The sequence below is a fragment of the Humulus lupulus genome, chromosome 5 (genome assembly GCF_963169125.1).
Source record: "Humulus lupulus chromosome 5, drHumLupu1.1, whole genome shotgun sequence".
In the NCBI taxonomy this organism is placed as follows: Eukaryota; Viridiplantae; Streptophyta; class Magnoliopsida; order Rosales; family Cannabaceae; genus Humulus; species Humulus lupulus.
In genome coordinates, this window is record NC_084797.1 from 169,325,938 (window position 1) to 169,398,026 (window position 72,089).

Sequence of the window (72,089 nt, forward strand, 5' to 3'; positions counted from 1 at the left end):
TGAATAAGTTTTCTTTATGCCTTTTTTTAATGAAGAAGAATTTTTTTTTCTCTGAACGAAAAAGAAGCTTTGCATTTATCTGCCTTTGGAAATTTGCATTGCATGCATGCAGCAGCTACACCATAGTTACCATCAACATCTAAATTTCGTCATAATCAACAATCAATAAAGTGCTCCTATTCTACGGAGACAGGTTTGGTTTTGTCAAATCAGTCGCTGAAGTAAAAGCTTTGTTGATACTAACTTTTCTTTCTACTCTCTTTTCGACTAAGCCTATGGATGGTCATACTCTGGTCAAGACAAAAATGAATTTATACTTTGATGAGTGGGATAGACATCATTTATATAACGAGTGCTAATTAATTTGTTTGATGAAGATTCTCTTTTCGTATATGTATACTATATTTATACAAAATATTTATTAAGAAATTATATATATTTATGTAAAAGCTTAAATTGGCAAATTTATGGAAATATTTTATTTTATTTTAACACTGATTTAAATTCTTTTATATTGTCATATTTGGTTTTAATACCTTGGAATATTTTGTGGGATTTGCAAATATTCCTTATTTCATATTTATATTCACAATATATTTAAATAAAGAATTTATATCTTGTCTTTCTAAGGAAAATATTCTATGAATAATTGAATGCATTTATGAATTTTTCTCAGTTAATTTTCGTATTTTTCAATGATAGTTTTCTGCAAGTAATTAAATCATTGGGTAAGTTATTGCTCATTTCCTTTTTCAGGAATTTCTGTGTTGACTCAGGGATAAGCTGTCTCAGTGGATTGCGGGGCTGTCAAGACATAATCAACAGATTGGCAAATCTCCATCAATTTAGAATACTATCAAATATTCTTGCTTTTATTGTGGATTTTTTTCTCAACCTTTGGAACTCGAAATGATATCTATAAATAGAGTTCTAGGGTGTTGAGAAAAGGTGAACTCTTTAGTGTATTGTTTTGTGAGTGAATTGTAATATTTGTGAGAGTTCATACTTTGTATTCAAGATCACTGTATTCACGTGTTTTTGTAATAAAATGAGTGTTTAGTTTTGTGGTGAGTCTATACCACGTTCATGAGTGAATACAAATTGTAATTTGAACACAATTCTTGAAGTCTTCGGGATGAGATTTTTACAAGCATTGCTTCGGGAGGATGCAAGCACTCATTGACCATTGAAGAGTGTTCAAGTGGTTAGGCGTTTCAATCAAAATCAGATTAGTGAAGAGAAGTACAAGAAAGTTGCGGCAAATATCAAGAGGGAGTCTTGTTTTGTTTAAATCAATATTTATAAACTGGTGATTCTTTATTAATTGGTTTTATTCTCTGGGTGTGGCCTCAATGAGTAGGTTATCTGAAAGGGTTTCTAAACCTTGTAAAAAAAATTTGTGTTCTTCATTGTTTTTGCACTATCTTTTTATTGTGTTTGGTTTCTGTTACAACCAATCCTCATTCTGTCACGACAGAACTGAAATATGTTTTAACATTCAATTACCATTTCACATCTTAATTAAACTACTTGTTTTAAATAATTTGGTAATTACTAAAAACAGAACTTCAATTGGTATCAGAGCGGGACACTTATTTCTAAAGTATGATCTTGCTATATTTTGTTTATTGTGTTTTGTTTTGTTCTTGCAATGTCTTTTTTCACAAAATGAGGTTCCATAACTCGCCCCCCCCCCCCCCCCCTTTACTGAATGATTCTAACTATCCATATTGGAAAGTTAGAATGAGAGCCTTCATCAAATCTCAAGATGAAAAGGCTTGGATAGCAGTCTTGAGCCGTTGGACTCCTCCAACAGAAAGCAATGACATTACTGAGGTAAAATTTGAACGGGATTGGACAGATGTTGAAGATAAATTGTCTACTTATAATAATAAAGCACTGCATGCAATTTTTAATGGTGTTGGCGAGGGATACATTAAATTCATTTCTTCATGTGTCTCGGTCAAAGAGGCTTGGCGAATTCTTCAAACCCAATTTGAAGAACTACTGATGTCAAGTGTTCTAGGGTTGTTGTGCTCACAATAAATTTTAAAAATTTGAAAATGAAACTGTACGCCCTGATTTTCCCACGAGCTGTTAGCGAGCTGAGATACGGCCTAATCATGTCTACCACATGGACATCCCCAAGACCGGAGCTGCCATCGTAGGATCCTACCTCCTTAGCTCGGGGTAACCTAAAGGTTCGCCAAGATTACTTAAGGACTGAGTCTGGACTCTGAAGACCACAGGTCGAGGGAAGCATCCAGCTCGTGGTACGAGCTAGAGTTGGAGGTTGTGACCCTTTATAGAGTCAGCCACGCAAGGTAAACGTGCATATATCAGACATCAAATGTCTGATATATCCCTAACTTCTCGGACACGCAGCATGAACGTGCGCATTCAGACACCCACGACTGGGTTGGGCCGTGCGGCCCATTATCCCCCTTACCTATTGATTAGACCACACTTCATGTGTCAGGTTTTAGGAATTAATCATGAATGTCACAGAGTTGACATGATGGGTAAGAAGGTCACGGGATGACCTTCTTACCAACTCCCAGGTGCCCTCTCCTATAAATATGGAGACCCTGGGAGTTGCAAAGGGTTGGATTCGATTGTGTAAGAAATACCCTGTAAAAGAATACCAAGCATATAGCAATAATATTGACTGGTGGAGTAGAAGGATTTTAACCTTTGAACCACCTAAAAACGTAATTGTGTCACTAGTCCATTTTCAAAAGACCATTCATCTATTTCGGTTCAACATAAGCACTAATATCTTCCTCTTATTTTCTTAATTACCTGTTGGCGAAAAACTGCGTCAACAGTTTAGTGCTTTCATTGAGAGCTAGTCAGATTGGTGCTATCGCGAACATCCACTATGGTGACCACTCGATCCAGACACGGTAACGAGACAGAACAGCATGATGGGCAGGAGGCTCATCATATCGCCATCCCCGGTGAACAAATTCCTGAGGTCCAACAGCGGCCGGGCAAACAGCCGGTGGGCCAAGATGACACTGGAAGTTCGGCGCCCCGGCCACCTAATCCAAACCCAGATTTTTACACTGCGGTAGAGATGGAAAACGCTCAGCTAAGAAGCCAACTAGCAAAAGCTAATCAGCAGATTAAGGAGGTGTTGGCCCGACTACCCACTCTTACAACCGACGCTAACGTCGGAAAGAGGCAAGGTGAGACTCATAAGTCCCACCGGGGTAATCGGTCCAGGCCTAGCCGCTCGGACAGACCTCCAACAGCCAACTCTATTCCCTCATCGCACCGTCGAGAGGAAAACTTCGAAGAAATGCCTAGAGCCGAACAACAGTACAGTCGTTCGGTCCGAACTTCAACTCCCAGCTCCCAACCAGCCTCGAGTGCGCCCAGGAGAGCTCGAGGAAATTCCAGAAGGAGGTCCGGGGAGGGCTCACAGCATCAGCCCGTCCCCACCAGCCGTCCTGCGCCTCGTCCAGATCACCAGGCGCGGGACCCGCAGGTTGGCAGGGCCGAAAGGCCCCCACCTAACTTGATCCACCCTGACGGAACTAGGATCGCATCTCTGGTCAGGCATCCTCCATCTTCAATAAGATATCCATCTCCTCCTCGGCCCATCCGAGATATTCCAGCCTACGGAAGCAGCAGGAGAAACCCGCCATCCGCAGGCCCTTCCCGACGTAGCAGGGCGCCGAGAGAGAGCCCGGATCCTCACCCCCAAAGGCAAACTCCGAGCTTTTCTAACAGGAGCTACTGGACCGGCAGTCGCCGGAGTGACCTTTCTGGCGGAGACCTACGTCAACATTTAAGCTCGGCACAAAGTCCTCCAACCACCCAGGGGGGCGACCTTCGAGATCGCCTTAACTCTCATAGAGGAGAGCCAGTAGGAGGTGGCAGCCATGCTCGCTCAGGGGGGGACCTGTCCGAAGTACGTAACGGCGGGAATGCCCCAAATAACCTATCTCAAGATAGGAGGGGCAATAACCCACCAAATATGTACAATGGATCCGGAGATGTTGAGCAGCCCCGGAATAACCAAGGAAATCAGAACAAAGCCCTCGAGCGCCTGGCTTAGATGGAGGAGCTAATGAGGAAGCTCCTGTCGGAGAAAGAGAAAGATGAATATGATTCAGGGGACGAGATGGAGCTCTTCGCCCCCAGCATAGCAGCAACGGCATACCTGCCCGATTTCCGTATGCCGCACCTGTCCAAATTCAACGGAGATGGAGACCCGTCGGATCATCTGGGGATGTTCAACACCCTGAGATGATGGTCCACACCAGAAGGGGAAGAGAGACACCTCCAAGTTTTGTCGTTTTCACAACGACATTGGCCACAATACTGATGATTGTAGGCATTTGAAAGATGAGATCGAGACTCTCATCAGAGCCGGCCCCTTGGCTCAGTACGCGCGGAACAGGGTTCCAGCAAGTCAGCCTGCTCCAGAAGTCTCGGTCAGTCAGCCCTGGTCTCGGGTAGACCAAGACGTCCCTCCTCCAGTGATAGGAGGAGAGATATCCACAATCTCGGGAGGTCCGCATGTGGCTGGCACGAGCAGAGGTGCCTAGAAGAGGTACGTAAACGAACTAAAAACGCATAACAGAGTAGAGTTCATCCCGGAGAAGCATCTGCCAAAGCAGCCGCGATTGGAGAGACAGCCAATTATTTTTACTGAAGGAGATGCCAACCAAGTTCAGTTCCCGCATAACGACCCTCTGGTCATAGCAGTTCAGCTCGCTAATCAGAGGGTTAGGAGGGTGCTGATCGACAATGGGAGCTCGGTAAACCTTCTATTCCGGTCCACACTGGAGAAGATGGGTCTGACTGTCGCCGAGCTGAAGGCGACCTCCATGATGTTGTATGTTTTTCAGGAGAAGGATCAGCGGCTATAGGGATGATCAAGCTGGTGATCACCCTAGAAGAAGGTCCTCAGACAGTCTCCAAACTCCTCGAGTTCGTGGTCATCGACTGCTCCGCTGCGTACAACGCAATTTTGGGACGACCCACACTTGTAGCTTTTGAGGCCATCACTTCCGTTTGCCACCTCGCGATGAAATTCCCTACTTCCACGGGAATATGCACAGTCCGTGGCGATCAGCTCGCTTCCAGGGAATGCTACAGCATTTCCATGAAGGGAAAATTGAAACCTGGGCAGCTAGCAATGGCCATCCAAAGTGGAGGAGAGGAATCTCAGGAACCTTTAGCTGATCCTGAGATTGAAAAACCTCAGAGCGCCGCAGGGGAAAATATCGTCTTAAGTGAGGATATTGACCCCCGAATAGGCGAGGACAGGTCCGAGCTCCAGGCTATTGAAGAGCTCGAGGAAGTAAACATCGATCCCCAGAACCCTTCACGGATGGTCAAGCTCGGGAAAAACCTCTGTAACAAGAGGAAAGCGGAGTTGATCAAGTTTCTGCGGGACAACTTGGATGTGTTTGCGTGGTCACACGAGGACATGGTAGGAATCAGTCCAAATGTCATCATGCACACCCTTCATCTGGACAAGAGCATTCCTGCAAAGTTCCAAAAGCAGAGGCGCCTTGGAACAACCCGGGCTGAGGCCTTAGAGGAAGAAGTAGCCCGGCTCAAGAAATGCGGCTTTATCTGTTAAGCCAAGTTTCCGATTTGGGTCGCCAACCCCGTGCTGGTTCCGAAGCCCAACGGGAAGTGGCGGACCTGCATCAATTTCTCCGACCTGAATAAAGCCTACCCCAAAGATTGTTTTCCCTTGCCAAGGATTGACCAATTGGTGGATGCCACGGAAGGACACGAGCTCATGTCCTTTATGGACGCGTACTCAGGCTACAATCAGATCGCCATGAATCCAGCAGACCAGGAACACACCAGCTTCATGACCCTGAATAACGTCTATTGTTACAAGGTCATGCCTTTCGGGCTAAAGAACGTCGGTGCTACATACCAGAGGTTAGTAAATAGAATGTTTGCAAACCAGGTCGGGAAGAACATGGAAGTGTACGTTGATGACATGCTAGTCAAGTCAAAGACTGCCGATAACTATGTTTCCAACCTGGAAGAATGCTTCAAGATAGTACGGGAGTATGGCATGAGGCTTAATCCACAGAAGTGCACTTTTGGAGTCGCATCGGGAAAATTCATGGGTTTCATCGTCAATACCCAAGGAATCGAGGCAAACCCCAACAAGATCAGATCATTACTCGAGCTTCCCTCACCCAGGTCATGCAAAGATGTCCAAGGCCTGACAAGAAGGGTGGCAGCCCTCAATCGGTTTATTTCAAAATCCACCGATAAGTGCTTGCCATTCTACAACCTGCTCCGAGGAAATAAGAAGTTCGAATGGACAGAAGAGTGCGAAAGCGCTTTCCTCGACCTGAAGGCACATCTGGCCGAGCCACCCATATTATCCAAACCAAAAGCAGGAGAGCCTCTTTTTCTCTACCTAGCTGTCACAGAGGATGCAGCTAGTGCCGTATTAGTCCGAGAAGAAGACCGGGTTCAGAAACCGATCTACTACATCAGCAAGAGACTTCTTGGAGCTGAATCCCGATACCCTTTGATGGAAAAATTGGCGTTCTGCCTTATCACGGCCTCCCGAAAGCTCAGGCCGTACTTCCAGTCCCACTCAATACACGTCATGACCGATCAGCCTTTAAGGCAGGTTTTGCAAAAACCTGAAGCATCGGGACGCTTGTTAAAGTGGGCTATCGAACTCATTCAGTTCGAGATTTTGTACACCCCACGAACTTCTATAAAAAGTCAGGCCCTAGCCGATTTTGTGTCGGAGTGCACAGGATTCCGAGAGGATCCTGCAGAAGACTCACCCCAGGTCACCTCGGCCCAGGCGTCGTGGAGGATCTTCGTGGATGGTTCATCCAATGAGAAAGGCTCCGGGGCTGGAATCATTTTAATATCCCTTGAGGGAAATAGATTCCACTCGGCGCTGAGATTCGGATTCAAGGCCTCCAACAACGAGGCCGAATACGAAGCTTTGCTAGCCGGGCTAAGAATAGCCCAGGAGCTGAAGGCGAGCTCCGTCCAGTGCTTCAGTGATTCCCAGCTCGTGGTAAATCAAGTGTTGGGCGAATATCAAGCACGAGGACCCAAGATGGCTGCCTACCTGGCAAAGGTAAAAGCCGAGCTGTCCGCATTTGGGCGAGGCTCAATCGAGCAAATACCCCGGGAGCAGAACGCTAACGCCGACGCTCTTCCCAAGCTCGCCACCTCTGGGGAGACAGAGACTTTGGGGTTAGTGCCGGTAGAATTCTTGGAGAAACCAAGTATAGAAGAAGTCCGGATGGAGGTCGAGATGATCGACGCTAGGCCGACCTGGATGACCCCCATCCTTGAGTATCTCACCGAGGGGAAGCTACCTGAAGGGTGTAATGATGCGCGGTGAGTACTGTATCAACCTCCCAGGCATACGATGGTGGATGGGATACTGTACCGACGTGGGCACTCCCTACCTCTCCTACGATGTGTTCTTCCAGGCGAAGCAAAGGCCATCCTGCAGGAAGTGCATGAGGGTTTTTGCGGAGATCACACTGGGGGGCAAAGCTTGGCCCTAAAGGTCCTGAGGCAAGGATATTACTGGCCCACTCTGTCCAAGGACTCGATCTCGTATGTCAAGAATTGTGACAAGTGCCAGCGATTCGCTGCAGTTGCCCGAGCTCCCCCAGTCGAGCTGAAGATGATCTCGTCCCCATGGCCATTCGCGGTCTGGGGAATCGACTTGGTTGGCACCTTCCCTACTGGAAAAGGCGGGGTCCGCTACGCCGTGGTGGCCATCGACTACTTTACGAAGTGGGCTGAGGCAGAACCTTTGGCGACGATAACTTCCAAAAAAGTCCTCGACTTTGTGGTTAAGAGCATTATCTGCCGATTCGGGCTACCCAAGAAGATCGTTTCCGACAATGGGACTCAGTTCGACAGCGACCTATTCACCAAATTTTGCGAAAGGTATGGGATTGTGAAAAGCTTCTCCTCCATGGCCTATCCTCAGGCGAATGGCCAGGTCGAGGCCGTCAACAAGACGTTGAAGGCGAGCCTTAAAAAGAGACTAGACGAAGCCAAGGGAGTCTGGCCAGAACAGCTCCCCCAGGTTCTGTGGGCATACCGGACCTCGCATCGGACTCCTACGGGTCATACTCCTTTCTCCCTGACCTTTGGGAGTGAGGCAGTCCTACCCGTGGAGATTAAGGTACTTTCGCATAAGGTCCAGGCATATGACCAGGATCGCAACCACGAGCTACTTAGCGCTTCCCTTGACTTGGTTGATGAAAGATGAGAAGATTCGCAACTCCAGCTCGCACATTACCAGCAAAAATTCACTCGTTATTTCAACTCAAAAGTCAAAAAGCACGCCTTTAGCAATGGCGAACTGGTCCTCAGGAGGGTTTTCTTAGCCGGTAAGGATCCCAAAGATGGAGTATTGGGACCAAACTAGGAAGGGCCATATCAAATCATCGAGGTCATTAAAGAAGGAACTTACAAACTAGCTCGGCTCGATGGAGGGGCAGTCCCACGAACTTGGAACGCCATCCATTTGAAGAGATATTATCAATGACCCCCCTTGTAAGGCCTAAGGGCCATTTTTTTTTATGTATTAAGCAATGAGAATTAACTTTTCGTTTATGATTGTACATGTTTACAAGTGTAATCTAAAGTAACCACGAAAGACCCTTTCCCAGTTACTTGGGGGGCATATGGTACCTGGATGTAACCAGGTCGCCTTAAAGACTTAGAAGTTAATTCAAATCAATTGATCGTTGTTTTTCTTAAAAAACACGAGATATTGATAAAGGATTAACGCGAACTAAGCTCTACCCTGGATGCAACCAGGTTCTAAAACTTAGAAGTTAATTTAAATCGATTGATCGTTGTTTTTCTTAAAGAGCACGAGATATTGATAAAAGTTAACATGAAGTAAGTTTTCAAATTAAGTTCCTGGACATAACCAGGTCATAAAACTTAGAAGTTAATTTAAATCGATTGATCGTTGTTTTTCTTAAAGAGCACGAGATATTGATAAAAATTAACACGAACTAAGTTTTCAAATTAAGTTCCTGGACATAACCAGGTCATAAAACTTAGAAGTTAATTTAAATCGATTGATCATTGTTTTCCTTAGAGAGCACGAGATATTGATAAAAATTAACGCGAACTAAGTTTTCAAACTAAGTTCCTGGACATAACCAGGTCATAAAACTTAGAAGTTAATTTAAATTGATTGATCGTTGTTTTTCTTAAAAAGCACGAGATATTGATAAAAATTAACGCGAACTAAGTTTTTCAAAATAGTAACTAAAATACGTAAAGGCAAAAGGAAATAAATTGATTAAAAATAAAATTGATAGGTAGATGTCTCGGGGTGAAAAACCTCATGCAAAGTTACAACAACAAAAAAATGATGAATGGTAATAAAAGAGTGGGTGCAAAATGATAAGGCCCTAGGATCCACCAGTCGGCCCCGTGGAGGTCGCCGTCTCGCCCTCCTGCTCGGCTATGACGGAGACTTCCCCAGTCTCGGAAGGTGCCTCTTTCTGGAGGCGAGCTTTAAACCCCTCCAACAAGGGCTCTCAGACGTCCGCTCCCAAGAAGGAGAAATCACCGTCCGAGTTGTAAACCCAGCAGTGGTAGAGCATGCCCTCCATGGCGGAGCTCGAGGCTGCCTTCTCGGGTTCCAGGGCGGCCTTGGCCTCCTCGGTCCCAGCCTTCGCAGTGTCTAGCTTTGCCCGCGCTGCGGCGAGGGCGTCTTTGGTGGCATCGGCCTCTTGAAGCTTAGGATGGGCTTCAGCCAGCTCGGCCTGCGCGGCCGCCAGGGCATCCTTGGCTTCCTTTTCCTTTTTTTTGGCCGTCTGCAAGGAAGTCTGATGGGCGGCCAGGGTCGTCTGATGCTCGCCCCTCATATCCTCGAGCTGGGCCTTGGCCCTGGCTATGCTCCGATGAAGGGCCAAGACGCTCTGCGAAAACAAAGAGGCAACTGCCTTAGAAAAAAAAAAGAGGAGAGGAAAAACAGGGCAAGGCATAATAATCAAAAAGCATAGAAGGGTAAAGTCAGCTTACCGTTAGGGCCATGCCCAATGACGATTCCATTACGCCCACCGGGCTCCTGGTTTCAATGGCCCGCAGCTCCCTCTCATTGAAGCAGTAGAAGTGGCTGACGGCGTAGTTCGCCATCTCGTACACCATCCCCCGAAAGACATCTGGAATCTTCTCCAGGTCCTGGGGGTCCACCGGGATACGCACCTCGGGAGGTGCGGTTGCCGAAGCCCCGGGCTCTGCCCCTGTGTCCCGGACAAAGGCCGGAGCTCGCAGAGGGGGTGGGGGCATGTTCTCCACTGCAGCAGGAGGCGCAATTACCTCGGCCAGGGCAGCTGAGGGCTGCTCTTTCCCCTTTGCAGGGGACTTGGTTGAGTTCCCGGCAGTTTTCTTCGCCACCCGGAGCTTCTTCATTTTGGGCCCAGAGGCCCCATCTAAGGAGTTCCCTCCGGTGAACATAGCTCGCAGGTTCTTTCCCCCGGACTGAGACATCTCCTCTGGCAAAACAAAGACAACATCAATATGTCAGTAAGCAGTCATGCAAAAACAAAAATGAAGGAAAAATTCAAGTATATATATACTAAAGGGAATCCTACCCCCCGAGCTAGAAGAGGAATCTATGGTTACGACCATCGGCCCCGGAGCCTCTGCGGGGGAATCTAAGACAAGTACTTCTCTAGCTGGCGCAGGTTCTGGATCCGAGGCTGTCTCAAGACTAGACTCTTCTACGTATTGCCTAAGACCCGGAGCTACAACACCCTCCCTGACTGATGGCCATGACCGAAGGTTAGTCCCATACTCCCATACTCCTCGAATAGGACCGACCTAAAGGCTAGGGTGTTGTCAACAGCTACGGTACCCCTAGGACGACTACTTTTGTAATCCAACACGAGTTGGTCGACGCATTGGAGCAGGGTTTCATCAAAGTCTGGGTCACTTTGATGGCGTTGGACGATCTGTTTGGGATTAAACCTAGCTAGTCGGGGGTCTGCAGTGGCCCTATCTAAGTTCATAAACATGTATGGGTTACCTTGGCCGGAGGGACCTGCAGCTGCTCCGGACCGGATCCTCTCCTCGTCCGTTCTTTGGGCGACCTCCAACGCCCGCTTCCTCGTCCTCACGAGGAGCACCTCATCCTCCTCATCTTCATCCCTCGCGACCTCCTCCACGAGGATAGGCCTCATATCGCGAGCTGGGGGAAGCACCCGGGGCCTCCTCAGGTTCAGAGTCTGGCCCAGGGAGATCAGCTTGCAGGCCAGCATCGTCTCGTCTGTTACGAGCTGGCGATAGTCCTTTTCACTGGGGGGCAAGCCCGCCAATGTCTCGTACTGGCTCCCGAGGATCACAGACTTCTCTGTCCTCGTGAAGATAGCTGCAGAATTAATCTAAGTCAGAAATGGACACAGGAGGGGCTAACCGATACTTAACTTACGAGCTAAGGTTGAAGGGCACTTACGAGGACGGTTGAAGTAATGCAGCTCGCAGTTTCGGAACCCCGTCGACATAAAGAATTGGTCTTTGAAGTCGTTGGGGTGGCTGGGCAGCTCGATGACCGCAGCCGTGTTGGGGAACCGGGTCAAGTAATAGAACCCGTCACCTCGCCCCTGCTGCTCCGGGCTGGCCTTGAGGCAAAAGAAATACAGAATGTCTGCAGGAGTGGGGACCTCCCACTCCTGTTTCAAGAAAAGGTATCTTAACCCCGCCAACAAACGGTAAGAGTTGGGAGGGAGCTGTAATGGGGCAAACCTCACGTAGTTGAGGAAATCGACGAAGTACTGGTCCAGCGGGAGGAAGGCCCCCGCCTTGAAATGTTTGTCGCTCCAGGCCGAGAACACCTCATCAAGCGGCGCGTAGCTCCACTCACCTTCTAAGGGAGGTCAGGCAATCACGGTTCCTCTCCCCAGCTTGATGTTATGGGAGAGGAATATTTTGTTTACCCTCGCCTGGTCAGTCATCTTCGAGATGATCTTCTCCGCCTCGAAGAACGCGTCGGGGGCCACCTCGAGCTCCCGTTCCACTGCTGGCCCGAAGTTGGGAATCGGGGATTCAGCCATCACTTCATTTCCCTTGTTTTGTTGGGAGGACGAGCTGCCTACAGACTTCTTGGGAGCGTTCTTCTTGGGTCCCATCTGATCACCTAGCGAACAAAAAGAAGAAATTTTAGAAAAAGGCGACCTAAAAATGGAGAAGAATCTGTGTTTCCTTGACACGAGCTGAGGTAAGCCCAGCCCGTGGAGAGTGAGACCACGCGGTTCTATGAACACGCGCCTGTGCTCCCAACAGATCCCCGATTACTCGAAATTCGTGTGTCAGGGGGGTCAGGATAGAAATTTTCCTTGGAAGGAAAGTTTCGGTAGGCGAGAGGTGCAAAACCACCTGTGAAGCGTGTCCCCTAAGCTACCCGGTTTTGCACCCAAAGTACTGGATACTTTAAACCAGCATACCTAAAATCCTACCCAGAAAATTTCCCCAGAAAACGCACCCTATAAACCATGCTCCTAAGTAGTTTTTTACTACAAACGATACCCTAACCTAAAAGACTTTCACCCTTCATGCCCACAAAAAACCAACAGAACATTGCATGCGGCTACAGTAAATATTTACCTAAGCTACAGTGAAAAATAATTTCAAAACATGCACGATCAAGAGACTTACAGAGTGTTTTGGTTGAGAAGAGGATGAAGGGATCGCCTGGGTTGGGGTTTCATCGGAGTAGCTGATTCCAAGCTTCAAGGGAGCCCTTACACCTGAACTTCTTGAGCGCTGGGAATGGCAACCGGAAAGAAGAGGGTTTTTCTTTTGAAAATGAAGAGAAAAGAAGAAGAAAATTTCTGAAAAATTTCAAATGAACGGGTGGCCCATGCGTAAGGTGGCCACCCCTTTTATATACGTGAAAGGCCACGTGAGGAGGGCCATTGGATTGCCCTGATGTGGGATCCAAGGCTCTCCACTCGAAAGACGAAACGACGGCTGAGTATAGGCTAGGCCATTTAATGCGGTTCTTGGAAGACATACCGTCACCAACCATGATGTTCCACGTATTCGGCGCCTGCGTGAAATGTGGAATATGAAGACTTCATGGGGAAGCCTAAAAGCCCCTACTGTGGCCCTATGCGACGTCGTGTACTACAAGCAGGGGCTTGAGGGGCAAATGTATGCCCTGATTTTCCCACGGGCTGTTAGCGAGCTGAGATACGGCCTAATCATGTCTACCACGTGGACATCCCCAAGACTGGAGCTGCCATCATAGGATCCTACCTCCTTAGCTCGAGGTAACCTAAAGGTTCGCCAAGATTACTTAAGGACTGAGTCTGGACTCTGAAGACCACAGGTCGAAGCATCCAGCTCGTGGTATGAGCTAGAGTTGGAGGCTGTGACCCTTTATAGAGTCAGCCACGCAAGTTAAACGTGCATATATCAGACATCAAATGTCTGATATATCCCTGACTTCTCGGACACGCAGCATGAATGTGCGCATTCAGACACCCATGACTGGGTTAGGCCGTGCGGCCCATTATCCCCCTTACCTATTGATTAGACCATACTTCATGTGTCAGGTTTTAGGAATTAATCATGAATGTCACAGAGTTGACATGATAGGTAAGAAGGTCACGGGATGACCTTCTTACCAACTCCCAGGTGCCCTCTCCTATAAATATGGAGACCCTGGGAGTTGCAAAGGGTTGGATTCAATTGTGTAAGAAATACCCTATAAAAGAATACCAAGCATATAGCAATAATATTGACTGGTGGAGTAGAAGGATTTTAACCTTTGAACCACCTAAAAACGAAATTATGTCACCAGTCCATTTTCAAAAGATCATTCATCTATTTCTGTTCAACATAAGCACTAATCCCTTCCTCTTATTTTCTTAATTACCTGTTGGCGAAGAACCGCGTCAACAGAAACCCTCACCAAATTTTATGAAAAATTGTCAAATATTGCTAACGAATATTTTTCTCTTGGTCAGAAACTTGAAGAAAATATTTTGGTCTGAAAAATTGTTAAAGTTCTTCCTGACAGGTTTCAGACTAAGCTCAATGCAATTGAGGAAGAAAAAGATCTTGACAAAATAAAAGTAGAAGAATTGATGGGTTCACTTCGAACTTTTGAACTGAATCATCAAATGAGACAAAAAGATAAAATAGAAGAAATCAAGGAGAACTCTATTTCCTTGAAATCTTAGAGAGAGCAGAAGGAAAGTTCGGATGATGAGGGTCATGAGATGGCCTTGTTAACAAAAAAAATTCAAAAGTAGATAAAAAAATTGGGAAACAAAAAGGTCATACTCAAAAACTTAAAAGGTAATTTTTCTAAACCTTTTGAAACTAACAAAAAGAGTATTCAATGCAGGGAATGTGAAGGATTTGGACACATTCAATCTGAATGTGCCAATACCTTAAAGAAAAAGAAAGCCATGGCAGCTACTTGGAGTGATCAAGACTATGACAGAGTGATGAGGAAGACAATAGTGTTTCCTTAACCTCTGTTCACAAAGGTATGTTTTTCTTTTCAGTTGATTTCAAGGATTTGGTATGCCTTAATAATTCTGTTCAGTACGATGAAGAATCGAACATTGACTCTGATGAATCTGACTTAGATAAGAATTCATTGAAAGATTCTTACAAGATAATGTATGATCAATGGCTGAAAGTTTACTCTGAGAATCGATTAATGGCTAGCAATAACAAGAAATCGATTGAAAAATTAAAGAACTTTAATTGATTATTGCTTCCAAAAGTAATGATATTAATTCTTTAAGTAAAGAAATTGATCTTATGCGAAAAGGCGTCAAAATGCTCAATCCAAAATCAGGAATTTTGGATGATATTCTCCCTGTAGGAAAAAGAGCTGGTGATTTCAGTGGATTAGGATCTAATGGATTTGAATCCTCGAAGAAAACGATTTTTGTAAAATATGTGAAGTATCCTTATGTTGTGACAACTAACCGTTTTGCATGAACAAGTGGCTCTTCGAAGAACACACAGTTGTCATCTATTCCAACAATTCTACAACTAAAGATAATTTCTCTTAAGACAAAAATTGGACAATTTGTACCAATTTGTCATTTTTGTGGTATGAAATGACATATAAGACCTAAGTGTTTTTCTCTGTTAAACTTGTTGAAAAAGAATAATGTTAAACATTTTGGTAGCATGAATCAATTCTTGACCAAAAGTAATTCAAAATAAAAAAAAAAGAACATGGGTCAAGAAAAATCTATCAGGTTGTTTGGCTGCTTTTACTTGTCATAAAACACATGCATCTAGTTCATGGTACTTTGATAGTTGCTCTAGACATATGACAGGTAATGCAAACATACTCACCAACTTTGAATCTTTGAAATGTGGTGTAGTAACTTTCGGAGATGGGATGATTGTAAACATTTTAGGAAAAGGGATCCTAAACGTAGAAGGATTACCAAAGCTAAAAATTGTTCTTCGTGTTGATGGGTTGAAAGCTAACTTAATTAGCATAAGCCAAATCTTTGACCAAGGTTTTTTTGTTAATTTTTTGCATGATGAGTGTAATGTTGTAAATCAAAGTGATGATATTGTTCTTACATGTCATGCATCATCATCAAGTGTTAATAACACTGACTTGTGACACGAAAAACTTGGTCACATAAATTTCAAAAATTAAAAAAAAATCCAATACAAGTCTCATCCGTGGGATACCAAAATTGGGTAAATAATCAGCTGATTAGTCTGAATCATGTCAATTGAGAAAACAGTTAAAAATTTCTCATAAAAGTTTGTCTGAAATTAGTACTTCAAATGTGTTAAAACTATTGCATATGGATCTCTTGGGACCTATATAGGCTGAAAGTATTAAAGGTAAGAGATACATTTTTGTATGTGTGGATGATTTTTCAAGATTTACATGGGTTGATTTTCTAAGAGAAAAATTAGACACATTTGAGGTTTTTAAATCTCTTTATACAAGACTAAGAGTAAAAAGACTGCAACATTGGTAAAATTGTGAGAATCTGAAGTGATCATGGTAAGGAGTTTGAAATTTTTGTTTATGATGAATATTGTAAAACTTTTGGAATTTCGCAAGAATTTTCTGTACCCAAAACCCCAAAACAAAATGGGGTAGTGGAACGAAAAAATCGTACCTTACAAGAAATGACTAGAGTTATGCTAACTAGCAAAAACCTCTCAAAGAAATTGTGGGCTGAAGCAATTAATATTAGGAATAGTGCCTTTAAAGCAATTGTAGTTAACAAATATTTTAAATGAAATAAATAATTGACTATTATTATATATACATAGAGTATGTCCGATATTATATGATAATATTAAGTGAGTATCAGAAAATTTCAAAGTTTGTCTATGTGGTCTTAATCTCATATTGGTATGGGCGAATCGATATTAAGCTAATAAACTTAAATAGTTTGCAGTAAAATAAAGTTATGGAATTTTTAGATTAATTACTTCTAGTACGGTCCACTAGTATTATGAATACATGTGACCTGGATCCAGGTTACTAGTGTAGTAAGACACTTTAGTGGAGGTACTTTGCATGCTGAGAGTATTTAGAACTGGACCAGATGTGATTTGTTAATACTTGTTTAAACATCGTTTCATAGTATTAATCAAACACATCAAATGATGATCATATACACAGTGATCTTAATCCTGAGGTTACTATGAACTCATATATATGTCATCTGAACATTTGATTCATGCGTTAAGGTTTGTCAGAATGATCAGGCTAAGAACAATTATTTTGGGGACTCAATGATGTATATGGCTGGGGACGTAGTTTAGCAGATATGGAATCTATACCTTCTTATAGAATGAATAATGCATATTGGGTTGACTTTTGGAACTGAAAAGGTTATGAGCGCTCACGTCGCAAACTTGTTGTGACACAACCTTCACTAGTAAAGCCAATGGTACTCTAGGAACAAGATATAACTAAAATGGTAAAATGGTAATTTTATTCCATTTTAATTATGAACCATTAATAGAGGATTAACGTTGTATGTAATGATTATATTAATGGACACTTTATTCTTAATAAAGTACTCAATAAATATATGTCTATAATTATCATGAGTTCAATCTCATATTTTTAGTGGAGTAATCATGAGATTAATAAATATGATTATTTAATCAAAAAGCTTTGATTAATAATGTAATATTTATTGGAGTTTGATATTAGAGGTCCATAGGTCTCCAGGGTGGCTCTATCAACACAATATCAAGGTACGAGTTAATACAAGGGTATAACTATAATTTGGAAATTTGAGAATAATTTTATTCTTGGGGTCAAGTATGCAATTATATGATAATTGAGGTTGAATAATTAATTTTGAAAATATATTTATTAATTTAAATATATAAAATTTCGAATTTCATATATATATAAATTAATTAATTATTTTATTTAAGTGGGAGAAAATAAAATTTGTAAGTCAAAAATATTTTTTGATTTATTGAATTTTAAAAGATGATAATGATGATCATCAATTTGAATTTTGAATTTAAATTTTGAAATATGGTTGTCATCTTTAAGAATAACAACTTATTTTGTGGGAGATTGATTTTGATTAAATAATTAAATAAAATAAAAATGCAAAATCCCTGAAAAGGTAATAGCAGTACATGTCTGACACAGTCCAAGGACTGTGTCATGCATGTACCACTATACAGATATTGTATCTGTGTAGTTTTAATTTTATTTATTTAATTATTTAATAATTTGAAAATAGTTTTTCAAATATGGTAAGTTAGATATTTACCTTAAATCAAATCTTATCATCATTATTATATTATATTATATTACTACTATTATTAGAAATAATAAGGTAATATAAATCCTTATATATATGATATAGAAAAAGATGAAACATATAGAAACACACATCAATACAGAGACAGTTCAGAATAGTTCTCAGAGTTTTTTGTTAGGCAAAAACTCTCTCTTTCTTCTTCTTTATTCTAGCCATTTGCATATCATAATCCAAGTTCTCATGTGTTGATAAATACTTGTGATTCTTAAAATACAAACTCATGTTCTCTATGTGCCCACACAAATCTTGAGGTGTAGAAAACACTCTGAAAGATCATGGTTTGAGTGCTCAAAGCTTTGGATAGGAAGATCGTTAAAAATACAAAAAGACTCAAGGACACTTGATAGGCTTCAAGAGGTCAAAGTTTATGTTCTTGATTTTTGTGTTTATATATTCTATATAAATATATTGTATATTTATATAGATATTTGTTACATGATTAATAATATTATATGATAATGTTTCTGGATTGTTTTCTTGGTCATATAAATTATTTATATGATTAATGAAAATAATGTTTGATGGTTGTTGTTCTGTTGTTCATAAACTCAATGGGCCCACACGAAAATTTTTCATTGCGTGCTTTGAATGGTTTTCTAACACTTAACACTGCTTGCTACACAATTAATCGTGTTTTCCAGCAACCAAGTACAAATAAAACTCCTTATGAGATATGGAAAGATATTAAATCCAATGTTAATTATTTTCATGTTTTTGGTTGCCTTTGCTATGTTCTTAGAGATCGTGAGAATCTTGGAAAATTTGATGCCAAAAGTGATCTAGAGGTATTTCTTGGTTACTCTAATAGCAGTAGAGCTTATCATATTTATAACATGAGAACCCAAACTGTTATGGAATCTGCTAATGTGGTTGTTGATGATCTGAAGGATTTTTCTGAGTATTCCTATGAGGAAGAAATTGACAGATTCATTGATGCTCAACATCAAACAGGGACGACAGGTTCAATGAAAGGTCATTCTGTGGCTACAACGTCCAAAAAAGTTGGGACAGAAATAGAATCTGTCGCAACAACTTCTGGACAAACAGAGAAGGAGACAACAATCATTATCACTGATTCAGTTCAAAGAGAACTTTTGACACGAGTCAAGAAAAATCACATGTCTGAACTTATTTTGGGGAATCTTAAAGAAAGCATGGTCACAAGAAGAAAGGATGTTAATTTGGTTCAATTTGTTTGCTTCCCTTCTACATTTGAACCAAAAAACATGAAGGAAGCTTTGACTGATGAATCATGGATTAGTGCTATGCAATATGAGCTAGAATAATTCACCAGAAATGAGGTATGGATTCTTATCCCTAGACACAATCTTTAGCATAAACATAATACATTAACTAGATAGAGAGTACAATTTTAGGTTGTACTTGGAACTGTCAGTCACCACTAGTACAATTCTAACATAATGTAGAAGAAAAATGATTAATATATGCAATACCGATTAGATTAGATACAACATAAACAAAATAAAAATAGCAATAAAAAAAATCAATTATTAAAAATTGCCTAACAAAGATTTAGAGAATAAACATGAAACATAATGACAGAACATAATGACATCCTGACCTGAGAATACTCCTGAAACAAAAAAATTTAATCCGGGACACAACAATATGAGGTAATTGTGGAATCAGGCCATGAGTAATATTGTTTCTTTCCCCCCAAATATACCAAGCTGATAATATAATTAACTCAAACTCAGATTGAGTAAGCACCTCAAATGCCTTAAGTATCACTTGTAGTAAAGAGACATCAAACAACACTCCTTGCAGAAATTCAAAGCGTAACAATCTCCAATTCTTCCTCACTGTAATGACCCAACTATTTCTAAGACCTTAGACCATTAAAACTACTAGACATAGCTACTATTTTTGGGAAACATACATCAGAAATAACATAACTTTATTTAAAACCCCAAAATAAATATTGTGCAAAATACATAGTAAAATATAAAATATGGTATGGGTACCCATTGATTATACATAAAAACATAAACTATAAACTTTAATTGTTTAAAAACTAAATGCGGAATTACAAAAGAAACATAATTTAAAAGACTTAAATTTAACGTCATCATCGATCAACACGCAGTCCATTGAATCCATTCATCCTTAACACGCAAGCCAAGCTGTCATGAATCCTTCCACCTTCCATATTCATTTTCCTGCATCAAGCTTAAAATAAAGGAGTGAGCCTAATGCCCAGCAAGGAAAATCTACTAACAATCATATATCATAAATCATAAACATAAGACTATATCATAAACACAAAACATATGACTATAAAAACATATATCATATAAGACTAAAATATTAATGGCCACTAACATGGCATGTGATAAATCATCTAGGTCCTCTGTCTACTAATCGAGGTAGGTTAGATCACATGGTAGTATATGATAACCCATCTAGGTCATCTACTAGTCGAGGTAGGGTAAATCATAACTCTAAACCATGAAAATGATAAATAATCTTGGGGTTTTCTATCTAAGCAACTATAAGCCCCAAGCGACATAAAAGATTGGGGTTTACTATCTAAGCAACTATAAGCCCCAAATGACTACAAGACATATTTATACATATATATATACATATCATAACATAAAATATATAAGCACATAAACATATCATAACATAAATATATAAGCACATAAAATCTATCCTATTTTCCTTGCCAATAACTGGGATATTTGGGAACAAGAACGAGATTAGAACACTCCTAAAAACAAACAATAAGAAGGGTGAGTATCTCTAAAGAATAAAGATGAAATGAGAACTAAACCATCAAGAAGAAACTTACCAATAAGAACCTTAAGTTTCTAGAAACTTAAATACCTAATCAAGAATCATAAACAAGAGTTAGGATCTGAATAAAAGAAAACTATAGAATCATAAAGAACTGAACTTAGGGATAAGAATACCTTGAATGATCTTACGAATTGATCTAAACCTCAATACTGAAATCTCACTATATCTCACTTCCCACGTGTTTAGAAAAGCTTAGAATGATAAAGCTTGAACCCAAAACCCAAGTGTTTCTCTCTATAGTAACACTAGCAACTTGGAGGCTCTGAAGACTGCTTGAAGAATGAAGAAAATGACTGAGCACTAGGTCATATTTATAGAGTTCAAGGAGTGAAACTAACCCCTTTTAATTTGAATAAATAAATGAATATAAAATGAAAAAGATATGAATTTTCGTTCAACAGATGCCCAGAACTCGGTCAAAATCGTTCAAAGCTAGGTCCAAGTGGTTAAGGGTATTTTTAAATTAAAAAATCATCAACATTAAAAAATACATCACCAGGGGAGATATATCGCCTACCCTGGGCGATATATCGGCTCCACCCTAATCCCGAGCCCTGTTCGTACGTTCGTGCAAAGTCAACGTGTTTATCGTATCTTCCGTAGGCGATATATCGGCCCCTATAGCTGCGACATATCGGCATACGTTGCTATATCAAACACGTATTTGCACTTTTTCAGCATATTTTGAATTGGATAAACAGCTTTGACTGAGTCTAAACATAATCCTAACAGTTTCTGGAAGGTTCTAGAGCTTCTAGATCTTTCTTTTATTAAAACTATTCATCAAAATGCTTAATTCCTTAATAAACATGATTATGACAAGTGTCATGCTCTTAATGGTTCTATCTAAACCTTAGGCATGGTTTTAAAAAACGGTTGAGGCGTACGCCTCGAGGCGCGGCGGTAAAAAAACGCCTCTGAGGCGCCGCCTCATAGAGTGGCAGTGAGGCGCAAGCCTCACGTGGGTGAGGCGGACCGAGGTGACCGTGTCTGAGGCGAGGCGGGCTGAGGCGAACTAAGGCGTATGCCTCATGGTTTTGCTCTTTTTTTGCTGTTTTATTGACTCACACGTGAGGCTTTTTTTAAAATAGTGTTTTGGGCTTTTTTTTTTAAACTAAATGGGCTTAAAATTTGGGCTTATTTTATTAGATTTTAAGTTAAAAAAAAACCCTAAGTTTCTTCTCTTTTCCTTCTCTTTTCTGATTTCGCAGCAATCCCACGGTAGCATCTCCCCTCTTTCTCTCTTTTCTTTCTCCTTCACGGCAGCATCTCCCCTCTCTCTCTCTCTTTTCTTTCTCCTTCACGGCAGCATCTCCCCTCTCTCTAACTTCACAGCAGCCTCTCTCCATCATCCCAGCTCTCCCTCACACTCTTCATTTCTCTCCTTTTCAAGCAAGAAGCTCTCTCCTCTCACTCATCATCTTTTTTTTTTCACCTCTTTTTCTCAAAGTCAAGGCAGCTACCAGCCTTCAATAGTTCAATCTTTTTCTCAAAGTTGATTGGTTTAGAGAGGTAAATAATTTCTTTAATCTTCTCTGTTTTTTGTTTTTCAATTTCCTTATTTTTTTTGTTTTAAAGTTGCTGAATTTTTAATTTTATTTTATGTTTTTAGTTGCTGAATTTAAGTTGGGAAGGATGAGTAGAAAAGATCCTGCTTGGAAGTATAGTGTTGAAATAGAAGTGCCGGGAAAAGGTGGAAAAAAAGGATACAATTATTTAAAGTGTAATTTTTGTAGTAAAGATATTAAGGGAGGGGTGAAGAGAGTGAAAGAACATCTTGCTTGCACACACAAAGATGTAAAACCATGTCCTAAAGTACCTAAAGAAGTCAAGGATGAGATAAGTCAATATTTGAAAGACTATGAAAATACAAAATTTATTTCTCAACGAAAGTTTGATGGGGCGGTGGATTGTGGATCCTACTTTGGTGATGGACCTAGTGGTTTTGGTAGTGGCAATCCTTTGGAGGGCGTGAATTCTTGTCCTAGCGGTAGTTCTAGAGGTGTTAGAGGGCCTATGGATCGATTTATGGAGAATAAAGGAGATGATGAAAATGAAAAAAATACCGCTGCCACAAAAATGACTCCAACGAGTGCTAAAGAGCATCGAAATCAAGTATGTTTAGATATTGGGAGATTCTTTTTTGAGAATGGGATCCCATTTAATTGTGCAAGATGCCCATCATATTTCAATATGTTGCGTTCGGTTGGGAATTATGGTCGAGGATTGAAAGCTCCAACAATGCATAAAAGGAGGACTTGGATACTAAAAGAATAAGAGAAGACAACATCCGAAATTGTGAATGAGATCAAAGCAACATGGAAACGAACAGGGGTTTCATTATTATCAGATGGTTGGTCAGATATGAGAAATAGGAGTCTAATCAATTTTCTAGTTAACAATCCCTATGGGACTGTTTTTTTGAAAACTATTGATCCATCAGATTGTGTAAAAGATGCACAAAAATTGTTTGAATTGCTTGATGATGTTGTTGAAGAAATTGGTGAAGATATTGTCATTTAGGTGATCACAGATAATGCAAGTGCATACAAGGCAGCTATAAGATTATTAATGGAGAAGAGAAAAAGTTTGTATTGGACTCCGTGTGCTGCTCATTGTATTGATTTGATGCTTGAGAAAATTGGAGAATTGCCACAACATAAAAATGATTTGCTTAAAGCAAAGAGAGTTAGCAATTTCATCCATAACCATCAATGGGTGTTGAGTTTAACAAGAAAATTTGCAAAGAAAGATCTTCTTCGACCAGCTGTCACACGATTCGCCACTGCCTTTCTAACTTTAGAAAGTATGCATCAATTGAAGCAACCACTACAACTGATGTTTGTTTCAAAAGAATGGTCAAGTTGGTCAAGTTGTGCATGGGCAAAGAAACTTGAAGGGAAAGCTGTGAAGAAAATCATAATGAATGATAATACATTTTGGCCTAGTGTGGTTTATTCCATAAAAACCACAAAGCCCCTTGTGAATGTTTTAAGAATAGTTGATAGTGAGAGGACACCAGCAATGGGATTTATTTATGGTGCTATGGATGAGGCAAAAGAAAAGATAGCAAAGAACTTAGATGGAGACGTGTCTTCATATAAGGAGATTTGGGATATCATTGATCAGAAGTGGGAGTTTCAATTGCATCGCAACTTGCATGCAACTGCATATTACTTGAATCCTCGATTCAGATGGAGTCCCAATGTTTCCGAGCATCCAGAGATTAAAACTAGTTTGTATAAGTGCATGGATAGACTCATCAAGGACCAAGAAACATATGTGAAGGTCGATGCCCAACTTGATGAGTATAAATACAAGCGAGGATTGTTTGGCTTCAGATCATCCTTAACATCATACTTAACACGTCCGCCTGGTGAATACTTAAACTTTTATCTCATTTTTTACTTTATTATAGTTTATATTAATATTATAAAATAAATTATTCATTACTTTGCTTCTTTTTTCATGTCTTTAATTTGTATAGTTGAATGGTGGGACAACTTTGGAGATGAAGTTCCAGAACTTAAGTCATTTGCAACAAGAGTTCTAGGTCTTACTTGTTCAGCATCGGCATGTGAACGTAATTGGAGTACGTTCAATCAAGTGCACACAAAGAGAAGAAATCGTCTTAGCACAAAAAAGATGAATAGTTTGGTGTATATTATGTACAACAAAAAGTTGAAGCACAAATATTTTAAGAAACAATCACGAAGAGAGGAAGATGATCCTTTGATTGTTGAAAATGTGTCTTCTGATGATGAATGGGTAGCCAATCCAAATGATGAAGAGGATGGTGATAGTAGAGCAATCGAAGTTGGTGGGAAAATTGAGATTGAGGATGAGGGTGGAAGTTTAGCACCGAGGAAGAGGAAAAGAAATCAAGCACCAATTGAAGTGAATTTGGATGAGGAAGATGAATTTGAAGGAGGAGAAAATGACAGTGAAGATGGAGATGATGGTCGAGCTATACAATTTCATGAGAGTGATGATGAAGAAAGTGAAGAGTTCTTGGAGATTTAATGCATTTTATTTATGATTTTAAGACTTATAACTAGAACTTTTATGACTTTGATATGGACTTATGTGTTGTTTGTTATGAATTCTATGAATTTTATGAAATTTCATGAATTTTAGGATATTTTATGAATTTTATTATATTTTTAAAATTTTATTTGTTCTTATAGTTTAGGCGTACGCCTCGTTGCGCCTCGAGGCTTACGCCTCGCAGTACTAAGAGAAAACGCCTCGCCTCGCGATTTCGCCTTTCAAAACCTTGACCTTAGGTTATAATAAATATATTTCTAGGACCAGCAATATTAATCAAACCTTATGCTATAATTAATATTCTTAAACTATAGGTTAAAGTTATAAAATCCATAACTGTTGCTATGAGTTTCTAACTAATTCCCGGCTTGAACCAAAATCCATGGAATCTAACATACTACAAACTCATAGTAACTACTACTACTATCTAGTTAAGTAAAATGCTGGAACACTACACTCACCCCATAACACCAAAATATAGCATGACCATTAGAATCTTCAGGACAACCACATAAAAGGCAACTTGAACTTGGTAATACCCTCCTATTATAAAGCCCAACTAACGTAGGTAAAATGTCATGGAAGCCCCGCCATGCAAAATGCAAAATTTTGTTTGGTAAATGTAACTTCTAGAACTTCCTCCACCATAAAAAAAAAACTGCTCTAGATGGAGAGGGAGCAACAGAAGCTAAACTTGTGGGCAAAGAGTATCCACTTTTAACAGAGTAATTACCGTCAATGGTAAAATGCCATAACCAACTGTCATCCTTAGAAAATCTGCTAATTGGAATAGAGCAAATACATTCTTGATCAACCACATTGAAATGCATTTGGAGTAATTCCATATTCCACCCGTCTCTGTTATCTAATATAGATCTTTGACCAACAAATTTGAATTGGACACATCCAAAGTTGTAGGCAAGAATTAAAAAGGATGTGGTAGCCAAGGGTCCTTAAAGGCTAACATATTTTCGCCATTCCCAACACGTCTATGTAAACCTTTCACTAATAAAGATCGCCCCTAAATAATACTTCGCCAAACATAACTTGGTGTATACCCAACTGAATGAATATGTCAATAGTACAACAAAATAATAAGAACAAAAAAGAAAATTATAATATAAAATTTTAAAGAGATAAATAACCAAGTTAGAAAGTATCAAAGAAACTTAGAGGCACGTAAAATTAGAGCACGTAATCAAGAAATACAATATAGTGTTACTATAATGAGAAAACTGAAATATTAAAAATATATAGAATTAAATATGAAAGAAAGGAAAAAAACATGTTCACTACTAATACAATGAAAATATAATACAAATGAAAACAAACTAATATAATACCTAAAGCTGTTAGAAAGTGTTTATGGGAGTAATATTTAGCCTTAAAAACCAAAGTCATGCCTAATTTATTCATTCCCAGCCTATCTTGATATTAACTTTGCTAGAAGACACATGGTGGTCTACCCATTCAAAATAAACACAACCCTGTGTTCAAAAGCATCCCAGAAATGAAGAAGTTTAGAGCCATAAGAGCTTAAACCCAGAAAAAAAAATTCGGCATTTCAGATCTGAGAACCAAGACTACCCTTAGAGAAACCAAAACAAGAAAACACACAATTTCAAAGCAAAACAAAACAAACAATAAAACATAGGCAAACACAAACAACAAAGAGAAATCAAACCTAAGCATCATCGTCGGCAACAACAACCCTGACCTAACTCTGTTCATCATCATCAACATCAAGACCATGAAGAGTCCATTGATGCAGAGCCGTAACAGCATGGGTTAAAAGTAAAACAAGGCGACCCAGACTTCCAAAGAGGAAAACGTTGCCACCATTTTGTAGGGAAGAGCTGACAAGGCTTTGAAGGAGCTTGAGCATGCATTGGAGGCTCGTTTCTTCTTCCTCGTTTTACTTCATCTCCTTCTCTACATTTCTTTACTTTTATTTCTTTTGATGTTTGTTTATAAGTTTTAGGGTTTGAAATTGTGATAAATTAATTGAATTTATTTTAGTTTACATTTTAATTTATTTAGTTTAAAATAAATCAGATTTTTGTGAAAAAAAAATCTTTTAAAAAATTAATTTTTAAACAAATGCCATGTAGACAACTAGCAACCAATAATATTGTGCCACGTCACATATAGCAGAAGTATGCTAACACCTGCAATAAATTAATGATGGAAGTGATTTATGCTGCGAAATTTTTTACTAAGTGCAACAATTAAAACTACTTGATGATTTTTGCCGCAAATTTCCTGTTTGAGTATTATGTGTTGCAGGTAGTGAAAGGCATGATGCACATAAAAAAATGTATAAATGTAAAATCTAAATGAAAAACATAAAAAAGAAAAAAAAAATCGATCAGGTGTAAAAAAGAAATAATTTGAGGAGAAACAGTATTTTATGTAAATTTTCCAATAAAAAATCAATATAGGCTTATTATTATTATTAAAGGTTAAGTAACCATTTGGTACCCTGTGATTTTGTAAAGTATCATTTTGGTACCGTGTATTTACAATAATGTTCATTTGATACCATGTATTTTGAAATCGTACATATTTGGTACCGTATATTTTAAAATCGTACATATTAGGTACCCTAAACTCAAATTTAATTTATAAAATTTTACCAATTTAATCAACTATTCTCAATTATATGAGTTCCAAATTCAAATTTAATTACTCAATAACATATAACTGATGACAGTTTAATCATATTGGTAAAATTTTATTTATCAAATCAGAGTCTATGGTACAAAATATGTATGGTTTTAAAATTCAGAGTATCATATGAGCATTATTGTAAAAAGAAAGCACCAAAACGATACTTTTCAAAAACACATGGTAGCAAAAGAGTAAATTACCTTATTATTATTATTATTATTATTATTAGGGTAAATACCATTTTGGACCCTGTATTTTGCAAAATTTACCAATCGGACCTTTTGTTTTGTTAAATGAAAATTTGGACCCTGTGTGTTTGTAAAATGCAACAAAAGAATACCCTGAGCTTGATTTTGGTCAAACTTTTTTTAAATATGACCAAAATACCCCTGAGATTTATAAATTACGTAATTATTTATATAATTAAAAATACATTTTAAATAAAAATTATATAAATTCAATTTAAAATAAAAAATAATTAAACAAAATAACCCAAGTTGAATCCTTGTGTGGACGCCAAAATTCAGCCTGAACGAGGCCCCTAAGGGTTGTCTCCCCGCATGCATAGACGCATGCATCCATACGTGAGTCTCCAAGGGCTGTCTCCCCGCATGCATAGACACATGCATCCATACGCGAGTCTCCAAGGGTTGTCTCCCCGCAGGCATAGACACATGCATCCATACGCGAGTCTCCAAGGGCTGTCTCCCCGCATGCATAGAAACATGCACCCATACGCGAGTCTCCAAGGGTGTCTCGCTGTGCGAGACACATGCACCCATACCCATGCACATGCACCACGAGGGTGTCTCGAGCATGAAGCCATGCACCTAGGGGAAGCCTCACATCGCGGATGGAGCCTCGCGCCTCGAGGAAGCCTCACACCGCGAGGGTGTCTTGGAACATATGGAGTTTAAGACCTCCTGAATGGGCGTATGAGGAACAATAAGAGAGACCCAAAAGAATACAGAATAGCTTGGAAATACATGTCTCGGAGGAGTGAGAATAACCATTTGGTACAAGGTACCTGTACGTATATGGGTCCAGGATGTACGACCATGAGGAGGACAGAGGCATGATCCTGACATCCATATCAGGTAAGTGGTGGTGGAACAAATTAGTACGAAGAGTGAAGGCACCACCTGCACATCTCTTACCATGTAACAGGGTAGACACCACAACCATCTGCAACCACTACAACCTACGCCACTACTCTGACAGTGTACATGTACAATCTTGTCCCTTAGGACCACAATGTACTAAGAGCCATTAGAGCCTTCCTATAAATAGGAACTCACATCATCATTGGGAGGGGGGAATGGAAAATTCTTTGTACGTACAGACAATTAAGGAATATACAATTTTTACTCCATTGTAGTTCTGCATATTTACTCCTTCAAGTTCTCTCCATCTTCTTCTAAGATATCTTTTCCAATATAGTTTGAGTTTTCTAACCTTATATCGTTGATGAATTCTCACCGTCAACAGTTTGGCACCGTCTGTGGGAAGAACAAGCATCAAGCCAACGTTCTCTCATCACTTCCAATAAAGAAAAATGCCAAGGCGTTCAAAACGCTTACGATAACTACAAGATGTAGAGGTTCACCTGGACGGAGGACAACTGAGGGCCTCTAGAAAAGACCCTCCTCCACCTGAGCATGGAGACATGCTGGAAGAACGTCCTCCCCCAAGGGAGGAGAAGGAAGCATCATCCCTGGCTGCCCAGCTCGACGGAGGTCATCCAGAGCCGCCAGCGCACCCACGTCCTAAGCCCTCGGTGGCACCACGCTTTGGCCACCGGGACCCGGGTCCCTCGACATGCAGGCCAGGCAAGAGTCCCCGAGTACACTCAATGAGTTCCAGCTCAAGGACTCGCCTCTATGAGGATGAGATTTGAGAGTTACACAAAAAGAATGGAAGACTGGAAACCACACTAGAGAACATGCATGAAGTTTTAAATGGCCTTCTGTAAGGAAATTCGAGCATACCCCTTCAAAAGCATAAGGAGAAATAGCGTGAAAGAGGGGAAACCACTGTCCCCATAGACAATGGTAGAACCTGAATTTCCGCCAGCAACACCCCCAGGCAAAGTACCATGAGGGACCTAGGCCGGCGAAATACCCCTAGGAGCAAGGGCGGAGGGACGACGCTGGTCGTAAGAACAAAGCCGAGGTCACCTCTAAGGAGGTGCCACCTGACCTAAGAGAAAATCTCAATAGGAGGAGGTCAGAAGTAAGGACGACACCTCCTATGGCCCCTCCGAAGGGTAGAGAGAAGAGAAAGGCCAACCCTACCGAGCTGGGGGACTCCTTGCATAAGAGGCAGCAGGAGCTAGACACTGAGATGAGGAGCCTTCGGAGCAAGATTGTCACAACGTCCGGGGGGCACATTACCGATGAAGAGTTCGACTACGAATCACCCTTCATGCGAGAAATCCAGTTGGAACGGCTCTCGACTAACTTTAAAGAACCTCATATGACCCCATATGAAGGCACCTCAGACCCCAAATACCACTTGTATGCCTTTAACAATTTAATGAAGCTGAGAGGGATCAATAGCAGAGCAAGGTGCCACTGTTTTGCGGTCATGCTGAAGGGGCCTGCATACAAGTGGTTCAAGAGGCTGAGGCCGGGGACCATCAAGTCATGGAAACAACTTTCGGACGAGTTTCTCCAACAACATCATGTCGTACGTGATTATACCCTGCTGAGCACTAGCCTTGCTAATATAAAGCAAGGAGAAGGAGAAAGTTTAAAGAGCTACATCCATAGGTTCAACATGGAGGTGACTAAAGTAGGAAGCCTAACCAGGGGAGAACTCAAGATGGAAATCATGGCTGGAGTGTGCCCAGGCAGCAAACTTTGGGATAATATGCTCAAAAGGGAGGTAACTAACTTAGATGATTTCTACAAACAGGCACAAATGTACATTCGTGTCGAAGATGGCCATGAGAACCTGAAGGCATCACTTGTGAAGCCCTTAGCCCCTGAAGATTCGAATGACATAAAAAAGGAAAGGGTGTACGAGGTCCCAAGAGATGACCACCAGAGGAAGCACAAACACGGGGGTAATCCTAGGCAAACATCCCACACCTTCTACACTGACCTAACACATACTAGGGAGCATATCTTCGTAGCGAATGAGAATCAAGTCCCCTTTAGAAGACCCCCACTAATGAAGAAAGATCAGTCAAAGAGAGACCCCAGAAAGTATTGTCAGTATCATAAAGACATTGGCCACACCACAGCGGAATGCACTCATCTGAACGTAGAAATTGAGGAACTCATACACAGGGGGCACTTGGGTAGATACGTCCGAAGAGAAAATGAAAGACCAGATGATAGACCACCCTCGTCGCAAGTACGAGATGTATCCCCAGAGGTGCAAGGAGAGGTGAGGATGATCTTCGAAGGACCAAGATTCAGAGGAGAAGTGAGAAAGGGGCGAGATGGATACACCAAGGAAGCCAGACGAAATCCACCCCCATGCATGCTAAGCTTAGAACAACGACCCCCAAAAAACTTTAAATGGGAAAACGACTCAATAACCTTCGCCGAAGAAGACGTGCATGGTGTGCATTTTCCACACAATGACCCATTGGTGTTAAGTGTACAGCTGGCCAACATGATGGTACATCGGGATCTCGTAGACAATGGGAGCTCCGTAGACATCCTATATCGCCCGGGCTTAGAGAAGATGGGACTGGGCATCAGGAACTTAAAACCCTGCAACACCTCCATGTATGGGTTCACGGGAGACTCGATATAGCCCCTAGGCACAATCGAGTTAGCCTCACCATGGGAGAACTGCCTAGACAGACCATTGTAATGACAAATTTTGTCATAGTAAGTTGTTCCTCAGCCTTTAACGCGGTATTGGGGAGACCTTCCCTGAGAGAATTGAAGGCGATCACCTCGGTATACCACTTGGCCATAAAATTCCCAACTCCTGGGGGAGTAGCGAGCGTGAAGGGGAACAGAAAGAAGCAAGGGAATGTTATAACATGTCCCTCCACATAGTCATGAAGTTACCAAAACCTATGGTGATGGTAGTGCATGGGAGCGCAAACCCACGTGAGTTCAACCCCAAAGTTACTGAGGAGATCAGAACTAATGGGTGGGCATACGTGCCTGGAGGGGAGCATCATGTAAAGCTTCACTTTTAGTACGCTAAATCAAAAGGGTTACCATAGTTGGCCCCCCAACATAGTTGCGAGTCCTCCCCTTAAAAGCAGCTATGAATTAAAGGGGTAACCTAGATGCCTTGATATGTAGTAAGAACAATGTTGCCATAGATACCTTTGTACTCTGTTTATTTGTAATGAATATGTTTCTTATTGGCGTGACACACTCCTCATTTACGTGAGCACATATATAACTCCCATGTACTTATTACCAATTATAATTCTCAAAGTGCATGAGCAAAATGATCAAAGTGTCTGACAAGATAAATCTCGCCAACCACTTGGGGGGCAGAGTATACAGCCAAAAAGGGTCCCAAAAGAGATCCTTATAAAAAAAATTAAGGAAGTAAACCTTGCAAGGCATCTCTTGAGTTCACAAGGATTAGCTACCCTTATGAACATCAAGAGGGTCAAAAGGTCCTACAGAAAGAGCCTCCTAATAAAGGTTGATACCTCCACTAGAGGAAAGGCCTTAGGAAGAGCATCCATCAATAAGCCTAGAGCGGCCACCAAGCCGTCTAGCCAAAAAGGGTCCTAAAAGAGAATGACGCTTCTCGCAAGAAATAACAAGTGCACGTAAAGAATATAAAAGGACCCCGAAAACCCAAAGGGTTAACATGTCCTTACAAGTATAGTCAAGGTGCACCTAAAAGATTATCATCATCAGATCAAGGAAGAGATACATAATCCACGAAAGGTCATAATAAGAGGGACTTGCCAAAGTCCCTTAGGTTTGATAAACAAAATAATAAGAGGGGCTTACCAAAGTCCCTTAAGTTCAAAAAATAATAATAAGAGGAACTTACCAAAGCCCCTTAAGTATGCTAACAAAAAAGAAAAAAAAAAGGAAAATGACTTGGGAGGTTACATAGCAACAACACATAGGTGTACAGATAAACTAGCTGCAGGGGGATCTACAAGTTTCCATCCCGACCCTTCCACTCCGAGATTCTCTCGACTGCATAATCCCCAAAGGGAGACAGGTCAACGGTAGGGTTGGTCCTCCATACGACATGCAACGTATGCTCAACTATGTCGTTTTCAGCATTTACAAGCTTGACGGGGGGAGGAGTGGACACCAGCTGAAGCGCACTTTAACAGGGAATGGGACCGAGAAGGTCCTGGTCCATCCGCAGAGGAGGCCCGCCGAGAACGTCCCTCTGAGGGTGAAGAAGCCTCGCCAAAAGAAGGAATGACAAAGTTCCTTTTAGGCATGGCAAGGTGGGGGACAGGGGCTTGGAAGTCAAGTCCGTCGCTGGGCATCGATGGAGGCATCCAAGAAGTAGCACCGTCAAGATGCCCGTCGCATGCTGTGCCCCTAACCCCGCCGGCCAAAGAGTGAAGGCATGAGTAGTTCTCAGACTCTGCCTCCTCTTTGATGTCCATATGATCCCCCGGCGGATAAACGTAGTCCTCTTCAGCTAACTCATCATAATTGTCCTCATCATGGTCGTATAGCCAAGGATCTGCGGATTCAGATGAGACGGAGCACAAGGAGACGGCTTGGTCTGAGGATAGTAGCTTGTACAAGTGAAGATTGCCCTCGGTATAAAGGGTACAGATAAGTTTGCATTGAACCGGCAATTCAAGGATCTTCAACACACAATCGCGAGCTGCCGATTTCAAGGGAAGGCCAATGACCCCTACGAGACCTGCAACCAAAGGACAAGAAATGACCATAGTTAGATAAACCAAAAAAAATGCGAAGAAAAAGAGGAATTGACTCACTTGAAGCGTTAAAGTGAGTATGCCGGGTGGACACACTGTGGGTGAAGAAGTAGTCAGTCTTCCACGAACCCCTGTTTGAAATAGAACCCTCGACGAGGGAAGATCCTTTATGGGTCGTGGCTTTCTGAAGTTGATAGAAGCCGAGGGAAGATGAATTCTCCCTAAGGGTATAAAGGTGATGGACCTCGCTCATGGAAGGCCCTCTGGAATGCACCTGTTGATACAACACGTACAGGCAGCTAAGTATCACCCAAGAGTTACCACAGGAAACAAATATTACCACAAGAATGCTTCTATGGAGGATCGAACCTTGGAGACTTTGGGAATAACTTAGAAGGGATACCACTAGGACTAATCAAGTTTTGGTGTGAAGTGAGTTCAACTCTTGGGGTATTTATAGGGAAAGTCATGGCTTCCTAACCATTGGATCATCACAATAGATGAATGGTGGGGATCAAGAGCATGAGCAACCTTGGGATCCACGTTTGGACATGGTTGGCCCTTATTCACTCTTAGGGACTCACTTGCATCATCACAAAAGGTGCAACATTGGATGACGCACCCAGGTCCAAACCTCCTAGAACTCGCCATCCATGTCAAACAAGAGGGGAAAAAGAAGTCTACAAGGACACTTACAAGTGTACTTATAGACTGGGGGCAAGTGTGGACGCCAAAATTCAGCCTAAACGAGGCCCCCAAGGGCTTTCTCCCCGCATGCATACACGCATGTCTCCAAGGGCTATCTCCCCGCATGCATAGACACATGCATCCAAATGCGAGTCTCCAAGGGCAGTCTCCCCGCATGCATAGACACATGCACCCATTCGCGAGTCTCCAAGGGCTGTCTACTAGCATGCATAGACACGTGTCTCGCTGTGCGAGATACATGCACCCATACCCATGCACATGCACCACAAGGGTGTCTCGGGCATGAAGCCTCGCGCCTAGGGGAAGCCTCGCATCGCGGATGGAGCCTCGCGCCTCGAGGAAGCCTCACACCGCGAGGGTGTATTGGAACATATGGAGTTTAAGACCTCCTGAATGGGCGTATAAGGAACAATAAGAGAGACCCAAAAGAATACAGAATAGCTTGGAAGCAAATACATGTCTCAGAAGAGTGAGAATAATCATTTGGTACAAGGTACCTGTACGTATACGGGTGCATGATGTATGACCATGAGGAGGACGGAGGCGTGATCCTGACATCCATATTAGGTAAGTGGTGGTGGAACAAACTAGTACGAAGAGTGGAGGCACTACCTGCACATCTCTGACCATGTAACAGGGTAGACACCACAACCTTCTGCAACCACTACAACCTGCGCCACTACTCTGACAGTGTACATGTGTACAATCTTGTCCCTCGGGACCACAATGTACTAAGAGCCATTAGAGCCCTCCTATAAATAGGGACTCACATCATCATTGGGGGGGGGGGGGGGGGTTGGAAAATTCTTTGTACGCACAGACAATTAAGGAATATACAATTGTTTATACCATTGTACTTATGCATATTTACTCCTTCAAGTTCTCTTCATCTTCTTCTAAGATATCTTTTCCAATATAGTTTGAGTTTTCTAACCTTATATTGTTGACGAATTCTCACCGTCAACACCTTTGTCTCCCGTTTTTCTTCATCTTCTTCAGGTGTAGTTGTCGAAGGGGTGCATTGCAAAGTCACATAGCTGAAGTCGTCGGTGCGACACAAACTAGTGGAAGGAGATCGACGCCAAAGTCAAATCCTGTAGTGAAATCGTCATCAAAAGGAGATCTAGATCTGAGGACCACAGAGGTTCGGCAACACTTGGATCCGACGCGAAGGAAACAAAGGGAGGCAGAGATCTGACGAAGCGATGGGAGAAGGCTGAGATCCGAGGACTACATAGGTTCAACAGCTTCCTTTCCGAGATGGGCAACACGGGATGGGGCAAAGATGGGCAACACGGGATGGCGACTGGGCATACTTCTTCTCTGATCTGGATGCGCGAGCTTCTTCTCAGATCTAGGCGGATGGGCTCACCTCCGGGCAGTGTTCTAAGGCACAGGCTAGATCGGGTAACTTCCTCTCAGAGAATCTGGCAACGTGGGTTGAAATCGATGACTCAAAGATGGCTCTGGTGCGAGCGATAAGCAATCTGGTGGCTAGAAGGGGTAGATCTGACTCCCAATCTTGAGCAAGGTTTTTTTGGGTTCAACTTTTTTTGGATTATTTCTTTTAAAACTAATTTAACCTTAACTTATCTAAATGACTCTTCTTCATCATCAATGGTGATGTCTGGATAGCTATAGGTAAGAGGCATGGAGATGCTTCAGTCATCAATGAATGTGATAGATCTGGGCTTGGAGGTTAGGCCTCGATATCAACTGGTGTGGCTAGATTGAAGTCTCTTGATTTGTATCGGCCTCAATATCGACTAGTGCGGATTGTGAAAATGGATTTTGAGCTGGGTTCGATATTGTTGGGATCTTTAAATCTGTTTTCCTTTTTATTGGATGATTTTTTTTTAATTAGATATGTACAGATCTGAATAAAAGTTTAGACAAGAGTTTGAATTTTGTTTTTAATTGTTTGGGTGAACATATTTTCATTTGATTCTAGCTTTAGAATCTGAATCTAGGTTTCATGGATGAACTCATAACATGTTTTGCTTTGATTATTTAGTCTGAATATGGGTTTCATGGATGAACTTAGATCATTTTTGGGAAATGTTTTTTTTTTTTTCTAATTTTAGTTTTTTAATTAAGTTTTATGTAAGATTTTAGACTAATTAATTTAGTTCAAGTAATAATTAAGTTTTAATCTTTTTTTGTTTACTTGTTAATTTTTTTTCATTTTTAAATGTAATATTACATTATTTCAATTTAGTTTTTATTTTTAATATTTAAAATTACTTTAATATAATAGTATTAATATTAAAAAAAATCATTAAGTTATAAAATAAGAGGGTATTTTGGTCATATTTAAAAAATATTTGACCAAATCTGGTCGAATGTACTATTTTGTTCCATTTTGCAAAATATAGAGTCCAAATTATCATTTAACAAAACACAATTTCGATTGGTAACTTTTGCAAAACAAAGGATCAAAAACATTATTATTATTATTATTATTAGGGAGAGACCTGGTTTAAAGAGAACATATATTCAAATGTAGGAAACGACAATGTTATTTGTTTGTGAAAAATGTCGTTCGTAGTCTTATCTTAACTTAAAATACATTACAATAAGAAACGAAAAATCTGATCCACTACCACTAGGTGGGTGGGACTCTTGGGAGGAGGTGATTGATTGCGATCATTTCAAAACTCGGTGAAAAGAGAAAAAAATGGTAGCTTCACCTTCCAAAACGAAGGTAATTAGAATCAGAAGAAGCCACTATAGGAAAAATCAATGGCTTCACAAACAACTTCCCTCCACCTCCACTTGTTATCTTCCACTTTTGCCACCAGGGTATCACTTATTTCTTCTCAAAAGTCCCTCACACGCCCAATTTTCCCTCCCAAAAACTCACCACTTTCCGAGCCCATAGCCCTCAAGCTTCAAAGATTTCAGAGAGTAAGAACAAAGGCAACCTTGAATGAACAAGGTGCTAGTACCCCTCTTCAAGCACAACCCATCAGAGTATGTTTTTCCCCTTCTTCTTTCTTCCCCCTATATATCTTTCATTTTGTTTGTTTTTAGTTTTTCTTCTTTGTTATGTTTTGAAAATTGTAGTGATAAAGAAACCGTCTCCTTTGAATTGATTTGTTTTTTGGGAGGGTAGTAAGTCACTCACCTTACTATCTTATTTCCTTTCTATTTGTTGGCTTGGAAATTGAGAAGAAGAAAAGTAATTTGAATGTTGTTTAGCAGTGTAATGGTACTTTATTCTCTTTTGTGCTTCCGCTGATGAAGGGAGTTAAAGAGAGTGGTTAAATGTTATGTTAATATCAACAGAAAAGATACTCTTATTTTGAATACAACAGTTTATCATGTCATAGAAGTTAACTCTTGCAACTGTTTAAGATAAGCAGAATTGTAGTTCATTGTTACATTGATGTGTTTGTTCATATTGGGTATTTTTTTCATCGAGTGTTTGTTGTTCTTGTGAATTAAGGAAGTTGAGGAGAGTGTAAAAGTGCTCAAGGAAGCTGCAAAAACGAGACGAGTGTCAAAAGAGGAGATCCTATCTGCTCTTTCTGTCATTGAGAAGGCAAAAATCGATCCCACCAATTTTCTTGCTACCCTTGGCGGTTCGGAATCTCCTGGCAGAACCTGGATGCTCATTTTTACTGCTGAGGTAGATATATTTGTGTTTGTTGTGTTCATTATTTCACAACATATATTTGTTGGTTCAATCCTTGTTTGAGCTTTTTTGCTTGAATTGCAGAAACAATTGAAAGGCGGACGATATTTCCCTCTCACAGCTGTTCAAAGGTTTGATGCTGCTGTAAGATTTGTCACCTTTGTCTTGTTAGTTTATGCTTATGAACAAATTTTGATGAGAAAATAAAAGCACTTGTTAAGTTGTTGTTTGTTTCAATTTTGTTTTTGCTAAATGAAGACAAGCTTTGGTATGTTTCCCATAAGGATCAATTTGACCAAGTTTAGAGACTAATAATTGTCTGCTTGAATTGGCAGGGAAAACGAATTGAGAATGGAGTATACCTTGGGCCAATTGGAGCCTTGACTTTTGAAGGAAGACTTTCGTGGAAAAATAGAATTCTTGCTTTCATCTTTGAGTGCATTCGAATAAAAGTTGGACCTTTGAAACCTTTGCAGATTAGTCTTGGCCAGAAGGATGACAGAGAGCCAAGTAACAAAGATCCTTTCTTTATTTGGTTTTACATTGACGAAGAAATAGCAGTTGCTAGGGGAAGAAGTGGAGGGACTGCATTCTGGTGCCGGTGTAGCCGTGTCCCGACTTGATTTGTTGTTAGTTAGCTAGCTCCATACTTGGTTGTCCTGTAAGTATATCCATTCGCTTAAAGAAGTTATAGGCATTAGGACTAGAACAAGTAAATGTCATATGCATCTTCTCCATCTTTAATTTTATGTTTTTGATTCTCGTGTCTCTATGATATAGATAAACCTTATTTGTGGAATAGCAGCTTAAGTCTTTTTGAAAAGAGCAGTGAAATTAGATTGGTTGTTGCTGTTCTGGTATAGTGGTATACTTGTTGGCAACATCACATTAAAGCTTCATCATTATAACTTAATATAACTTATTACTTGATTTGAATACATCTAATATGACTTGATAACTTCTATCTTCCATCATCATTGAACATTCTTAGTAAACATTTCTCCTGTGTTGCTATTTGTCCAAATAATATTTATCTAATGAAAATGAATACAAATTCTTAGCAAAACATATAAAAGGAAAGGATGTTCTCATCATAGCTTTCTCCGAAAGATCTCGAGGCAACAAAAGTCCTTTTATACCAGTTCGTTTTGACTTTTACAGTTTTCACCTTCTTTTTTTTTTAACTTCAACTTTGGGTTTCAATTACAACATAATCAGTACCATTCTATTTTTATCAGTTAGGACTATGATGATGGTGGGAGAAGTATAATTTAGACAACCAACTTTAAAATGGAAGGTAGTCTCTATTTATTTTCGTACACCATGCTTATTTATATAATCCTATAGATCGGGGGAGATTACAGTGAGAAAATAAAAGGAAGTAGTTTATGTTGTAAAAAAATGTTAAAACAAATATATTACGTATATGTTAGATTGGATATCTAAAATGTCTAATTTTTATAATAGGGAGAAAAAATGGTTAAATAGTGTCCCAATGGGTGATGTAAATTTTTTTTTTTTTTTACCTAAATGAATAGTATTTCTCTGTATGTAGTGAAATATTATTCATCAAGCTATAAATATTTTATTATTTTTTTATAAACTTTTGTATATATACGAGTGTGATACTATTATATTTAATTATTTTATTTCTTAAAATGAATAAAATATTTTTTTTAAAATATAATATTTAAATGATGTAGAAAAAAAATAGAGAAATTGGTGTATGGTATAATGTAAAAGTTTGAGGTAAATTATAAAAAAATATGTTTTGGTGATGTATTTTGTAATACACTTTCTCTATAATATTTAGCTAAAACTCACAAAAACATTATCCATCAGTTCTTTTATACATATTTTTATAATAATTATGTACAAATTCCAATTAATTCATATCTACATTTACATATAATTTATATAATATTTTAATATTATTATTTTTCTTTACAAGCTTTCTCTCTCTCATTTAGTATATATTTACTATTTCTTTTTTCTTTTTTAATTATTTTATTTTACTTTAATTAATAAAATATGTTTAAAAATATAATATTTAAATGATGTAGATAAATATATAGAGAAGCTGATGTATGATATAATATAAAACTTAGAGGTAAAATAGAAAAAAAGTGTGTTTTAAGAAGGTATTTTAAATGATGGAGTAGAGCACCCATTGAAAGTACTCTCAGTACAATTCCGTATAATAAAAAAAATGTATTTTTTAAATTAAAATAAAAACAAAAGAAAAGAAACATCTAAAATATGTTCCTCTTCACATCGAAGGCTCTTAATTGTGTTGCTACTCGGTACGGCCCATGTAAAATATAAGTTATAGTGGCAACGAAGCCATTATTGGGCTGTGCAAATTCTATCAAGCCCATGGTAAATTTTTAATATTTATTACAAAAGTATTGTATTTAGTATCAAATACAATATTTTTTTAACATATTTTTATAATGAAAAATCGCATTTTTAAAGGAAAAAATTGAAAGAAAAAAAATAAACTTTTAGATCGTAAAATGATTTTTTTATTTAAATCTCTTAAAGTTATGATAGAGTGAATATACAATATTTGATACTCCATAAATATATAGGATCGAATAAAGATAGACATACATATATTAAAAGTTAAAAATATATATAATTTTATATATAAACAGTGACAAGAATCACGAGGCTTCATCTAAAAATCAATTGGTGATTAGTGGAATTACACATGTTCTTATTAATGATTCAATATTCTTACACTTAGTCCATGTGAGACACAATAGTCTAATATCCCCCTCAAGATGGTGGAGATTTTTCGCTCACTAATCTTGAATCACCTAATCACAAGTGGCTCATTTTTTTTTTCAGCTCGCTTATTTTTTTGGATCTCAAGTGTCTTTTTGCACTATAAGGATCTTGTACGGCTTGACTCACTTTTTGAATCGGTGTGAATCGAATGCCCGCTAGGGAATTTGTTCTTGATACCATGATAAGAATCATGAGGCTCCATCTAAAAACCAATTGGTTTTTAGATGGAGCCTCATGATTCTTGTCATGGTATCAAGAGCCAATTCCCTAGCGGGCATTCGATCCACACCGATCCAAAGAGTGATCCAAAGAGTGAGTCAAATCGCATGAGATCCGCATAGTGCGAAAAGACACTTGAGATCCAAAAAAAATAAGCGAGCTGAAAAAAATGGGTCACTTGTGATCAGGTGATTCAAGATTGATGAGCGAAAAAATCGCCACCATCTTGAGGGGGGATTTTGAATATGGTGTCCCACATGGAATAAGTGTAAGAATATTGAACCATTAATAAGAACATATGTAACTCCACTAATCACCAATTAGTTTTTAGATAGAGCCTCATGATTCTTGTCAAACAGGAATATTTATATATTTGTTTAATATTTAAAATATATAACCATTTATGTAAAATATGTGTATACAACCACTAAAATTTTTATTAATATATATTATATATAGGGACATGTTCTATGTACATGTATTTTTACACCATGGAAAGGATCTAATGGTAAAGATTACAACATATTAATAAAAATTAGAAGAGGAAATTACATTAAATATGATATTTTAAAAAAAAAATTGAAAATACGACCGTTTTTTTTTTTTAGTTTCTTATGGCATATTTTTTTTGTTTACATTTATATGAGAGTTTTTTCCTATGTATTTGTAATATTTTTTATCATTAAATGTGTTATAAAACGTTTTTTTTTTACATTATTTAAAAAAAAATGAGATTTCTTCATCATGCATTTTATTCTCATTATTCTTCTTCTTTTCTTCTACTTTTTATATGCTTCAACATTTTCTCCGCAGTAACTGATTACCACTATCAAAACAATTTTGATTCTTTTTATGTGGTGGCAATCATATGCAATGTCAATTTTCTTTTTAGTGATGTGTGGTATCATTTTTATTTTTAAGTGATGTGGTGGTAACTCGTTACAAATGTAAAAATAATTTTTGATTTTTTTAAATGTTCCACTATTAAAATACCAGCTGAATTGTAACTTGTTACTTAGTCATATCTGGAAAAAAAAAAACAGATATGAAAAATATAAACTACATTGATTATGATGGTAACTGATTATAGCTAGGTCTAGAAAAAAAAAATTAGATCTAAAAAGAAAAAGGAACCAGTTGCGATGGTAACCGGTTACTTAGCTAGACCTGGGAAAAAAAATCCAAGCAAAAAAATCTAAACACACCTTACTACTCAGGGACCGTTACACTATGTAATTTAAATAGTGCTAAACTCGCTAAACGAGTCATTTGGACATATTCGTGTAACTAAACGTGATTAACGATTTAGGGTTAAAATTTTTGGTCAAAGATACAAACGTTTCACTAAAACGTTTACTGTATACATGGGATCTCAAAATACATTTAAAAGATTAATTACAATAAAAGAGTTACAACCTGTCGACCTAAGCGGTAAAATAGGGTTTGACCCTAGTTCCTCTTTAAACCCTCGGCCGTGGTGGTCGAGCAACCGCATATGTACACATCGTCACCTAAGCTCTCCAACTCAAGGATAGTCCAACTTTCCTTTTCCTTTACATGCATCATATAGCACCCGTGAGCCAAGACTCAACAAGAAAAGTTAAACATGCTCATAAGTAGTTAATAACATGTTACCAGATCATAATAAGCATGCCTAGCACTAATAACCCTACTCATGCATGCATACCATCCATATAAATGACTACAACGTCACATGGGCCAATAGCCCAAGATAACCATCAATGAATCATATCGGGGTCCAATACCCAGAATACATGATTATGGAATCATACTGGGGTCCGGCACCCAAACACATGATTAATAAATCATACTAGCTCATCGCCCTAGGATATGGGACTAATGAATCACCCGAGAGCCCTTTGCCCTATCCTTTGTATAAGTGTAACATCCCAAAATTTCCTAATAAGTCTTAGGGCCTTGATTAGTTGTAATTATGTGATTATATGACTAGTTGTGGATGTTTAAAGTATTAAATATACACGTGGGCCTGCTTCTTATTAGAAGGGAAACTCTTATAATTTGGCCCGTTGCGGGCATAATTATATATCTATGTGCATATATGTGAGAGACCACATTATTATGTGGGTTTATATGGGTTACTCGACACGAGGCGATCCTATGGAGCAAGTTAACGGGAAAGTCACAATTGGGCTCAATACCCGACTCGGGGCGAGTCGAGGGGTATTTTAGGTATTAGGCATTTAATTTGGTTATCGGGGTTATGGAAATGAATAATTGGAGATATATTTAAAATTAGTGAGTTTAGGAGGGAGTATTGGGGAATTTGACCATTTTGCCATCGGTGACGTTTTCGATCTCCCGAGCCTCGGGATTAGCTTAAGTCATTTAAGCCTAAGGAAACAAAAATGAAACCTTCAAAAATACACTAAATCGACTCTTTCTCTTTCCATTCACTCACTTCCTCTCAAAAGCTTCTTCAAGCTTGATATTGAAAAACTAAAGGGATTTGAGGCTAGAAACTACAGAATTGGAGGCTTGGGATTGGGTTTCAGATTGTTTGTGGCTAGAGGGTCTTCACTTACAGTTAAGGTTACCGCTTGGGGCTCGGAACCGGGATCGTGCTCGAGGGTCGTTCTTATTTACGCTTACTCAGACCTGAGGTAAGAAAAATGCACCCAATACGTATTATTTGTGATTAGGGATTGGCCCGATTGTTATCAATTATCATGATTAGGGCTTGGGCCCCAAGAACATTTATATTTAAGCTAATGCTTCATACGTTGGTCGATACTTGCTTAAGTGTTCTATAATTGTTGTATGCATTCCGTGGTTAGGGCATGAGGCCCTGTTAAATAAGTATGATTAATATCGTGATAATGGTTATTCGATGTTGTTATGTGATTAACATGCATGCATGCTTATTTGTTGGGATATGCCTATCCATAACTGTTTCTGTATTATGGTATGTATTCCTGGATCGGGACTTGACTTATTAGTCAATGATGACAATAGCGCGCTGCGCGCTGGTCAAAAGGCTTAGGCCTAAGCCAGCAACGTATTATTACGTTGGCCGACCCTATGGTTGATGAAACATTAAAGCGCCAGGTACGTTGGACTAGCTCTTCGACTAGTTACTCAAGGCTAAGGGCAAAGGCCCCAGGTGACTCTACGGTCACGTAGCTAAGGCATAGGTCCCAGGGATTGACTCTATGGTCAATTGTATAGGGCAGCAGCCCCAAGTTGGTCCAATGACCATTTTTCTGTAACTGAATGATGATATATGGAGGTTTATATTCTTTGATTATGGACATGTTGAGTTTTCTTGCTGAGCCTTGGCTCACGGGTGTTTTGTGGTGCAGGTAAGGGGAAGGGAAAGCTTGACCAGCCATGAGTTGGAGAGCTTCGGTGGCAGCGTGTACATATGTGACTGCTCGACCAGCACTCACCATGCTAAACTTTTTAAAAACTGGTTGTAATATTTTGGGATCTCATGTTGGTACGAAACTTTTTACATAAAATTCAATGGTTCTTTTGACCAAAATTTTTAACCCTAACCCTTGACATTAACCTTAGTTACACATTTTAAACCAAATGACTTGGTTAGCAAGTCTGACACAATTTTAAGTACATAGTGTAATGGTCCTGGATTAGGAGGACGTTACAATAACAAACCTTGGAGCTAGCCCAGCGTACCTGACGCTTTAGTTTTCCCCGACCAATAGATCAATCAAGTGTATGATGCGCTCCATATCGACCAGCGCTCAGTGCGCTATTGCCTCCCTTGACTCATAAGTCAATGCTTTTCGACCAGCACTCAGCGTGCTAATGTCGTCCTTGACTAATAAGTCAATGCTTTACGACCAACACTCACCATGCTAATGTCTTCCTTGACTAATAAGTCAATGCTTTATGACCAACACTTAGTGTGCTAATGTCTTCCTTGACTAATAAGTCAATGCTAGGGCCCAGCCATAGAATATGGGACTAATAAGTCACCCCCAGGGCCCATTTCCCTATCCTCTGTATAACCAGCCTTGGAGTTGGCCCAGCGTACCTAGCGCCGAGTTTTCCCCGACCAATAGATTGGTCAAGTGTATGATGTGCTCCTAGTTAAGCATAACCATAACGACTAGTGCTCAACACGCTATTGCCGCCCTTGACTAATAAGTCAATGCTTTTCTCAATTAGATAATGCAGAACAACATATCTCATATATCAAATATCCAGATGTAAAGCATTCTACATGCTTAATCAACAATCACAAGCACAATTACAATCATGCACATACTCAGGCGTTCAAGCCCTAACCATGTTCCTGGTTAACAATTCGAGAATCACAAGCATAATCATAAACATGCACATTTACAGAGACCCAAGCTCTGATCAAATCTATATTAAACATTCAGGGCAAGCCATAATCACATGTATCACATACTGGGTGTAGTTTTCTTACCTTTGGTCAAAGCACCAATTAAATATGAATGACCCTCGAGCACGATCCTGTCCCGAGCCCTAGCGGTAACCTAGTCACAACCATAAAATAATAATCTCATAAGATTCAATCGTTAAAAACAAACTCCAGGACCACTCCCGTGCTCTCGGGACTTCCAATCCATCCAACAGGGTAGTGGAACCATCCCCCGAGCCCCCAAAGTCATCCCAAGCCCTCAAAATGAGCTTTGCTGAAATTGGACTAGCGTAGGGGCGCTGAAAAGAGTGTAGGGGCGCCATCCAAGTCAGAGAGCCACCCTTGTTTTTCCCCTGCCTAGCGCTGGGGCGCCCAGAACAGCTTAGAACCTTTTGGTTCTTCCCATGTGTTTTTCCTCGAGTTCCAATCACCAAAGCCTCATCTAAACACCATCCAAACTCACAATTTAACCCCAAAACCTCATCAATACACCAACCTCAACAAAACCCAAGTTTTCACTAGATCAAAAACCCACCAAAAACTCAAAATCAATACTTGAATTTTTTTTTAAACTTAAGAACACCAGGAACACCACCAGAAAACTTAGAAACTCGGGAATCAAATGTTAAAATCATTACCTTGGATGCTAAGAACAATCCTATACTGCCCTTGACTTTGAATTCTAGCTCCAAATCCTTAAATCCAAGCTTTTTCCTCAAGAAATCCAAGCTTTTAAATCCAAGAAATCCAAAGAGAGGAGAGGGAGAAAACCAACCGAGAGAGAGAGGAAGGGAGCTATGTTTTTGCTGCTACTTTTTGGTTTCCTTCAGCCAAAGGCAAGTGACTAAATCATTAAATTAACACAAAATGACCATAATGCCCCTTAGCCTAAGCCTTTCCCTTTTAAGCCCTCAAGGGTAAATTTGTCATTTGCCACTTATCCCGTTAATCATAATTAACTTCTCACAATTCCCGTTACCTCCAATATCCTCAAATAATTACCAAATAATTTCCCCATTACCCGATCCTGGTAATATACTAAATTACCAAATTACCCCTAGGCTCACCATAAGCCCAGTATTTGGCCACGTTATGACTAAACTGATACTCTGCTCACTAGGATTGCCTCCTGCCGAGTAACCTAAATATATCCACATAATGATGTGGTCCCACACATATCACATATATGCCAAATATATACTCGTAACAAGCCAAATTACGAAAATTGCCCTTTTAATCAGAAATGGGTCCACATGCATATTTAATACACTTAAACATGCATATCAAGTCATATTATAATATAACTTACATAATCATACAATGATATACATATATATCACATAATTTCCATAATTTTCCATCCTGGCCCCCTAATCAAGGCCCTAAGCCTTATTAAGTAATTTGAGACGTTACAAAATTGATCATATTCATAATTTGTTATCGCTAGGTTTGAAAGAAAAAAAAATAGATCTGAGAAAAAAAAATCAATCGCCATGGTACCTAGTTACTTAGTTACGTGTGAAAAGAAATAAGATATGAATAAAAAAATATATAAATTGATCGTTATCGTAATTGGTTACAACTAGGTCTGAAAAAAAAACATATAAGAATAAAAATAATTAGTCACCTTGGTATCTTGTTACTTGTATAGTTCTGGAAAAAAAAATCAGAGTTGAACAAAAAAAAAAACCTAAATAAAGTGTGATGGTAACTAGTTATAGTTAGGGTTGGAAGAAAAAAAAAACAGAATGCAAAATTAGATGTGAAAAAGAAGAAGAACAAAAAGAATAACATTAAAACCAGAAGAAGAAAAAGAAGAACCAAAGGGGCGTGAAGCTGCATCATAGTCGGGGGGTGGGGGCCTGCGTCACCAGTGGAGGACGGAGGTTGTGTCGTCGACGGAGGGCTGAGAAGAAGGAACCAAGTGGGGGAGGAGAGAGGGAGAAAGGAGAAAATGAAGAGAGATGTCGTGAGGGAAAGTGTCAAAGAGTTTCGTGTAAAAATGTGGTAACCCATTTTATATAATTCCCATGTTTTAAACTTTTTTTTTCAAAACTAACCATATTTTGTGGCATTTCTTTTTTATATATGAATATAAAAACTCACCATCTTTTTCCTATATTTAGTTAAACTTCTCAAATTAGAATAAATAAACCTAAATAACTTCAAAAGAAAATATAAAAATAGTAAGAAAGCATTAAATAAAAAATTAATATCTTCAAAAGTATATATGTAAGGGAAGAAATAAAAAATTAATAAAATAGAGTTGATTTTTTTAATAAAAAAAATAATCAAGTAATTATCACAATATTAGCAATAATATGGAGCATGTTTGGTAAAATTTTTGTTTTTGAATTTTTTAAACACAAAAATAGAAATATTATTTTACTTTTGTTTTTTTGTTTTTAAAAATTAAAAATATGTTTGGTAACTATTTTTGTTTTTTGTTTTTAAAAACAAAAAATAATAAACGCGTTTGATAACTTGTATTTTTATTTTTTGTGTTAACAATATTAGGTGTTTATTTGAAAAAAGAGAAGAAAAAAAAACTTGAAAACTGTTTAAAAAAAATTTGAAAGTGAAAAAAATTTATTTTCAAAATTTAATAAATTTTAATTAAAATTTTAAAAAATAATAAATAAAAATAATTACCAAACACATTTTATGTTTAATTATCAAATTTTTAATTAATTAAATAAAAAACTATTTTTTTTAAGTGTTACCAAACAACGCCATGGTGAGTCTGTTTTTTTAATTCACATTTTGTTCTTATATAATTTTATGATATTATGGCTTGGCGTTCTTGTTAACAAACTGAAAAAAAAAAAATTGATAATATATATTGTAAATCCGTAATCTAATAAAAAAAATCATTAGCTTATTTATCCTATTAGCTAGATTTTTTGTATGTATAATTTTGTTGGATGTTGGTCATGCAATATTATTATTCAAGCAAATATGCATATAATCCTAACAAAAACGTGGATAAGACTTAATCACAATTACAAAAAAAATATTCTAAATTTATATTTAGTTCTATTTGAAACATTTTCATTTAAATATACTATTAGGATTAATGTCTTAAAAGCATGTAAAGACATTTTATTGGTTTTAAATAAAAGTAAAATTTTATTATATTTGAATGTTATACTTATTATTTGAATTAATTATATAATAATATTAAGAAAATTCTCTATTCATTTATGATAATATGATTTTGTATTAGTATGAGAAAGTTAAGATCATATATAATGAATAAAATAATCAGTAACATATTAAAGTATGAAATCTTTAATGAATGGTTACTAGTACGGTTTGCTAATCATACGAGATGCGAGTAATCTAGATTCGGATTACTGATGTGGATATTCATCTTAGTGAGTGTGATGTATATAATAGAGATCATATATGACAAGACCGATGAGAATTAATTATCTTTATAAACTTGTCATTTGATATAAAGATTTAATTCTTATCATAATATATTATCATTTATAGATTAGTCTAAATCCTGAGTATTCATGAACTCTTGTTTGTGTTTATTGAATCTTTTTATTCACTCGTTAAGGTCTCTTAGAATAATGAGACTAATGATTTTTGTTTTGGAGATTTATTATCATGGATGGCTGGGAACATAAATTACAATATTGGAATCCATGATTTCCTAACAGATCGAATATTGGTTCACTTGAGGGTTAATTCTGGAACTGAATAGTTATTGAGCTCAAATCTATAATTAGATTATAGATTAATTATTTTCTAGTGAATTAATGGTACTTAAGGATCAAGAGGTAATTAGAAGGGTAAAATGGTAATTTTTACCAGCTCTCATTAATGAACCAATAATGGAGGACAGAAGTGTATATATTGATTATATCAATTGACTACAAGAAAAAACTCTTTAAATATAATTCTATAAATACTTAGAGTACAATTCCATATTTCTAGTGGAGTAATCATGGAATTAATAAATAAGTTTATTAGATTAAAGAGTTTGATTAATAATCTGGTTTATTAGAGTTTTGTATTATAGGTTCATGGTCCCCAGATCACCTCTGTCCTACACAGCCAAGGGTAATGATGTCAAAAGAAAGATTTTTAGAGAGAATAACTAAATTGCAAATGAATTAATTTTCTAGGGTAATGAAATATTTATGGGATGATTATGGGTAATTGAGTAATTGTGAATTAATTAATTATTTAACAATATAGTTTCTATTTTGAAAAACTATATGTTAAAATTAATATTAATCTTGTTTGGATTAGTATAAAGAGAGAGAGAAATAAATATCTTATTTAGAATATGATATTTATTTATTTAATTTAAAACTGATATTTTAAGTTAAAGTTAATTTTGAATTAACTGATATTTATGTTAAGGATAAATGTATTGTCTTTAAGGTTGATTAAACAAACAAATGAGAAAATTAGGAAAACCCTAATAGGGTTGGGCAACACATACTGTACAACATTGTGTGGCGCCTAACTCAAGGATTTTTATCCCTGAGATTTGAATTTTGAATTTTAAATAAATTTGTTTAATCAGTTATTTAATTATTCTTTTTAAATATGATTTAAATAAATAATTAAATATAAATATCACATTAATTTGAATTTGAATTTTATTTTTAATAAAATAAAGATTGTTTAATTAGATTAAATATTTTTTTATAAGTCTGATAGTACGTGACTTTCAGGAAGAACTTTTCATTATTTTTTATGAGATTAAAAATATAGACTCTCTCTAAAAAGCAATAGATTTCTCTAAATCTGAAAACTATTCTAAACTTCTTCTCTCAGTCAAACCTCTCTAAATCTCATGTGTTGAGTATTATATTTTAATATAATGTTTGACTGATTAAATAAGTGTTACAAAAAGTGATTATTTAATCTAGTGGGGGAATGTTATATTATTTCATATAATATAATATTAGATTAAATAATGTGACAAAATGTGATTTGTCACACCTTGTAACATATTATTGAGAGTCACAAAATTGGACACATGTGTATGCCCAAATGTGACATATTTTGGAGTTACAAATTTGTAACTCCCAAATATTACCCAATAATGTGTATATTATATGTTACACATTTGAGATTGGATTTCACAAAATCATGATGATATATGACTGTTGGAGATATGTTTTTAACTCCCAATAGGTGTTTGGAGGTTACAAAATCATATGGGAAAAGATTTGGGACGTTTTGGAAAAATCACATTTTTTTACTGAAGAGAGGCTGTGGCCGCGGCCACTATAATTCCTTGGCTGCGGCCTGGGGGACAGAGAGCAGTGGCCGCGGCCACTGATGTCCCTAGCTGCGGCCATAGGTGCATTTCAGGCCAAATTTTCAGTTTTTTCCAAATGTGTTGAACGATTCTAAAAACCCAAATAACTCTCAAATCTCAATTTTAATTCCATATTAATCCAATTAAACATTGGTAACAGCCATGGGGGTTGATGGAATTTGAAATCCAAAGGGTATCTCAAACTCTATAAATAGGAGTCTAATGCTCACTTGTAAGACACACCATTTTTCATCTACAAAACACTTGACTAAAAAATACACCTTGAGGCTTGATAATTCCAGAGAGCTATTTCCTAGAGAGATCCCTTAGTGCTTAGAGAATAGGAGGAAATAAGCTTTTGGACAAAGGTCTTGAACCTTGTTCAAGTTGGTGATCCCCACTACTCTACACTTTGGTTGTGTGAGAGTTTGTGTTTTTATTCTTTTGTTCTTCTTATTTACTTGTATTGTTATAGTATTGAGTTTGTAATCTTCTTCTTCTACATCTTTTCATTTACTTGTATTTTGAGCAATTGAGTTGTAATACTTATTTAATCAATATTATCTTGTCCATTGTATTTTTGCATAGAGTTGTATTTGGTTTTTCCATATTTCCATTGAGTATTAAAATAATATTCTCTAACATTGAGTACATCTAGAGAGTCACATAAATCTACCTTTTGAATCCTACGTGCCCACACACGTCCTTGTATGTTTGAGGATTGGTCTGGAAGATCAAGGTGTGAACTTTTCAAATTACTGGATAGGAAGATCATTGATTTTATACAAAATGATTCAATGACACTTGATAGGCCACAAGAGGTAATCCCTGATCTGTTTTGTATGTGATTTAATGTTTATATATGTATATGATCTCGATTAGTATTAATATTTATTAAAATGGGTCCATATATTCCACTGCACACCTTTGATTTGATCATTTAATACTAACAATTGGTACCAGAGCAGTCTATATATATATATTAAATATTGTGTGGGTTTCATGCATTTGTTATATGTATGTTGATATGTATATTGAATGGATAGATATGTTTTTGAAAGTATAGTTGAATGATGGATCGTTAATTATATGATGCTATTGGGTTAAAAATTTTAATTTTCTAGATCTTGTGTAAGCCATAAAGGGCATAGAATTTTTGTAATTTTATTTTTGAAATATGTAATTATAAAAATATGTACACAAGAGTGATGGAGGACCCGAGCCTAGGGCTTGAGCTCTAGCCGTGAGCATCACGCCCCTGCTTGCGCATGCATGCACGCCAACCCCGCGACTTACTGCGCACACCCCGCATGCACACCCCTTCGCCGCGCCCTGCACTAGTGCCTGCCCCAGCGTGCTCCCCGTGCCCTGGGCCTATGTCGCGCCCCTGTGTGCATCCCGCGCCAATGCCCCTAGCTCGCCTGCGTGCTATCCCATATGCCCATGCCGTGAGCACCCGAGCTCTTGGCTCCTCAAAAGTGCCGCTAGCCCTAGGGTTCATAGGGCACCATATTTGGTGCCCAAACCCTAAATCCTATTTTTGTGCAATATCTTTTATTCAATTAGTTTTAAATTATTTGAATTTAAAAGTTTAATTATCTTATTTTACTTTATTAGAAAATAAAATATATTTTAGTTGATAAAGATCTTTTAATATCTTAAGTTTAAATAATTATTTGAATTTGATTATTTAAATTCAAGTAAATTAAAAAGATTACAAAAATGGTTATTTAATTAAAAGTTAGTTTTAATTAAATAATTATTAGAAAGTTTATTTCTAATTAATAGGATGAGAATAACAAAGTTCTTAAAGATTAGCAAGAAAGCCTAAAGGAGAGGAGAAACATTCTTGGAGAGTGTTGAAAGCTACACAGACTTAGATTGTAATTTTATTTCTAATTTTTTCAAGGGTTGTAAATTTTAGAAATACCAAATAGTACTCGGTTAATCATTTATTGTTTATTTATTTATTGTATTTATTTAAATAAATGTTCATTGATGTTTAATTGATAACATGATTATGCATTAGTCAATTACATGTCATTCATGAAACCCCACACAATTTCTCATTAATCATGCATTTTTTAGAAACATGATTATTTAGGATTGTCCTGATTGTTTATATGAATTGTTTTGGAGAAACAAATTACATGTAAACTACTAAGTATTAAATTAGTTAAAACTTGGTAGCTCACACCATAATAAGGGCAATAAATTTTATAGGTCTTTAAGATAAATAATTTTATGTAAAAAACGTTTTAGTAACGTTAGATGAATGTAATGGGTCATTATCAAGACCACATTAATTATAGAAACTGACTCTTTTATAATTATAAATGTATTTTGTAATTAATTTCATTCATAGGATTATTAATAAACTAGTAATTAATTTAGAATTAATTGATTAGTTTAATAAAACACATTTAATCCAAAATAGTAAGTGGGAGAAGGGGAACATCTCAATGTGACCTATGATCTCCATTATTAGAACAACACCGTGAGATATGAATAGGGCCTCAAGGCGGCTTTGTTTTTGTCCCCCTAAGGAAGGTTTCTAGACATTTTAATGCCAAGGTTGGCTTCCTACGGAGATAGGAAGGAGTGATGTATTTTAGGCTTGACCGATCCTAAGGCGACACTCTCTAAGTTAAGTCATGAATTCTAAAATAATAGGTTACACTTACAAAGATGCAATTAAGCTTTTGCCGTGGATAATTGCATCTTGGCCAAACCATCGTTACTTTATATATAAAAGAGAAAAGAAAGAGTTATTTTAAGTTTTAAATTTGAAGATAAAATTGTCTTATAAACTATCTGAATTTAACTTCATCGACCCTAAGGCGACACTTTATTTGTTGTGTAGTTTTATCGTGGAAAAGTAAATGTTAATTTATATGTTTTAATTGTTGCATTAATTCATCATGTTTACTTTCCAAAAACATTGATATTTTTTTCAAAATGATAATATTATTGTATTTTATTTTCAGTCATAAAATGTTGCCACCCAATTATTTTCCTATTATGTGCCTGATAATGCATGAAATGATTGATGATCATATAAGTAAAGTAAAACTGACTAGAGGATGAAGGAGGATGGGCAAATTCAACTTTGTTCGTCTTTTTGGCCAAAAAGATTAAACATATCTATAATGATAGAAGGCCTCCTCCTATACCATCATTGGATGCAAGTAAAGAGGAACATGAGAAATATGTTGATTGGATGAGATCAAATCACTTGGCGAGATTTTACTGTCTTAGTACCAAGGAAGAGAAGCTAAGGAAAAAGTTCGAACACATTGAATATGCTTGTGACTTGTGGGACACTGTCTATGAGGATATACAAACAAGACCACAATTGCGAAAAAGGTAGATATGATTTACCTTTACCTTAGACTTAATAGTGGATTATGATATATAACATTCTGAATCTTTGATTTAGAAACCATTATTCATATTTTTGTTCTTCATTACAGACACCTGAGCAATCAGGAGAAACTTGCAAATGGAGACAAAAAGATGAAAAGGAAGAGAGGAAAAATGTCTAGTTCAAGAAAGTGTTGAAGAAAGTCCATCTATTTAAAATTCTTTAGTTTTATTTAAAAGGAAACCTTATTGTTGTTTGAACAATGTTTAGTTTATTTTTATTTTTAGTTATTTTTTAATTTTATTGCATGTAATGACTTTAGAATATTTTATTTATAATTTTATTATTCTTAATTTTTCTTTAGACATGCAATTGAATATTTTGGACTTTAACACTTCATTGAAATGAACGAATGCTTAATAATTCAAAATTATTTAGAGTAACAAAACCGCAAGGTAACAAAAGACAAAAAGTTTCAAACGAGGATGACACATATCTTTGGCATCTTAGACTTTGTCATATAGGTCTAGATAGGATAAATCGGTTAACAAAATATGGACATTTGAGAGAACTAAGAGTTTGAACTCTTCCAGTTTGTGAATCTTTTCTAGAAGGGAAGATGACCAAACGTCCTTTCTCAACGAAAGGCAATAGAGCCAAAGAACCTTTGAAGCCTGTACACAACGATGTCTGTGGTCCAATCAATGTACAAGAAAGAGGTGGGTATGAGTACTTCGTCACTTTTATTGACGATTATTTGAGATATGGTCATACTTACTTAATGCTTAGGAAATCTGAAACATTTTGTACGTTTCAAGAATTCAAAGTTGAGGCTGAAAAGAAGTTAGGTAAGACTCTTAAGACACTTCGACCTGATCGAGGTGGAGAATATTTGGATTTAGAATTCAAAGATTTCTTCCTGGAGCATGGTATTCTATCCCAACTCAGAGCACCAAGAGCGCAACAACAAAATGGTGTTTCTGAAAGAAGAAACAGGACCTTGTTGGACATGGTCAGGTCTATGTTAAGCTACTCATCACTTCTTCTCTCATTCTGGGGATATGCACTTCAAATGACGAATTACATTTTGAATGTGGTCCCATCTAAGACCAATAGCAAAATTATACTGGAATTGTGGAATGGAAACAAACCTAGTTTGCACATTTTCTGCATTTGGGGCAATCCTGCTCGTGTTCTTAGACCTAAATCAGGGAAACTTTATTCAAGGTTTGAACTGTGCATTTTTGTTGGATATGCTCCAGAGACAAGAGGCAGTTATTTCTAGAGTCCTAAGGATCAAAATGTATTTGTCTCCACAAATGTGACCTTCCTTGAACATGATTATATGAATAACTATAAACCTCGGAGCAAGGTCATATTAGAGGAACTTGCAGCTGATAAGATCCCATCACAATCATCTTCATCATTAAATGATAAATGATAAACCGAGGAAACTGCGATTCCTGAAAGAGAAACCCCAGTGCAACATCGTAGTGGGAGGATTGTGAGACAACTTGTTCACTACGAACATGAGTCACATGTCCTTAAATCTGATACAAACAAGGGCGATCCATTAACCTTTAAAGAAGCAATGGATGATCTTGAAAAGGAGAAATGGCAGGAAGCCATGAACCAAGAAATGGAATCGATGCATTCCAATTTTGTCTGGGAACTTGTGGATCCACATGAAGATGTCAGGCCCATAGAGTGTAAGTGGATATACAAGAAGAAAATAGGTGTAGATGGGAAAGTAGAGACTTTCAAAGCGAGGCTAGTAGCCAAAGGTTACACTCAGAGAGAATGTGTTGATTATGAAGAAACATTTTCTCCTGTGGCCATGCTCAAATCCATTCGCATCCTGTTATCCATAGCGACTGCCAATGATTATGAGATATGGCAAATGGACGTTAAGACAACTTTTCTGAATGACTATCTTGATGAAAGTATTTATATGGTATAACCAAAAGGGTTCATAAAGAATGGGAAAGATCAAAAGGTGTGCAAATTGTTGAAATCTATTTATGGATTAAAGCAAGCATCTAGATCTTGGAATATCACTTTTGATGAAACAATTAAAACATATGGTTTCAAATAGAATGTCGATGAATCATGTGTGTGTAAATACATCAAAGGAAAAGTGGTGGCTTTCTTTGTTCTTTAAGTTGATGACATTTTGCTCATTGGGAACAATGTAGAGACATTGTCAAATGTGAAGAAGTGGTTAGCTGAAAAGTTCCAAACAAAATATTTGGGTGAGGCGAGCTATGTTCTGGGAATCCAAATCCTAAGGGATAGGAAGAACAAGCTCTTGTCACTTTCTCAAGCTAATTATATAGATAAGGTGCTTGAAAGATTTTCTATGGAGAATTCCAAGAAATGCCAGTTACCGACCAGACATGGAATTGCTCTCTCCATGGAACAATGTCCTAAGACACCTCAAGAGGAAGAGGATATGAGAAATTATCCCTATGCTTCAGCGGTTGGGAGTTTGATGTATGCTATGTTGTGTACTAGGCCCGACATATGTTATGCAGTTTGGATTGTAAGTCATTATCAATAAAATCCTGGTTTGGAACACTGGATTGCAGTAAAGCACATTCTTAAGTATCTTAGGAGGACGAGAGATTATATGCTTATATATTCGGGGGTGAGCTGAATCCCACTGGATACACTGATTATGATTTCCAATCAGACAAAGACAGTCGAAAGTCAACATCTGGGTCAGTGTTCACTGTTGGTGGAGGAGCTGTTGTCTGGAGAAGCATTAAACAATCCATCAGAGCTGATTCAACCATGGAAGCCGAATACATAGTGACTCATGAAGCAGCTAAGGAGGCGGTTTGGTTGAGGAAGTTCTACCCTGATCTAGAAGTAGTTCTAGATATGGATAAGCCACTAATCATGTACTGTGACAACAGTGGAGTAGTAGCTAATTCCAAAGAACCAAGAAGCCACAAGAGAGGAAAGCATATAGAAAGGAAATACCATCTGCTAAGAGAGATTGTACACTAAGGTGATGTGACTGTTATGAAGATAGCGTCGGAACAGAACCTGGCTGACCCGTTTACTAAGACACTTCCTGCAAAGTTGTTCATGGGTTACATGCGCAATGTGGGATTAAGGGAGATGCTCACTTGCTTTGAGCGAAAGTGGGAGATTGTTAGGGTTAATGCCCTAAAAGCATGTAAATACATTTTATTGGTTTTAAATAAAAGTACAAGTTTATTATATTTGAATGTTATAATTTTTGTTTGAATTAATAATATAATAATATTAAGAAAATTCTCTATTCATTCATGAGAATATGATCTTGTATTAGTACGAGATAATTAAGATCATATATAATGAATAAAATAGTCAATAACATATTAAAGTATGAATCTTTAATGAATGGTTACTAGTACAATTTGCAAAGCATACGGGATGCGAGTAATCTAGATTCGGATTACTGATGTGGATAGACATCTTAGTGAATGTGTTATATATAATAGAGATCATATATGATAGGACCGATGAGAATGAATTATCTTTATAAATTTTCCATTTGACATAAAGATTTAATTCTTATTATAATAGATGATCATTTGTAGATCAGTCTAAATCCTGAGTATTCATGAACTCCTGTTTGTGTTTATTGGATCTTTTGATTCACTCGTTAAGATCTCTTAGAATAGTGAGGCTATTGTTTTGGAGATTCAATATCATGGATGGCTGGGAACATAAATTACAATATTGGAATCCATGCTTTCCTAACAGATCGAATATTGGTTCTATTAAGGGTTAATTCTGGAACTGAATAGTTATTGAGCTCAAATCTATTAGGTTATAGATTAATTATTCACTAGTGAATTAATGGTACTTAAGGATCAAGAGGTAATTAGAAGGGTAAAATGGTAATTTTGACCAGCTCTAATTAACAAACCAATAATGGAGGACAAAAATACATATATTGATTATATCAATGGACTACAAGAGAAAACTCTTTAAATATAATTCTATAAATACTTAGAGTACAATTCCATATTTATAGTGGAGTAATCATGGAATTAATAAATCATATTATTAGATTAAAGAGTTTAATTAATAATCTGGTTTATTTGAGTTTCGTATTATAGGTCCATGGTCCCCAGATCACCTCTGTCCTACACAGTTAAGGGTAATGATGTCAAAGGAAAGATTTGTAGAGAGAATGACTAAATTTCAAAGGGATTAATTTTCCAGGGCAAGAAAATAATTATGGGATGATTATGGATAATTGATTAATTGTGAATTAATTAATTATTTAACTATATAGTTTTTATTTTGAAAAACTATATGTTAAAATTAATATTAATCTTGTTTGGATTAATATAAAGAGAGAATAATAAATATCTTATTTAGAATATGATATTTATTTATTTAATTTAAAACTGATATTTTAAGATAAAATTAATTTTGAATTATCTAATATATATGTTGGGATAAATATATTGCCTTAAAAGTTGATTAAACAAACAAATGAGAAAATTAGGGAAACCCTAATAGGGTTGGGCGACACACATTGTACAACAGTGTGTAGCGCTTAACTCAGGGATTTTTATCTATGGGATTTTAATTTTGAATTTCAAATAAATTTGTTTAATCAGATATTTAATTATTCATTTTAAATATGATTTAAATAAATAATTAACTATAAATATCAGATCAATTTTAATTTTAATTTTAATTTTAATTTTAATTTTATTTTTAATAAAATTAATATTATTTAATTAGATTAAATAATTTTTTATAAGTGTGATAGTACGTGACTTTCAGAAAGAGCTTTTCATTATTTTTTATGAGATTAAAAATATAGACACTCTCTAAAAAGCGATAGTTTTCTCTAAACCTGAAAACTATTTTAAACCTCTTCTCTAAGTCAAACATCTCTGTATTGAATACATTTAGAGAGTCACATATATCAACATTTTGAATCCTACATGCCCATATACGTCCTTGTGTATTTGAGGATTGGTTTGGAAGATCAAGGTGTGAGCTTTTCAGATTACTGGATAGGAAGATCATTGATTTTATACAAAAATATTCAAGGACACTTGATAGGCTACAAGAGGTAATCCCTGATCTGTTTTGTATGTGATTTAATGTTTATTTATGTATATGATCATGGTTGGTATTAATATTTATTAAAATGAGTCCATATATTCCGGTGCGCACCTTTGATTTTGTAACGACCCAAATTCGCTAATAAGGCTTAGGGCCTTGATTAGTATGCCTGGAGGGCAATAGGTGAATTATGGATATAATATGTGAATTTATGTGAATATGTGATAGAGATGCATGTTTAGTTGAATTAAATATGCATGTGGGTCCCGTTTGGTTATTAGGGGTATGTTTGAGATTTTAGCCCGTTGAGGGTATAAATGTGATATGTTGTGATATATCTGTGTAGCACGATCTGAGACAGTCCTAGGGAGCAGTTAGCCAGAAAGTCACAACGGGGTTGAGAATCTGACTCGGGGCGAGTCGAGGAGTATTTTGGGTATTAGGTGTTTTATGGGGTTATCGGGTTATGGAAATAAATATTTGGAGATATATTTGAGGTTAGAATGTCTAGGAGGGAATATTGGGGAAATTTACCATTTTTCCCTCGGGGACGTTTTTGGTACCCTGAGCCTTGAGGTAACCTTAAGCTTAAGTTAAATAAAACAAAACATAAGAAGCTTTCAGAATTTGTAGAAACCGACTTTTAGACACTTCTCTCTCCCTTTATTTTTCTCTAAGGCATAGCAAAAGAAAGTGGTGGTGGAAGCTAATCTAACTAAGGAATTGAAGCTAGAGTTTGTGGGCTAGAAGCTTGGGGGCTTAGGAGATCAACTCAGAGACTTAATTCAGCAAGGGGTTTCGGCGAGGCTCAGGTTAGGGGACTGTGCTCGGGATATTGGTGCTTGGAAAGATCAGGACGCAGGTAAGAAAACCATTGTTCCCATAGAGCTTATATGCAGGGCAGAGCCCAATATGATTGTATTTCAGGGCGTAGCCCTTTGATTAAATTTGTTCATGTTCAGTATATGCTTTATTATGCTATGAATACAAATGTGTAATCTTCGGCAAGAGTCGGGAACGGCGCAGGCCGAGGTCGGTAGGGGCCGGGAACGACGTTAGGCACGTGGATTGCAAGGCCGAGTGCGGCAAGGGGCCGGAAGCAGCGTTGAGCACGTGGAGTGCGAGTTGCCAGGGCGAGACCCTAAAGATACCTGGGATATCTTCACGGTATGGACCGCGAACCCAGGGCCTGGTAAAGCGCCTGGGTTGGCATGGTCGTACGTGTTTAGCCTATTGATGGCCTGTTTATATGCTAAGTGTTTGTTATGCATATGTTTTATGCTTGTGAGGGTTTTCTTGCTGGGCTTCAGCTCACGTGTGCTCTGTGGTGCAGGTAAAGGCAAGGGGAGATTCGACCAACCATGAGTATGGAGAGTGCAAAGCGGCGCATACATGTTTGGCCTGCCTGGCTGCCACAGCCAGTGGTTTTGAGAGAAGATTGTATTAAAACCTAGATTTTGTCGTCTAGTCGACTTGGTTTGTACTTATATGTTGTAAATATTTCTAAACAGTATTTTGGGATCCCAAATGTCAAATACTTTATGATTTTCAGTAAATGGTATTGTTTTTAAAGTTGTTATCCCAAAAATCATAAGTGAATGACATGGAAGGCATTAATTACACGTGGCGGACACCTGGCAGAACCTGTGTTCGACTATCGACCAGGAAGATATTCGGTATCATGCGATCGGTCTCTTCATATGACCAGTCTAGTCGTATGCACGTAATACGCGGAGGAAATCTTAGGCAGTTATGATGGAATCCGAAATTATCTCCCATGATTTCCTGAGTATCCGATTATTTAGGAAATAATATCTGTAACAAATCAATGTAAATCTTCCCTGAGCTTATAAATAGAAGAGGAGGGCTCTGGGAAGGGGGGCTTTTTTTTTTCTTTTCTGATTTCTAGATCACTGGAGATTTGAGTTATCAAATTAGTCACATTGTATTGTTCTTCAGAGGTTGGTGAAACTCATTGAACCCTAGTGCTTTGATCACTCCTTTGGATCTCACATCAATAACAATCTAAGTGGACGTAGGTTATTACCAGATTTTGGGGCCGAACCACCATAAAATATCGTGTTCTTATTATTTTTGTCATCACGTTCTTTTCAACGCATTCATCCACGTCAAGCGTATTTTGACTCCGTGTCAGTTGCCCAAAATCAGGGTCAACATTCTGGTGCTTTCGTTGAGAGCTTGGTATATCATCGTTGAGAAAACCAATGGCGAAAACTACAAGGAAAACTGGACATGCGGCCGCCGCTGCACCATCAAACCCGCCTCCTCCTACTCCTGCAAGCGTGGCTGAGGATGAGCCACATTTGGACTTTGAGGAGGAAGAAATGGATGACGCGACGCTAAAAAGTACTCTGGGGGTGTTGCACGAAGAGCTGGCCAATCTGAGAGCCAGCCAAGAAAGTGCTGCCGAAATCATGGCGCGGCAGCAACAAGAAATTGAACGGCAGCGCGTGGAGTTAAGCGAGAGGCAGGCGGAGATGGATTGTCGCCAGAGCGAAGCCATGGCAGCCCTCGAGGCAGCCTTACAATTGGCTAGGAATCAGGTTGCACCTGCCTCGCAGCCTAATCAGCCTACGAATGGACCAACACAAAGGGGTCCTAATCCTAGCCCACCTATCCAACCCTCGAGTCCGCAAAGGCCCGAACAGCCTCAGGTGCCCCATGACGATGTCCCACTGGACCCTGAGGCACGTCCTCCATCCCAAGCTGGTCGCGGCAATCCCCCGCATCAGAGGCAGAATAGGACCGAGCATCAGCCTCGCAGTCCTAGACGCCATAGGGGCGACGAGCCGAACCTTCCGAACAGAGGTCATTATCCTCCTGGTAACAGGAGGAACTCAGAGTTAGGCTCTGCAGTCCGAAGTCCCCCACGACATGATAATGCGCGGGGACCTAACGACCAACGCAGGCCACCCTCTAACGCTCGGGATGTTTCAGCCCGGGAAGGAAATCGAGGGAACAGTCGATCCCACCATAGCCAATCAAGATTCAGAGATGGCCATGGTTATAATGAGGCCGACTCAGGCAAAGGAAATGTCGGTCGGAGGAATGAAGAAAAAGGTGGAGGTAGGAGCCAGATACCTCAAGATGACCAACCCAACAGACGGGACGCTGGGGGGCAACCCAGGCAAAATAACATCTTCAACCGGCTCAGAGCTAGTGAGCAGCGGAGAAGAGACGAGGATTTGAGAGATGTGCTCAATGATCGCCGTGAGCGACATGGCGAGAACATCCCCCCAGCAACAGAGGCCACAGCGATTCCTGTCGCTGTACAGGCCCAAATAGATGCCCTCAACCAGGCGGTGCAACAGCTGGTCGGGGGAAGAACATCTTACATCGATCACGACAAGAGGAAAGGCACTCCTTTCGTCCAGAGGATAGCTATGGCAGAGACTCCTAGCAAGTTTAAAATGCCTACGCTTCCGAACTTTGATGGGTACGGTGACCCGGTATCTCACGTCAATAAGTTTGAGATACAAATGGACATTCAGAAAGTGTCCGAAGATGCTCGGTGCAGGATCTTCCCTGCAACACTTTTTGATGCCGCGCAGGAGTGGTTTTTTAAGTTCTCTCCTGCAAGCATAGTTTCCTGGGAGATGTTCGTAAAGGAGTTTTACGGACAGTTCTACGCAGGTCGAGTGCATCCGACCGAGGCAAACCAGCTGGTTGAAATACGCCAGCAGGATGGAGAACCACTGAAGGACTACATCCAGTGTTTTATGCGAGCAGCAGCTGGAGCAAAAACGGTGGGGGACGAAGGCAAAATGATGGCCATAACCGCAGGGGTTAGGCGTCGCACCCCTCTCTGAAAAAGCCTCCGAAAAGATGGGGTCAGAACTACCTAGGAGATCTTGGACCGGGCTGATCGTTACATCAAGCTTGAAGATGCCATTGCCGACGATGGAAAGCCTCCAGGCAAGGATAAGAAGGCTGCCGAGCCTGCCAAAGCCGCCAATGGGTCTAAGCCTAATGGCAAGGGCAACAGGAACGGTAACGGCAATGGCAAGAATGGTGGAAAATGGCCACACAATGAGCCTTCCACCTCCAACAATAAACGAGCCAAGGGTAACCGTTATGAACCTCGGTTCACTAACTACACTACCCTAGTGGAGTCTCGGGGAGAGGTTTATCAGGCCACGAGTTCCAGTGTGCCTTATAAGAAGCCTGCCCCCATTCGGAAGGATATTTCGAAAAGAGACACTACCAAGTTCTGTCGTTATCATAACGACTATGGACATGACACAAATGAATGCAACCAATTGAAGGATGAGATCGAGTTCCTTATCAGATAAGGACACTTGAGAAGATACGTACGGGCCTCAGGAAATTCCCAACGAGAAGCTTCAGGTGGCAACGAGCAAGCGCCCGCACGCCAACGCTTGCCACCTTTGCAGCCTGCCCCCGTGACTGGCACATTGTTAACCATTTGTGGAGGCCTGCACCTCACGGGAAACAGCGGAAAGGCCAGGGAACGATACGCTCGGACTCTGCGCCACGACCAGGACATCGAGATGATGACTGTGGAGGACCGCGCGCCAAAAAAGGCTCGATCAGAAGAGGGCGAGATAACCTTCTCTGATAGCGATGCCCAACATGTTCGGTTCCCACATTCTAATCCGCTGGTCGTGGATATCCAAATGGCCAACATGATGGTGAAGAGAGTGCTGGTCGATACAGGAAGTTCGGTGAATATCCTGTATAAGTCTTCACTGGAACGCATGAAGTTGTCCGTTAAGGACATGGAGCCCTGCAACCAGACAATATATGGCTTCTCTGGTGAGGGACTTGCCCCCACAGGATCAATTAGATTACCAGTGACGATAGGTACAGCGCCTGCTACTAGGACATTACTCGCTACTTTTATAGTAGTTGATTGTCCCTCGGCGTACAATGCCGTCATTGGGAGGCCCATACTGGTTGATCTATGGGCCGTCACCTCTATGTGGCACTTAGCCATGAAATTCTGGACAGACGCAGGGGTAGGACACGTGTTGGGAAACCAGAGGGAGGCCAGAGAGTGCTACAATGCCTCAGTCATGAAGGCGAAAAAGGGAACATCAAAGAGCACTACCTCAGATAGGTTGTAGATGGCAATTGATACACAAGCCCAATCCGGTGATGAAGTCACCAAATAGGGTGTTTCCCAAAGTGAGGATAGAGATCTAGATCCTCGCTTTGGGGATTTTGAAGAGAGCGTTGGACCCATCGAGGACCTGGAAGAGGTCCAACTCGACGAAAAAGACCTGACCAGAGTCGTGAAGGTCGGGAAAAACCTAGAACAAACCACGAAGCAGGTATTGGTGGAATTTTTGTGGAGGAACCAGGAAGTCTTTGCCTGGTCGCATAAAGACATGGCTGGGACAGACCCTGTAGTTATCAGCCATGTCCTGAACATAGACAAGACTTTTCCACCTGTGCAATAAAAAAGAAGGCTTCTCGATAAGGATCGACGAGAGCCTTAAAAGAGGAAGTAGAAAGGTTAAAGGAGAACGGGTTCATCAGGGTAGCGTTTTATCCATCGTGGGTCTCCAATCTGGTGCTGGTTCCCAAGCCTAACGACAAATGGCGAACCTATGTGGATTTTACAGACCTCAATAAAGCCTGCCCAAAGGACTGCTTCCCACTCCCAAGAATCGACCAGTTGGTCGATGCCACTGCAGGACACGAGATCCTCTCCTTCATGGATGCATATTCGGGCTACAATCAGATTAGCATGCATCCCCCTGACGAGGATCACACTAGCTTTCGGACCGATACAGGATTATACTGTTATAAAGTAATGCCCTTCGGACTGAAAAATGCAGGTGCGACTTACCAGCGGTTAGTTAACCACATGTTTAAAGAATTGATCGGAGTAAACATGGAGGTATACGTGGACGACATGCTGGTAAAGTCTAAACAAGCAGAAGGACATGTGAAGGATTTACAAGAATGTTTTGATGTATTGAACAAGTACCAGATGAAACTAAATCCTCTCAAATGCTCATTCGGAGTTGGATCAGGGAAGTTTTTGGGGTTCATTGTAAATTCAAGAGGAATCGAGGCCAACCCCGACAAGGTAAAAGCCCTGATCGACATGAAATCGCCAGCAAAGATCAAAGATGTACAAAGTTTAACCGGGAGGATTGCAGCCCTAAGTAGATTTATTTCGAAATCAATAGTCAAATGCGTCCCTTTTTTCAATCTACTTAGGGGCAATAAGAGATTTGAATGGACAAGAGACTGCAAGCAAGCTTTCCAGGCCTTGAAAGCCCATATGGCACAGCCTCCCATTTTATCAAAGCCAATCGAAGGAGAAACTTTGTTCATTTACCTGACGATCACTGAAGTTGCTGCTAGTGCGGTACTAGTACGCGAGGAAGAAGGCGTACAAAAAGCAGTTTACTATGTAAGCAAGAGGCTGATCGGGGCAGAACTGAGATATCCACCCATCGAAAGGTTAGCATACTGCTTAATCCTGGCCTCAAGGAAGCTGCGCCCTTACTTCCAAGCCCATCCAATCACAGTCTTAATCGACCAGCCCCTTCGATAAGTCCTCCAAAAACCAGAGGCGGCTGGCCGTTTATTAAAATGGGCAGTCAAACTAGGGCAGTTTGACATTACATATTCACCGCGAGCAGCAGTGAAAGGGCAAGTCTTGGCTGATCTTATTGCAGAGTTCACGGAACTCCCAGATAGCGAGCAGTGCGAAAAGCCTGGCGCGCCTGAACCTCAAGATGAAGTTCCTTCATGGAAGTTATTCACGGACAGGTCGTCCAACGAATCCCACGCAGGAGCGGGAGTGATATTGATAACGCCGGAAGGGCATCGATTTCACTGCGCCATTAGGTTCGACTTCGCCGCATCGAATAATGAAGCCGAATACGAAGCACTCCTCGCTGGATTGAGAATGGCCAAAGACATGAGCATAAAGGCGCTTGATATTTACAGTGATTCACAGCTGGTAGTGAATCAAGTTCTTGGGGAATATCAGGCACGAGGCCTAAAAATGGTGGCCTACTTGAATAAAGCCAAAGACCTGCTAGCCCAGTTCACGAAGTATACCCTCCAGCAAGTACCGCGGGATCGGAATTCAAATGCAGATGCCTTAGCTAAACTCGCGAGCGCGAAAGATGCTGACACTTTGAACATTGTGCCAGTAGAAAGACTGAGTGAGCCAAGTATACGAGCAATAGAAGCCAGTATGGAAATCTGAATGGAAGATACATGGATGGTGCCTTACTTAGAGTATCTGACAAATGGTGCACTACCAACAGATAGAAACAAGGCCAGAACTCTGCAAAGACAGGCTGCTAGGTACATACTGGTCGATGGTATTATGTACCGAAGAGGATATTCCATGCCACTGCTCAGATGCGTTACACCAGAAAAAGCTAAGGAACTAATGAAAGAGGTGCATGAAGGCTTCTGCGGGGATCATGCTGGGGGGCAGAGTTTGGCAAAAAAGATTCTAAGGCAAGGCTACTTCTGGCCGACTATGAACGAAGATTCAATGGAGTTTGTACGAAAATGCGATAAATGTCAAAGGTTCTCCAAAATTCCACAAGCAGCTCCAAACGAGTTGAAACAGATGCAGAGCCCGTGGCCTTTTGCAGTATGGGGGATAGATTTGATTGGATCCCTGCCCACGGGAAAAGGCGGAGTAAAGTACGCAGTTGTGGCAGTTGACTACTTTACCAAATGGGCCAAAGCTGAACCACTCGCTACCATAACGACCAAGAAAGTTCTTGACTTTGTCATCAAGAACATTGTTTGCTGCTATGGTTTGCCTTAGAAGATTGTTTCAGACAACGGAACCCAATTTGACAACGACTTATTCACCGACTTCTGCGAAAGGCACGGGATTATCAAAAGCTTTTCTTCAGTTGCACATCCACAAGCAAACGGGTAGGTCAAAGCCGTGAATAAAACTCTTAAGGACACCCTGAAGAAGAGGCTTGAAGACGCTAAAGGAGCATGGCCTGAGCAGCTGCCTGAAGTCCTCTGGTCGTATAGAAGTTCTCATCGAACGGCGACAGGTCATACCCCATTTTCCTTAGCCTACGGATATGAGGCCATGTGAGTTAGACCCCCCCTCACATCGACGCATAGCATACGACCAGGACCAGAACAGCCAACTGATGATGGAGTCCCTAGACTCAATTGACGAAATACGAGAGAAAGCCCAATTGCGAGTTGCTGCGTACTAGCAAAAGGTCGCCCGGTACTTTAACTCGAAAGTAAAAGAAAGGAAATTCAACGTCGGTGACTTAGTGCTACGACGAGTTTTCTTGAACACCCGCGACCCCACTGCTGGAGTACTCGGGCCCAATTGGGAAGGATCTTACCAGATTGCAGAAGTCCTTCACCCGGGCACCTACAAACTTGCACGCCTAAACGGAGATCTCGTTCCACGCTATTGGAATGGAGAACACCTGCACAAGTATTATCAATGAACAATCCTTTTTAAAGGACTGGCTTGTATTAAATTTTACTTTTTTACAAGTTTTGGAAAAAGGGTTAGCCACGTTGTATGGCTAATCGCTTATAAGTGTAAGATCCTTTTTTAGGATCACTCGTAAAGACATGATTAGTCCATTTTTAATACGAGATTATAAGGGACTGTGTGCAGCCAGTCATTCTTGCCAACCTTTGTAAATTTATTTTTACAAGTATTTGTTCATTACGTGTGTTGTTTTGCTGTATTACAAGTGTTAAATTTTGCAACGAGCAGTAATGTTCGCACAGGTCATGGTCAAGGCAAGTGACCAAGGACCTAAAGCTCCTCGATCACTTGGGGGGCATATAAGGTACATCGATAGCAAAGCGTACCATGAGGTACGTAAACACATGAACAAAATAAGTGAAAGCATGCTACGGTACTTAGAACATTTTTCAAAAATTTATGTTTTGAAAAATCAAACCAAAGTACTATGCTAAGTTCGGTCATGCGAACATGTGTTATAATAAAAGAAACATTATAATATCAAAAAGGCAGACGTTTACACCGCGAGCATTAGTGCTCGGATGTAAATATGAAATTAAAAGGAAAAAAACCTTTGCACCGCGAGCAGTACTGCTCGGATGTAATTGTTCAAACATAAGCAAAAGAGCTGCCCTTGCAGCAATAAAAGAAAAAAAAATTTGCTTTTACAAAAAGACCCGTGGGCCATAAAAGCTGGAAAAAATAATAAAAAATATTAATTTTGCTAGGGAGCAGGAGGGTCCTTTGGGTTAGGAGCATTCTGATCAGCCGGAGGTCTAGCCGCGGCATCAGCAACAGGGGTTTTGGCCTTAGCTTTCTCTTCCGCCTCCAGCCGAGTAGCACACTGCGCCATCAGCGTCCTTTGCAACCGCTCGGAGAGATAGTTAATATTGGCCTCCCGATTGTGCTTCCAGAAGTCGTAGAAACAGAGGAAGGTGGCTTCCTTATACTTCTTCAAAGTCTTGGCCTTATCCTCCTCAAGCTCCTGTACTCGTCCCTCGAGCTCGCGTACTCGCTCCTCAAGCTTCTTTGCCTCATCCCTGCTGGCGGTTAGATCGAGTGTGAGCTGTTTACACTCTTGGGTGTGGAGTATAGAATGCTCCCTCCATTTGTGCCGCTCATCGATAGCTTTCTTCAGAGCCCCTTGACTTTCCTGAAGCTCCTGGGTGAGGGTGGCTTGGACCTCGCATAGCTGTTCATTCGGCTTGGACAGCTCCTGGTTCTCCTCGAGCAGCTTTTTCTTCTCATCCTCAAGTGCTTGCTTGGACTGAGTAAGCCTGGAGTCAAAGTTTTGCCCGCGAGAAACCAGCGCCCCAGTACGGCGTCAGCCAGCAGTCCCTGAAAACAAAAAGCGAAAAAAGTAAGGAATAGAAGTCAGAATAAATGATGAAACGACAGAAATTGACTTACGCTGACTATTTCATTCAACCCTCGGTTGATGATTTGGTCGGCCTCCATTGAGGTAGTTTCATTGATGGCGGCCTGGCTGCGCCTATGCTTCGAGAGCTTGTAGATTCTCTCCCTGGCCGACCCAACCACGAGGCTGGACAAGGAGCCTTCAGACAAGTTGTCCAGAGTCTCTCTACCAGCAGCCCTGGAAGAAGGTTGTGGATTCTCAGGTGCGGGCGACGATTGTTCGGTGGGAGGCGGAGGTGTCGTGTTCTCTTTAGAAGAGCCGGCGCCAGGGGCATCCTTTGTTCGAGCCTTCTTTGAGGGAGTCTTACTGCTTTCCCCTCGAGCCCTTTTGCTGTCCTTCGGGACAGAAGCAGCAGCAGCAGTTTGGTAATGCTCGAAGAAGTCCTCAGAGGCCATACCTACACAAAGGAAAACAATTCGAACAGTTAGATTAAAGGATCACGAGGCGCAGAGATCAAAGTGAAAGGATTACAAGTAAAATACCCGAGCTACACCTACTGGTCGTAACATTATCTACTGAACTACCTAGTTCCTGGAAGAAATCTGAGTTTAAAGAAGGGGCATTCCTAAAGTTGCTATCCCCATCAAATAGATGGGAAGGAATTGGCAGATTATTGAAAAACGAGAATGATATACCGTTTACTTCCGACGAGTCGTCAGACTGTTCGGTAGGCTCAACAACCTTTTGTTTCCCCTTGCCCTTGGGGACCGACGGTTCTGTTGCTTGGTGGGGAACAGCAGGTTCCCTGATTGTAACCCCAGTTGGCCTCCTTCTTGGAGGAGGCGCCTAAGGTTGCTGCTCGGGTCCCTGCTCAGCTCCCACATCAGCGTGAACACCACCCGCCGCGGGTTCGCTGGTCGCAGGTTGGGAGCCCTTAAGGCCAGCCAACCTAAGGTTAGCCTCATTGATCAAGTTTTTTACACTCTTAGCCGCATTTGGCGTACTGGCTAAGAGTGCTGCCCTCGACTCCATTCCTGGAGTGGGGGTCGGGCGTAACCATGGACCTGGAACACAATGGAATAGTGAAGTATTATGACAAGAAAGATTTAAAGCGCGGGAACTACTGTTTTAAGGATCATTATTTTCCTTACCTCCTCGGGTGAAGGCCAGATTGTCCGCAGCGATGTCGGGCGTAAGGAAGTACTCCATATGATACTTCCCCATGTTGGAGATATGGGTGATATCGGACAGAAAGGTGCGTCCGGTCTCCTGGTGGAAAAAGTGGAAAAACCCCGTACCATCCTGGTTGGGGTTGGATTTGAGATCAAACAGATAATTGACCTCGTGAGGAGAAGGAGCTGGCCATTTCTTGAGTTTATAAAGGATATAGAGCGCGGCCAGCATCCTATACCCGTTTGGGGTAATTTGAAAAGGGGCCACCCCAAAGTAGTTTACCACCCCTTGGAAAAATGTATGAAGAGGCAGAGTAGCACCCGCCTCGATGTGGTATCTCTACCAGGCGCTATAAGCCCCCCCTGGCAGGTTGGCTCGCTGGTCGATGGAAGGCCTGACTAGGGTTATCCACGTCAGATTGTACTTATTTAAGTAGTTGCTGATCATGCAAATTGTCACCGTACTTGGGGGTACCACATGCCACTCGACAGTCGGCTGGTCGGCATGGCGAGGATGGGCACGCCTCTGAACTTCGGTTTCAGGAGGGAATTCACCTCGACCACTGGTCGAGGGAGCATCAGCAGGAGGCTGACTTGGAGAGTAAGGGTTGCGTCTTTTTCTAGCCTTGGTTTTTGTTCTGGCCATTTTCTGAGTAGGAGCTGGTGAAGGATTTGGGTTAGAATGCGAAAATGGAATTTCTGGAATCAGCGTGGATGGATTTTCTTCGCCCTCGAGTAGTTGGGCCAAGAGTTCATCTTCGATAGGTCTTTCTCCCCCCTAAGGGTCTTGCATATGAACTGCAAACAGACAATGGAGGAGATAAGACACAATCCACGAAGTAGTAGGAGGAGCTGGGATAACGTTTCTCGTGCCTAAATAACCAGCAGCATCCTAGTCCTATACTAACTTCAACGTGGGTAGATTAAAAGACGGGTAGAAACAAAAAGGAAAGAAAAATGTTTTCTGAAAAGAACTTTTTCGACTTCTGAAGGGCGGGAAAAAATTTCGGATTTTTCACCTGGCTTAAAGGTTGAATCTTTCGTCAACCTAACGTCCTAAATCAGAGATTCTATATATCGAGGTATTGACCTAACCTATACAAGGCATAAAAATGCACTTTTACCTAGCAATATATGGCTTATACCAAGAAACTCTTAAAACCCTATTCAAGAACGCAGAGGTCACAGAGTACAGAAATAGCATGCAGGCGTAATAGAAAGCTTAAAGAACGAAGTTCTTACCTGTGCGAAAATGGAGATTCAGAGAAAGATGGAAACTTGAATCGGAAGACCTGCGGCAAGACGTCGGACTGGTTTTCAAAGCTCTGAACTCTGGTGCAAGCTCTTGAAAATCTTGGCAAAGGTGATGGGTAAATATTTCTTAAAAGAGAAGAAAGGCCTACTTATAGGGATCGAAGGGACAGCCTAAAGGCAGTAATCATCACTTCCCACTTTCGAAACTTGGGGAAGTGGACAAGCCGTCAGATTGCCTTTTTGGAAACCGAAAAGGCTTGATTAGACATAATTATATCACGATTTTCGAAAACGCACGGGGACTCTGACGGACATGGGAAGGTGAACGGTTGTTCCCTTAAGTTTCTTTATTGCTGGTCGCACTAAATAAACTTGGGGGGCAAATGTTATCCCAAAAATCAGAAGTGAATGACATGGCAGGCATTAATTACACGTGGCGGACACCTGGCAGAACCTGTGTTCGACTATCGACCAGGAAGATATTCGGTATCATGCGATCGGTCTCTTCATATGACCAGTCTGGTCGTATGCACGTAATACGCGGAGGAAATCTTAGGCAGTTATGATGGAATCCGAAATTATCTCCCATGATTTCTTGAGTATCCGATTATTTAGGAAATAATATTTGTAACAAATCAATGTAAATCTTCCCTGAGCTTATAAATAGAAGAGGAGGGCTCAGGGAAGGGGGGATTTTTTTTTCTTTTCTGATTTCTAGATCACTGGAGATTTGAGTTATCAAATTAGTCACATTGTATTGTTCTTCAGAGGTTGGTGAAACTCATTGAACCCTAGTTCTTTGATCACTCCTTTGGATCTCACATCAATAACAATCTAAGTGGACGTAGGTTATTACCAGATTCTGGGGCCGAACCACTATAAAATATCGTGTTCTTATTATTTTCGTCATCACGTTCTTTTCAACGCATTCATCCACGTCAAGCGTATTTTGACTCCGTGTCAGTTGCCCAAAATCAGGGTCAACAAAATTTTATAACTCTGGTTATGATTTAATTACACTTTTGACCAAAAACCTCGATTAGCGAGTTAAATGCACGTCTTAAACTCACTTAGTAACGGCTCTAAGGAAGTAGGGCGTTACAACTTGGTATCAGAGCGAGCCAAGGTTTATGG

General features: G+C 39.5%; 2 protein-coding genes across 3 annotated transcripts; both read left to right on the forward strand.

Annotated features, from left to right (window-relative positions):
• Window positions 1-22,271: 22,271 nt before the first annotated feature.
• On the forward strand, window positions 22,272-24,659 carry LOC133779670 (uncharacterized). Its single transcript, XM_062219602.1, has 3 exons — window positions 22,272-22,751; window positions 23,160-24,012; window positions 24,124-24,659. The coding sequence occupies exons 1-3, from the start codon at window positions 22,272-22,274 to the stop codon at window positions 24,657-24,659; spliced, it is 1,869 nt and encodes a 622-aa protein (XP_062075586.1).
• An 11,852-nt stretch (window positions 24,660-36,511) lies between these two features.
• LOC133777841 (uncharacterized) lies at window positions 36,512-38,372 on the forward strand. Of its 2 annotated transcripts, none has more exons than XM_062217589.1 (4): window positions 36,512-36,885; window positions 37,361-37,543; window positions 37,634-37,693; window positions 37,885-38,372. In XM_062217589.1, the coding sequence occupies exons 1-4, from the start codon at window positions 36,655-36,657 to the stop codon at window positions 38,170-38,172; spliced, it is 762 nt and encodes a 253-aa protein (XP_062073573.1). In that variant the 5' UTR covers window positions 36,512-36,654; the 3' UTR covers window positions 38,173-38,372. The 2 variants fall into 2 exon arrangements, with proteins under 2 accessions (XP_062073573.1, XP_062073574.1); XM_062217590.1 differs by having other exon boundaries at window positions 37,634-37,680; window positions 37,885-38,107.
• The last annotated feature ends 33,717 nt before the right edge of the window (window positions 38,373-72,089 follow it).

Coding starts and splice junctions, on each gene's coding strand:
- LOC133779670 (XM_062219602.1), top strand. CDS start 22,272: ATGAGTAGAAAAGATCCTGCTTGGAAGTATAGTGTTGAAATAGAAGTG. Junction 22,752..23,159: donor CTAAAGAGCATCGAAATCAA/GTATGTTTAGAT, acceptor ATTGTCATTTAG/GTGATCACAGATAATGCAAG. Junction 24,013..24,123: donor ATACTTAACACGTCCGCCTG/GTGAATACTTAA, acceptor TAATTTGTATAG/TTGAATGGTGGGACAACTTT.
- LOC133777841 (XM_062217589.1), top strand. CDS start 36,655: ATGGCTTCACAAACAACTTCCCTCCACCTCCACTTGTTATCTTCCACT. Junction 36,886..37,360: donor TTCAAGCACAACCCATCAGA/GTATGTTTTTCC, acceptor TTGTGAATTAAG/GAAGTTGAGGAGAGTGTAAA. Junction 37,694..37,884: donor TTCAAAGGTTTGATGCTGCT/GTAAGATTTGTC, acceptor TTGAATTGGCAG/GGAAAACGAATTGAGAATGG.